The sequence below is a fragment of the Rattus norvegicus genome, chromosome 3, assembly GCF_036323735.1.
Source record: "Rattus norvegicus strain BN/NHsdMcwi chromosome 3, GRCr8, whole genome shotgun sequence".
NCBI classification, from domain to species: Eukaryota; Metazoa; Chordata; class Mammalia; order Rodentia; family Muridae; genus Rattus; species Rattus norvegicus.
Genome location: NC_086021.1, coordinates 34,204,225 through 34,276,313, shown reverse-complemented (window position 1 = coordinate 34,276,313; position 72,089 = coordinate 34,204,225). Strand labels below are relative to the sequence as shown.

The 72,089-nt window shown below is 50.5% G+C and overlaps 1 long non-coding RNA gene across 1 annotated transcript; it reads right to left on the bottom strand.

The window, feature by feature from the left end:
• Positions 1-54,791: 54,791 nt before the first annotated feature.
• LOC102550392 (uncharacterized) lies at positions 54,792-62,060 on the bottom strand. The gene is made up of 2 exons (XR_352215.4): positions 61,136-62,060; positions 54,792-55,451 (listed from the first exon to the last, which is right to left on the bottom strand). It is a non-coding gene; the product is annotated as an uncharacterized LOC102550392 (long non-coding RNA).
• Between the last annotated feature and the right edge of the window lie 10,029 nt (positions 62,061-72,089).

Sequence of the window (72,089 nt, the reverse complement as noted above, 5' to 3'; positions counted from 1 at the left end):
TGCCAGCTGCCATCTTGGAAGGAAACTCAAGCAGCTGAGAGGTTCATGAGACAAGTCTGTAGGAAGCATAAACCCAGTGCTCAGTGAGGCCTTCAGAGAACTGCAGCTGTGGTGACCTCAGGGTGGGGACAGCCAACAGGGCTGCAGCTGAATTCCTGATCCACTGAGACTGAGATAAAAAGTGCTTGTTGTTTTAGGGGGTGGGGGGGCATTTGTTATGCAATGGTCGGTGACTAACACAGAAACAGAGAGAAGGGTCATCCACAGGCTTCCCAAAATTCATTCCCAGGCACACTGACCCCAGGGCTATGCTTTGGAAGCACTCTCAGAGAATGCAGGCACACCATGGCCTGATTCCTGGTGAAGATTCCCAGACTCCTTGCGTGAGCAGCACCCTTCTGGGCCGGGGAGCTGTCCTCCCAGCCCTGTATTTCTCAGAAGCTCTGGGTTTCTGCCATCAGAATCCTTTGGGACACACAGCCAAACTGCCATGTGACCTCCTGAGGTCTTGTCTTGACTTTGCCCCCTTGGGGTGTTTTCTGGTGTCCCACCATGCACCTTGGATGGAGTCCCCATCCCTGTGCACGCTAGCTGCCTCCGAAACACTCGGGGACTTTTTCTCTGAGGGAATACAACCATGGTCTTAAAACACGACCCAGTGGAAAATGGCATTGGATATAGAAAAATTCATTTCACACGCAACTTTTTCAAGCCGAATCCACCCCCTTCAGGGAGGCAAGGCAGCGCTCAGCAAACCACATTCTTCTGGGTCCCTGGGGCCTTGTGGGGGTGGGAACGGAGCTCTGCCTGCACTGTAGAAAGCAGAGAGCTTTCTTTTCTGTTACAAGTATAATTCTCTCCTGGAGTCGTTCTCTCCTTTCTGGATTCTCCTCTCCCAGGGTTCTCTAGCCCCAGAACCTTCGCTTGCAGACCCCAGAGGTTGGCCACAGCTCCCCCACCCCCACCCCCGTGGACTGGGGGCAGCCGCAGGGGTGAGGTGGGGAGACATCGAACCCTTGCAGCCCAAAACAAGCACAAACAGCTCAGCCTTTGTCCCCACTGGCGTCTCTCACCCAACCCTACGACCCTAGCAGGCCCGCTGCTGCAGAATCCGGGCAGGATCCCCATCTAATTTACGGCACACAAAAAGTTGGGGAGCTCTGGCATGAGCCCTGGAAACGCTGGCTGAAGGTGCCTCTCATCCTGAGGCATTGAGCTCCCCCTCCCCTCCTAAGTTCTATGTCCAGGCTCAGCCTCTCCCAGCAGCGCCCAGCTAAATTTCCTGAGAGACCGTTCCATGCCTCTGCTTTCTCTCCGCCTCACACCCTCATCATGGAAAGCCATAGAAGGGTCTGGGTGAGACAAGGTGGGAAGGGGAGACACCCAAATCGGAGGTACTGTAGCAGAACTGACAGCAGTAAAGACCTGCTGCCCCACCCGCGCACCGTAAAGCTCAGCACAGGGGAGGTGGGCGGGGGACGCTTGAGGTCAGTTCAGCTACACTGTGAACCAGACACTGGGCTACCGGAGACTCTATCCAAAGTGGGAGGAGGAGGGAGACAGAAGGAAGAAGGGGAGGGGAAGGAGGAGGACGGGAGAGGGATGGGAGGAAGAAGGAGGAGGAGGGGAAATAGTGGGGGATGGGGAGGGTTGGGGAGGGATGGGGAGAGGAGGAGGGAGATGAAGAGGAGGGGGAGGGGGAAGAAGAGATAGGGTTATCAGCTCTTTACTGGCACCTGAAACCCTTGGAAAAATGGGATCTAGGGGTTAAGGGGGGGGAGTCATCTGTCAGGGTCAAACAGCAGCAAGTCACTTTCAGAAGGACTGCAGGGTCTCCCTACACCATGCAGAGGGAAGACTTCCTGTGGAGGAGTTGTATGCCTTCATCTAGCTGGTGGTTCATTCTAGTAGTAACCAGTCTAGGGAGCCTTCTGTAAGAGCTCTGTGCTGGTCACATCCTCTCAGAGACCCTGTGGTGACTACACTTTCCCTGAGGGCTAGCCCACCAGGGCATCATATGACAGGGTTGTGTCTGGTTTTTTGGTTTGGCTTTTTGCCTTGGTGTCTGAGCCTTTCCTAGGGGGCGCCAAGCTGAGGTTCCTGAACACCCTCCACTCAGCCCTTGACTCACCCCAAATGAGGGTGACCCTACTCACCAAGCCAGCTTGCCTGGGGCTGCTAGAGGCAGACCACAGATGGACAGAATCCTGGCAAGGGAGAGAGAACCAGCCAAGAATCTACTTCCCGTGTGTTCAGGAGGCCACTGCTCTGTTCAACTTTAGAATAAGCCGGAGTGCCAGATGTGGGGCGGGGGTGGTGTGGGAGTCAGGGTTTACCCACCCTTGCTTCCCCCTGCCCCCCCACCAGGGGTAGCCAAGAAGTTAGAGAGAGCAAGGGTGATGGCCACAGCTCACTGGGTGGTACAGGAGAGGACAGATTTGATGGCAGACCTGCGTCTGGGGTAGCTCTTTGCCCATATTCTCTACTCTGGGTGTCCCTGCGGGGTGTGGCCCCCTCCGTGGCAGAGACTAGCAGACACAACTCCAGCTCACATGGCACAAGATGGGAGGCAGACAGCCAGGGAGCATCACACTAGCTACAAAGAAGACCAATCCCTCCCTCCCGACCTCGCCTCATAGCACAGGAGTTTCCAAGGCTTGGGTGCACCTGCCAGGAGAGTTCAGAGGTCATAAGTGGGTTTGGAAGTATATTAGATGTGAGGTATCTGCCAATGACTGACAACTGCCCTCTCCCTCAACCCAAAGTGTCTCCTCTTTCTATGAGGGGGTCCCCAGAGACCATGGTCCTGAGGATATATCGTTTCCATCCCAAACAGGAAGTCACATCTGAGCACCTGAGGAGCCACTAGGGAGGGCACAGTAGCTTCTTAAAAAATGATTCTTAGGGGCAGACAAGGTGGCTCAGTGGGCAAAGGCACTTGCCACCAAGGCTGAGGACCTGAGTTCAATCCCTGGAGCTCACATGGTGGAAGGGGAGAACTGACTCCAGCAAGCTGTCCTCCGATCCCCACACGCGTGTTATGATTCGAGCCTGCCCATGCATATAACTACTCGGGTAAATAAATAAGTACTTTGAAAGGACTGCTGGGGCTGGGGAGGGGTGCAGGGCAGTACTTGTCACGAGCACGAAGAGCTAAGTGGATTCCCTTGCACCTACATTAAAAAAACAAAAAAAAAAAACCAAAAAAAAATCCAAGTGTGGCAGTGTACATAGCTGTGATCTCAGCTCTGGGAAGGCTGAGGCAGGATACCTAGAGATGGCCAGCCAGCCTGGCCAGCCTGGCTGCAGCTTCAATGAGAGACCCTCTCTCAAGAAGTAGGGTGAGGGCTGGGCACAGCAGCGCACATCCTTAATCCCAGTTCTCTGGAGGCAGAGGCAGGTGGATCTCTGTGAGTGCCAGGCCAGCCAGGGCTACACAATTTCATTCAGTCCCAAAGTGGATGCCCAACTGGAGCTTCATTTGGCTCCCCCTGTGCTCCCTAGACCACATGACCCTGATGTCCCTAGACCACAGGGTACAGACAGACAGACAGACAGACAGATACACACACACACACTCACACACATACACACACACATGGGCAAGAGTGATTGAGGAAAACACCCATTGTTCACCTTTAACCTCCCTATGTATACACACGTACAAACACACACGTACATAACAACACACAGGATTCTCATATGCCAGTAGTAGGAGACTCCGGCGTAGGGACCACAGGAAGGATGAGCCAACTGGACTCTGGTGGGAATCCACTTTGGGAACAAGTGACAGATTCCATCCTCTGTAACAAAGAACCTAAGAACTCATGTTAATGTGCCAGATGGAAATTGTGGTTTTTTTTTTTTGTTTTTGTTTTTGTTTTTTTTTTAGACAAGGTTTCTGTGCTCTGGCCATCATAGAACTTGCTCTGTAGACCAGGCTAGCCTCAAACTCACAGAGATCTGCCTGTCTCTGCCTCCTGAGTGCTGGAATCAAAGGCATGCACCACCAGGCCAAGCCCTACTTTTTTTTTTGTTAAAGACAGGTTCTTTCTGTGTAGCCCATGATGGCCTAGAACTTGGTATGTACTCCAGGCTGGCCTTGAACTCACAGAGATCTCATTCTGCCTCCCAGGTGCTGGGGTTGTAGGCATGTGCCATCACACCCTGTCCAGATTTAATTTTTAAATTTTTGTGTATATGTGTGAGGTCCTGTGAGTTTATGTACCACATGCATGCAGATTCCTGTGGAAGCCAGAGGGCATCAGATTCTCTCTAACTTACACCACAGCTGCCTGCTGTGGGTGTGGGAATGGAATCAGAATCCTCTGTAAGCTAAGTCTCTCAACTGCTAAGCCCTCCCTGCAGCCAGTCTCTGCTCCCAAGAAATACCTCTTCTGGGGCAGAGTCAGGTCTAGTTCCTGTGTATAGCCCAAACCTCGGACAGCACCAGCGGCTGTAACTCCAAACTCCAGTGCTGTCCTCCCTGCCAAGCTGAGGGCTCTACTCTGTGGAGGAGGGGAGAACAGCACTGGAACGCAGCAGTCCTGGCTTACACCATGGGACCTTTACAGTGGTCCGTGCTGGTCCTCCAAGCCTAGGACATAGAAGTCCCCTTCACTATACTCCCCAGGGACACTGTTAGGCCAAACTGGCCAAACTTTGGCCTCAGTGATGGTTAACATAAATTGTCAACTCAACAGAATCAAGAGTCGCCTGGGAGATGGACCTCTAAACATGCTGATAGGGGGTGGGAGTGGGGATCCCAGCCCACTGACTTTATAAAGTGGAGAAAGAGTCCCGCTGTGCATTCACGACCCTCTGCTTCCTGATTGTGAACGGATGTGAGCAGCTGCAGCAAGCTCCTGCTAGCTTGGCTTCCCCAGCGCACTCTACTGTGAGCCAAGGTAAACCCTTCCTTCCTGAAGTTGCTTTTGTTAGTGTGTCTAATCACTGCATCAGAAAAGTAGCTAAGACAGTGCCCACACACGCCCACAGTCCGAGTCACCCTGTCTGCCTTCCGGGTGCCAGGGAGACCTCTGGGCAGTAAGGAGGTATTCAGACACTCGGTGGGTTTTGGAAAGGTTTTTGAAATAACACTTGTCAGTCAGGCTGAGTGGCACATGCCTGTTCTCTAACAGTGGGGAGGCTAAGACAGGATGCTGGGCTGTGCCAGGGACGGGGCTTTGGCTGGTTCAAGACCTGCCTGGGCTACACAGTGAGGTCCTGTGCCAAAACACATGACACCAATACCATCACCACACCCACATGCCAGACTACCAACGCCATACCATACCACCACCACCATAGCAACACCAAACCACACCACTACTACCACACCAACATATCAACACCATACCACACAACCACCACCATATCAACACCATACCACACCACCACCACCACACCAACACCATACCACACCACCACCACCACCATGTCAATGCCGTAAGATGCCACTACCATCACACCAACACCATATCAACACCATACCACACCACCACCACAGCTACCTTCCTTTAAAGGGTGAAGATGAGGACCTAGAGACTGACATTTTTCTAAACACTTTTCCCAAGCAGGAACACAGTGGCCAGCAAGCACTGGGCCAGAGAGAAAGGAAGGGGGAGCACAGCCAATGCTACATCCTGCCACAGCCCAGAATCCTGGAAGGCAGACCCAGGCCCCGCCCCAATTCAATCAGCCCTGCCCACTGACAAAAAGACATGGCCGTACACTTGACTAAGACGGAGAGCAACTTGCAAAAGCTCCAGCCCTGGTGGGCTGGTCACAGGCAGCCATGATTGGTCAGCCACATGGTCACATGGTCAGCAATGGCCACGTAAGAGGCCTATATCATCACATCGTGCTCAGTCAGCAATGGCACAGCTGCCCTGGTTTGCACATGTGCCCCTGTGTGGTTCCTCAGTGACACACCTAAGGCTTTATGATGGTCAAACCTTTCCCCTGTCCCCAGCCACTGGGATATCAGCATGGTTCTTACAAACCAGGCAGCCAGCAAGACACTTTTCAGGAGTGAATCCAATTCCTATCAACCCGTTTCCATGCTGAAAAGGAAGGAGCCAGGGCTCCAAGAAGTGAAGTGAGGCTCCAAGGTTGCTCCATGGCCTCCAGCTCTCACAGTCTCCAGCCATCACCCACCAGAGTCAGAGACCCCTCAGAGACAAGCCACAGCAAGAACCTGTGTGTGTAAGTGACCCCGGCCAGGAACCATACAGCAAGGCCATACACACTGCCAACATTTCTGTAAGAGGAATCACAGTGACAAAGATAGAAATTAAATCGGGTCACGCGGAAAAAAAAAAAAACAAAACACACCAACCCAGCAGGGCTGAGGAGAGGGCTCTGTTAGTAAAGGGTTTGCTGTGCAACCGTGAAGGCCTGAGTTTGGATCCCAGGTACCCACATAACAGCCAGGAGCCTCAGCATTTGTCAGTGACTTTAGTGAAGGAGGCAGACAAATGGATCCCTGAGCTAAGCAGTGAGCTTCAGGCTCAGTTGAGAGCCCTTGTCTGAAAAGACAAGGCAGAGGGTGATTGAGGCAGACACCTCTGGTCTCTGTGTAAACGCATATCCCTTGAACACATGCACATACTCCCCAACATGCACACACACAAGTGCCACATGCACAAGCAAAGGTCAACTTCCATCCAATTTCCCGGTAAGCAAGGAAACCGTTGGGGTGAGAAGGCTCTGTAAGAGGAGTGGGATGGACACCAGTCAAAGGGACAAGGGAAGGGTGGTCTCAAGCAGCTATGTCATACAGCTGTCAGAAGCTGGGTTCTCCAGAAGGACAAGTCTACGGCTGCTTCCTGGCAAGTGGGCTACCCTCCTTGACTCTTTGTTGGTCAGCAAGGCTGGGGCTGGGGCAGGAGACTGACGGGAAGTAGTGGTGAATAACACAGGGGGTGAGGATGGGCTCTGGGGCTGGTAGCATAGGCTCAGGATGACTTTCCAGGTCAAAGCTGAGGCCAGCACTGAATGCCCAGATGCCCCATGGGAAGCTGCCACCTGTCACCCCGTTGGGGGTCTTCATTAGGATAAGAAATAAACAGGGCTGTGGGGTGGGGGACAGTTACAGGGCTGTCACAGCACTGGAAGTCACAGAGAAACTGTTTAAATCAAGACCCCCTGGCTCGCTGGGCTTGGAAGGTCTCAGGGTAGCTGTTCCAGCACCTTCTCTAGCCCTTGGATTCCCTTTCATCTTCATCACTCAGTCAGGGAGGCCTGGGTGGCTCCAATCTGGGCACTCTCAAGCCTTGCTCGACGCCTTGCCTTAGTTTGCCCATCTATAGGTCGCCAATAACAACAATGCTTGCTAAGGGCTGTTGTAGGGGTTGCTGGGATCTTTGTGGGGTGATCACAACCAGGAGCCAGGTCCAGTGTGAGCTACTCATTCCTACCTGTCCCCCTCCCCCGGGCACTTTGCGTCCTCCCAGTCCAAGGGTGGCATCTCCTGGGTGTTGTATGAGAAGCCCGGGGCCCTACAGGGCTGAGGATGGCTGGTTGCCTATTGGCTGAGGCTCCTGCTTGCTTTAGGCCTGTAGCTGCCTGAGATCCCTTACCCTGTCTGGCTTCTTAGAGCACAGAGCAAGTTGCCTTTGGAGAGCTATGGGCTGGAGAGCAATGGGCTAGCTTTTGTGGTTCCTGTCCTCCCTGGGCTCACAGTCTGATTGTGAGTCGGGAAACCAGAGACTGCAGCAGGATGGCTAGGGCATGAGGGACTTCCTAGAGAAGATGCTCAGAGGAGGGGCAGGGGAGATAAAGGTAGCAGAAGTTGCTCGAAGCACCCAAGAGGTGCAGGGGCTCACTGTGTCCCCACGGACACTGTGGGTCAGGACAGAGCCGTACATGAGTTCACACACGGGGACCAGGATCTTCTGGGCCCTGGTTTGGGTTGGATAATCAAGAGGAACCATTGCTCGCAAAATCCCTGGCACCCGTGAAGACATAAAGCAGGTTCTACCATCACCACCCCCATTTTACGTATGAAGAAACTGAGGTTCAGGGAGGACAGCAGCACACTCCTGGTCCTGCTGGTTGGTCTATCTCTAGAGAAACCTAGGACTGACCTGGGTGTGGCCTCTCCAGATCTGGAAGGGACTAGGGACCAGGGACTGGGAGTTGGGATAGAGGAGTAGAGGAACTGAAGGGGTGAGCAGCAAAAACCACACAAAATCCTACTAGTACTAGGCAGAGAGATAGAGGAATGTGGGTGGGGACAGGGTCAGTCGAGGAGAGGCCTGGAACCCCCAGAGTCCCGGATAGTTCCCTCTCCCTCCCAGGTGCGACCCCTCAACTTCCCGGAAGACACCACCCCCAGCTGGGCGGGGAGAAGGCCCACCGCCCCCCGAGCCGCCCAATCAGAGGCACTCCCAGTCTGATGGCGGAGGCGCGGGCTGAGGGTTCCCCCGGGCCTTCGGGGGAGCCCGGGGACCTGACCCCGACTCGATGCCCCCGGCCCCCGCCCCCCAGCCTCATTAGCACCGACGCCGGTCGTCTCCCCTAGCTTTCCGGTGGCTCCAGAATTTAAAGGTTAAATCCTAACCTCATCTCAGCAGTTTCTCCGGGCTTTGCCTACCCAGCGCCAGTTGCTGGTAATTATATGCATCTCCGAGCAGCCAATCAGCTGTCAGACTGACAGATACTGATCTTTTCGTTTTATTTTTAGCTCTGTGCTTCCCCCTCTAGTTGCAAAAAAAAATTCTGTTTGTTCTGAAAGCCGCTGCCTGCAGCCCTGCAGCCTGCTCTCATCTCTCTTACAGCCAGGCGCGAGCAGGCGGCCACTAAGGATGAAGCCTCCATCCCTGCTCCAAAGCAAGGACAAAACGGCCTCTGTCCCCAGCTAAGGACCCGGCTAGGATGAAACCGGGCTGCTGCACAGGGCCGAGGCGTCCTCGGACGCACAGCTATGGGAGAGAAGATGGCCTTGGTTGCGGCATGGAATAGAGGCATGGAATAGAAACAAATCCTGTCGGTGGCGCCCGGAGGCTAGGAGAGGGGCAAAGACAAACAGACCGGCAGAGCTAGACTGAGAGTGGAGGGGATTACACAAGCCAGTGACCCCAGAAAAGCAATCACCTCAAAAACTGAACAGGAAAGGGGCCCAGAGTCTGCCCTAGAGGGCTCAGTAGAGGCTTCTAGCCTAGTTTTGCAGGGGCAGACCATGCCAGGCACACTGGACCACCCTTTCTAAGTCACCTGCCACGGGAAAGGCCAATGATATGCCCCCCCTGGAGTCCTTTTATGGATCGTTCTAGAAGGCTGTATGGGCCTCCCAGGAGGCCCCTGGTCACACAGCAGATTTTGGAGAGGCCAGCGCTGAGGGGTAGAAATCATCAGGGCTATTCTTTCTGTGTCACAGCACTCTATAGTTTATAGAATTTCCCCCTTGTGCCTCAACACTCTGCCCCATACCCATGCTTGGCCACAGATACAGAGAAGCTGGCCAGCCAGGACAGGGCAAGGGTCCCATTATGTCCACTTCTCTCAGGAGGTAGAAGGGCAGTGTGGCTTTCAGGTTAGAATCCCAGCCACAGAGGCCTGGTTTACGGCCAGGTCACCGTTTACCAGCTCTGGGACCCTACACCACTACAAGCTCTCAAAGCTGCAATATTCCCATCCGTAAAGTGGGTCTCAGTCGTACCTGCACCTCCTGGAGGGACTCTGGGGGAGTAAATGGTCACTCTTGGCTCCAGCACCCCCCAGGGCCTAACACTCTAGGAGCATCATTAGGTCCTCTGTTTGATAGACGGGGAAACTGAGGTTCGTCTGACTCTTAATTGGCAGATCTGGGGCTAGAACTCTCCCCTCCCTTTTTGGCTTCCTATTCTCTGACACCACAGATGGTGTGCTGAGAAGAAGGCTGAGGAAAAGCGAGGAGAAGGGAATTAGGAGACCCAACGAGACGGCGGGAGGGAGGAACAACCAGATCAATTACTTGCGCTATAAATTCTGCTGTTTTGCAAAGTGAGCACACAACCAGAGAGGCAGGGATCCCGGTAGGACCTGGATGGAGCTGAGCATGCAGCACCCCAAGCTGCCTTCCTCCTGTGCTGGGGGGCAGAGATAGGAAGGAGGAGCTGCCGGTTGGGGTGCTGTGGAGGTTGAGGGCCCACAAGTGGGGAGCAGAGGACAGAATGGCCTTGAGTTCTTGGGGAAGCCAGCCTCCCTGCCCCTCTCTAGCAGCATTCCTCTCTGTGCTGCTGGATGGGAAGCCTGCCTTTACTGCTGGCCCTGGACCTCAACATGCCCATCCATAGAATGGGGTCATGAGGGCATCTCTTTCTGGGGCCAGTGGGAGGGGGTCGGTGAAGTGTGGGTGGTTTTGCCTGGGGCCCTGCAAACGCAGCAAATAGACTTGCTGTCGTTACGGTTGTTACTAGGAAGATGACCATGGGCTCAGGGGACTGGTGACAGGCAGACACTTAGCTATTGAAAAGTAGTAGGGAAGGGCTCGGGGTGCAGCTTGGTGGATAGAGTGCTTATCCAGAGTGCACAAGACCTGGGGTTGATCCACAGCACCAAATAAACCAGGCATGGTGGCACATGCCTGTAGGTCAGGTGTCTGGGGAGGGAGGAGACAGGAGGATCGGGGGCCCACCCTTGATTCCTTAGAAACTATAAAGCCAGCCTGGACTACATAAGAACCTGCCTCAGAGAGAGAGTGGTCTTCCCTGTGATGGGCAGCACTAGAGAGGTCCCACAGCTGTGGGGAGGGTTTCCCACCTTGCTGCATGAAAGGAGGGAGCAGAGACCTCCCTCCACCTTCAGCATAAGGCTCCATAGTGGCTGCTTTCTGTCTCTGCAACCCTGAACCTCAACACTTTGAGGCCCCAGTGTCCCCATCTGAAAAGTGGGTCTCAACACTCAGCACGTGCCTCTGGGATTCTGTGCTCACTTTGCAAAACAACAGAAATTAACAGTCCGGGTAATTGACTGAGGTGTCCACAGGGCATGATCTGTTCCCAGCTGGAAAACAGGGTGCAGAGCTAGGCAGACCTCCTCCAACCATGACCCCCATGACCCTGGAGTCTCCTGCAGCTTCAGGAATGGGGAAGCAGCCCCAATCTTCTCCTACTGGGATCCAGGTATCCCAGAAAAATGGGATCCTGGGAACAGCCCTGCTTCAGCCTTCCAGACTATAGGATTTCAAAGGCTGGCCACTCAGAGGCAGTCCCTAGACACCTCCTTCTGCAGGGCAGGGGGCTACTCAGGAGAGACCCAGTTCCAGGCTTGGAGTTCTTTGTCAAGAAGGAAATAGGAGGCATATCTCTGACCCCCGAATGCCAGTCCTTTGGTCCCAGACAACAACCAAATATATCAAACAGAATGACCAAAGATAGCTAGGAACTACCAGAACAAAGCAGTGTGAAAAGCTGGAGTGGAGGGCTGAGGGCAAGTCCCTCGTCAGGAGTTAGAGCTCTGGGGAACAGGCTTGCCTTTTGTGAAGACCAGGACCAGAGGTGGACTGTCTCTGACTTCAGATCTCCAGGATGACGGCAGAACAGCCAGCTAGCTTCCAGGGAGCCCAAAGTAAGTTTCTTCTACAAAACAAAACAAACAAACAAACAAAACCAACCATGCTTGGATAGAGACAATAAAAGTGCTCTGTTAGTAGCAACGTTTTAACAAATAACCCTGTAACGGTTGGTGTTAACCAACAACACAAGATACAGAATCCTCTGGGGGATATCCTGATCCTGTTGGCGGGATGGGAGACTCACTTCTTTGTGGATGGACCCCCTCCCCCGGATCCTGGACTGTATGAAATGGGGAAAGGGGATGTGCACACCAGCTTGTGGATGAGATGGGACTAGCGGCTTCTGCCTTGTCTCCCCCACCCTCATGGTCTGTACCTTGAACTGTGAACCGAAATAAACCTTTCTCTGTTAGGTTGCTTTAAAAAGAAAGCACTTTTATTTTTATTTTTTTAATTCTCTGTCAATTTTATATATGTATATCATGAATTTTAATCCTTTTTGCCCCTGCCCTAGTACCCTTCTTCCCTCCTCTGTCCTCCCACGAAATCTCTCTTCCTAACGAGACCCTTCCAACATTCAAGTCAAGTGCAGGCATGCATTGCATGTGCGTGCGTGTTTGAGTACATGCGTGTGTGTGTGTGTGTGTGTGTGTGTGTGTGTGTGTGTGTGTGTGTGTGTGTGTGTGATAGATCTTTCATTTAGGGCCAGACGTTCCCTGTACTTTGACCAGTAACACTGTGGCCCGCAGAGAGCAGCTCTGCTGATGAAGTCAGTTTAACACCATATCCTTTGCGGCAAACAGCGTGGTGGCTTCTCACCGAGTCCCATAAACTCCCAGCTACAGATTCTTGGCCAGGCTTATAGTACCAGGCTTACGTTCCCTAAGACAGTGTATTTTATCACAGCAATAGGAAAGGAATCAAAGACAAACCCCAAACAAAAACACATCTATTGCACCAGTTACAGACAGCTATGAGCTGACAGGGGAAGGGGCAAGACCTAGCTGCCCACGGCCCTGCCGTTCTTAAGGACTGGCAGTGGCTGTCATCTCTGCAATAGCTGAATAGGAGGGGGAAAAAACTGGAGAGCATGGAAGGATGTTTATTTCCTGGATAAAAGGGGAGGGATGAGACACTTCCCTCCCTGCCCAACTCCATTGGTTAGAGTTCAGACATGTGGTCACGCTTAAACGCAAAGCATGCTGGGAGATGTAGTCCACTTACATTTCCCCAGTAAATCCATGACCCAGAGCTTAGGGAACACACTGCCATCTCTTTTGTAGATGCTGTTCTCTTGGGGTGCTTGAATTGAACTGGGATAATGCTAAGGAAGCACCTCAGGGCCGTGGAACCTGAGGGTGGGGACCAGTGACCATTCCAGACAACTGAGGGTTTGTGGCCTTGGTGTGGGCAGTCATGCAAACTGTTTTTTATTATTTCACTTTATAACTGGTGTGTGTGTGTGTGTGTGTGTGTGTGTCTGCGTGTGTCTGTGTGTGTAATGGAAACGGAGGAAGATATTAAAGTCAAATAAACATCCAAAACTATTTTGGGGGGGGGGGGTTCAAGACAGGGTTTCTCTCTGTACCCCTGGGTGTTGCTCTGTAGATCACGCTGGACTCTAACTGACAGAGATCCACCTGCCTCTGACTCCAGAGTGCTGGGACTAAAGACATGCGCCACCACACCTGGCCACAGACAAAACTTTTAATGAAATTGTATAAAAGATGCAGGCCTGGTGGCATGAGTCTATAACCCCAGCTTCACAATTGCAAGGCCTTTTCGACAACTTAGACTCAGCCTAAAATGGCTTTCATCCAGCCAAGTGACCATGGATAACTGTGTTGGAAGCACGAGTTCAGCTTCCAGTTCATCTGTTCAGCTTTCCAACTAATGGAAAGCAAGAACAGATTGCCCCAGGTTGTCCTTTAACTTCTATACTTAGTGCCATGGTGCACACACGCACAGGCACACACACACACACACACACACACACCACACACACACCCCTACACGCAAGACACACACACAGGTATACACACGCACCACACACACACACACACACACCTACACGCAAGGCACACACACACACAGGTATACACAGACACAGGTATACACACACACCACACACACACACACACATACACCACACACACACAAACCTACATGCAAGGCACACACACAGGTATACACACACACCACACACACACACACACACACACACGAGCACACACACATGCACATACACACTGCATACACTCACAGGCACACAGACAGGTATACACACATACACACCACACACACATACACATGAGCACACACACACACACCACACACACACACCTACACACAAGGCACACAGACAGGTATACACACACACACACCACACACACACACGAGCACACACTCACAGGCACACACACACACACCCCTACATGCAAGGCACACACACACAGGTATACATACACACACCACACACACACACACACACACACACTCACAGGCACACACACTCACAGGCATGTACAGACACACCACACCACACACACACACACTCACAGGCACACACACTCACAGGCACGTACAGACACACCACACCACACATACACACACACACGTAACAAAAAGGTTTTTTTAAAGGTTTGGGTGTAACTTGGCTTTGGAGTGCCTGCCTAGTGTGTCCAAGGCCCTAGGTTCCATACCTAGTCCTGCTAAAGGAAAATAAAATCAGCAAGTATGAAGCCCACTGGCTTCTAGAGGAGATGGCTATTCCATGACGTCACTGCTGTGTTGGCCTTAGGCAGACTGGGGAATAGTATTCTGATCCCCATGACCACAGCACATTACAGGAGTCGCCATGGCACCCTCAGCCAGCCTCTTCCACTAACCAGATCATGGATCTCTGGGGTCAAGGCAGAAAGGCCCTGGGCACTGGACATTCCTATCTATGCAGCCTCAGTGTTCAAAGCAAGCATGGGCTACAGGCAGTACTGATGAGCCATGGTGGGGTGGGGGTGGGAGGGACAAACTCTGATGTGCAAATGTGCAAATGAGGCCCAGAGACAGGCATCCTGCCCATGGCTGCACCTCTAGTGAGGCAGAGCCAGCTTAGTACTGAGAGTCTAACCAGCTGTGTGTCTGCCGTTCTGAGAACGTGATCTCTACCTTTCTCAGGAAAGGATCTCATCGCCAGTGAAGGGAGCACTCAGAGGAAGAAGAAAAGAGGGTCAGAGAGGCAGGACTCAGGCACCATCTATCAAGACAAGGGGTCTCAGGGAATGGCTGCTGACCAAGCATAGCTCCAGGCTAGTCCCTGAGCAGGGATGGCCAGAGCATCTGGACAGGCAGGGCCCCTCCCAGGGGATACATACTAGTTCCCCATGGGGTAGTCAAGAGGGCTTTTGCCAGGAAGGGGGGGATAGGTGCTGGGCTGGCCTCAAGAACAGATGTCTGCCCTGGCTGCCTGCATCAGGGTTGTGCAATCAAAGCTAAGTAACCAAGGCTGCTTCCCTTCAGTCCGTGGCTATGGCCTTCAGCCACCAGGGAATCCAGTGGAAGCCCAGCCAGGGATCCAGGGAGAGAGGATCTTACTAGTGTACCTTGCCTACCTGGAACCCAGATTATGGGCTCTGCAGATGCATGGGAACCTCTGGGCTCCTAGAGTCTGTGAGGCAGGCTGGCCACCTCACCCGAAGCTGGGTTTGTTTGTGTGAAGCTGTCAGACCAGTTCAGAGTGTCACAGGCCAGAGATACACAGCTGGAGGAGGAACAGAGCCAAGGGCTGAGGGTCCTGGCGAGAGTTCCCTACTTTCCAGCAGGCTTGGGGATTGGGGGTGGCTGGAGTGAGCAAATGCAGTGGGGCCTGAGAGTCCTCTCCAAAGCCTGCAAGGGCAAAAGGACAAGGCTGACTCTATGCATCCTGGGAAGAGGGTGGGTGATGATCTATCTCCTATGCCAACCTGGGGAGGCTATGGCAACCCCCAATTCTTCAGTCCAACCCCAGACTTCATTTTTCCAGGATGGGTGGGACCTGTGGTTGTAGGTTACTCTGGACAACCTCTGTGGGCCAGACCTAGCCTGCTGTGAAACCTTAGGAAGGGCCCTGAGCTTCTGGGCTGGTGGAGAGCTGCCAGCAGGAGACCCAGGCTCCTTCAGAGCCTAGTCAGCCCCTTCCCAAGAGTGCAAAGTGCAGACTGCCTTGTGCTCTGCGGGAGGAGGGAGTGCAGGGATTAAGATGGGAAGTTTGAAGCCCACTCCCTGGAGAGAGGGACCAGTACAAATGTGCCCTGGCCAGGTCAAACACCTTGTGTACTTACGATGATGGGACACGAGGACTGCACAGCACATTGGTGTTAGCTCAAAGCTCTAGGAAGGAATGTCCGATGTCCCCTACCTCATTCACCTGCCCATGCTGCCATTGTAGCAGCAGGTGCATCTGTGGAGCCCTCTCTCTGTCTCTCTCTGTCTCTCTGTCTCTCTCTGTCTCTCTCTGTCTCTCTGTCTCTCTCTCTGTCTCTCTCTCTGTCTCTCTCTGTCTCTCTCTGTCTCTCTCTGTCTCTCTCTCTGTCTCTCTCTGTCTCTCTCTGTCTCTCTGTCTCTCTCTGTCTCTCTGTCTCTCTCTGTCTCTCTGTCTCTCTCTGTCTCTCTCTGTCTCTCTCTGTCTCTCTGTCTCTCTCTCTGTCTCTCTCTGTCTCTCTCTCTCTGTCTCTCTCTGTCTCTCTGTCTCTCTCTGTCTCTCTGTCTCTCTGTCTCTCTCTGTCTCTCTGTCTCTCTCTGTCTCTCTGTCTCTCTCTGTCTCTCTCTGTCTCTCTCTGTCTCTCTGTCTCTCTCTCTCTGTCTCTCTCTCTGTCTCTCTCTCTGTCTCTCTCTCTGTCTCTCTCTCTCTGTCTCTCTCTCTGTCTCTCTCTGTCTCTCTCTCTCTCTCTCTCTCTCTCTCTCTCTCTCTCTCTCTCTCTGTGTTTTTTGTTTTGTTTGAGACAGGGTCTCTCAGTGTAGTCTTGGCTGTCCTGGAACTCACTCTGTAGACCAGGCTTGTCTCTAACTCACAGAGATCGGCCTGCCTCTGCCTCCCAAGTGCCAGGACTAAAGGTGGCTGTGTATTTGTTTCACGAAGGGTTCTCACTATATACCCCCTGACTGGCCTGGAACTCACAGATATTCACCTGCCTCCATTTCCCAGGTGCTGGGATTAAAAGTGTGCAGTCATCACACTGCACTACAGACTTTAATCCTTCAGAGGACTGGGTGGGAAAGACAGCTCAGTTGCTGCTGGATTCCCCCTGCTCCCCATGGGGCTGTCAGAACCGTGAGCTCAGCACTGGATGTGCACACGTAAGCATGCACGCGTGTGCACTCGCACGTACACACACACACACACACGCATTACCCCCATGCTGGCTGGAAGCCAGCCCTACTCACAGACGCCCCAGGCGGAGCTTAAGTGGGTATCTACTGTCTGTCCACCTGGAACGCCCTCAGGCAATCTGAGGTCAGCCATGCTCAGAATCTCCCTGAAGAGAAAAAGGACAAGCCTCAGGAGCTGAGGTGCGTGTGTGGCAAAAACGTTAAAGCGGCTTCTACAGTCCACAGGGTGGGTGGGTGCCCATGAGGTTCAACCATGAGGCTGATTTACTGCTAGAGCAGGAATACAGAGCCCGCCCACTATCAGGCTCCGCTCCAAGAGCGGATGGCTCCTTCCGGCATCAGGTAACTAGTTTTACCTCACCACATCACTGTATAGAGCAGGAAACTGAGGTACGGAGGCTGTAACTCTACCCAAGACCCACAACTTCCCAATGGAGGTGGAGTTTTCTTGCTCTCTGGCCCCAACCTCTCACGTGATTTTCCAAACCATACCCACACCTTACTCGGGTTGGTTCAGTCCACTTCTTTTATACCAACTGCCCACAGGCCTGGGAGCAATCCTGCCCTACTTTGGCCTCACATCCAAACATGGCGTTGCCCTTTCTGACAGATCAGGGCTTCTCTCTTCTGCCAGTTGAGTCTTGAGGATCCTCAGTGTCCCCCCACCCCCGGCCCTGCCCCGCACCACACACACCATTATGCAAAGTTTGGAAGGAGAGCGGCTCAGAGCGGGGTGAGACCCTGTCCTTACCCACCACAGCTTTGCAGATCTTTGCTTGGATGGAGCCCAGGACTCTGCCGCTCTCCCACCCATCAGAGCGGCCCTTTGGAGAGGCGACCTGTGTGCTGTGCTGACCAGGCCCGCCCACTCCCCACTCTACTCCAGCTACTGACCAGTCCCACCAATTCGGGGCTCGGGGATACACAGGGGCCCGCCCAGGGCTCCAGGCCTGCTGTGCTGTGTGTCAGTCTGTCAGTGGCCCTGCCCAGTGCAGCAAGCACTTTGCCTGATTCCTTGGTGTGGAGAGGCTGCACGGAGCAGCATTCTCTATATACAAGGGACTGTCAGTGATTGGGGTCACCTAGTGCACAGGGCTGGCCTTGAGGCCGGAGTGCTGTCTGTGGTCAGAGAGAGTTCTGGACACCAGCTCAACGCTGTCTGCTGTGCATGGCTGTCCCCTGAGCCAAGCAAACATCTTCAGGAGCCAGTCTGTCTGCTTGCTGAAGCTGTGCACAGCAGGCCTTGTTGACTGCTGGGTCCCCTCATAGAGGCAGGGTAGACCTTGGGACCCTTACCTGAGGGCTTAGTCACTCCTCTCCACCTCCTCTCCACTGGTTGCCCTAGTTACCTCTCACCCTGGGGTCTCTGGGAGAGGCTAGAGCAAACCCAGGAAGGACTAGGGGAGAAGGCTCCATCTATGCAACTGTGAGGGAGCCGTTGTCTGTCATCCATTCTGACTGAAGACTTTCTAGTGTGGCTGCTTTGGGGTACCCCGCACTCGTGTAAGCAGCCCTTCACTGATGTTCTGTAAATTAAACCTGATGCATTGGCTCCCAGGGGGAACATCCGTAGAAGAGAACTTTAGACCGTCATCAGGGCCTGTGTGCGTGCCTGTGTGTGTGTGTGTGTGTGTGTGTGTGTGTGTGTGTGTGTGTGTGTAGACATTGCCTAGTTCCCACACATGCATACCAACCAGGGAGAAAATTCTTGCAACACTAGGGAAGTGGGATTAACTATGTCTGGGTTGTTTCCATGGAGCCCAGAAGATACAAAAATCCCTGGCCTAGGGGTATGGTAGAGGGCTCGCCTAGCGTTTGAAGACTGCATTCAGTCCCACTACCACCTAAACTGAGCATGGTCGCCCACCTATAGTCCCAGCGCGTAGGCCATGCAGGAGGATCAGATGCCCGAGGTCATCCTTGGCTACTAAGCAAGTTTGAGGCTAGCCTACAATGCGTGAGACCTAGCCTCGAAAAAGAGTTTTGGAGGCTGGAGACCCGACGGTGCAGAGGCTCACAACCACATGTAACTCTTGCTTCAGAGGGTCCCAGCGCCTCTGGCCTCTCTGCAGGCACCTGCAGTACAGGCTCTGGGACCAGACAGAGGACTCCTTTGGGAAGAAGCAGGTGTCAGTCACCTGTACTCAGCACCCCACCCCCACCCCAGACAACCAGGCAGAGTCTGGCACCCGGCAGAGATTCCTGAAGCCCAGCATGGAAGAAGGCCTGATTTCATAGACACTCTCAGGAATTCTGTACTTGGGAGGCAGAGGCAAGCGGGTCTCTGACATCAAGCCCGGCCTGCTGGGGAGCCAGGACAGCCAGGGCTACACAGAGAAACCCTGTCTTAAAAAACAAAACTTAAGGAAACAAAACAAATGAACCCTGGGGCCACCGTCTCTACTCTTGTGGAGAGCTGCCTGAGGCTTCTTGCTGATTGGATATGAAGGTCCCCAGGGAAGGGAGGCCAAGGCAGAACAATTGTCTTGGTTCAGTTGATGACAGCCCTGTGATACATTAGTTACAGGAGACATCACAGGAGCCAAGGGGAGCCACTGACCAGCTACTGGGTGTCAAAGCAATGGGTGGTCCTGCCAGGGAACCTCCTGCCTTTTGGATGAGGCTAGAGCTCTGCCCAGGTCATGCTATAAGCAAGTATGTGGTGAGGGTGGCAAAGTTCTGCCCAGACAGAGAAGCTGGGAGACGCGGGGCAGCCAAGCCAAGGAGGAGCCAACTGGAGAATCTCTGCAGAGCCAGGCTGTGAGGAATTGCGGCCGGAGCACACCAGTCTCTCTCTGTGTGGAGGCCGGAAAAGGGTGTTAGCTATTGTTGTGGGCTGGCAGGTGGGTGCTGGGAATTAAACCTGGGCCCTTTACAAGAACAGTCAGTGCTCTTAACTGCTGAGCCATCTCTCCCGTTCCTGGTTTTTGTTTGTTTCTATTTTAGCAAAAAGACTTGTGAAAAGGCAGCTATGAAACACACCAGTGGATATGGTTTTGTAAGTTTTGTGAGTGCCTTTGTCTGTTATAACCGAGCACCTGAGCTGGGGTAACTGAGAAAGAACGGTTTATTGGCTTACGTTTCTGGGGTTGTGGAATCTATTACTGCACCGTCTGCCCCAGGGTGAGAGGCACAGAGGGAAGGAAGGGAGCCCAGCTCGTCCAGGTACCGATCCTACTCCCAGGTACAGGAGCCACTCAAGAGGGTAGACTCAACCTGGGGTGGTGTGTGCCTGTTATCCCAGCACTTGAGAGGCAGAGGCAGCAGAACCAGAAGTTCAAGGCCAACCTTCTTGCCCTGTGTATAACAACAACAAAGGACTACTTGAAGTTTTAACCTTCCAGCCTGTGCTGTGGAGGAAGCTGCCTCCTGTGACCCTTGCAGGTCACCCTCAAACCACAACCTGAGGCTTGTCAGTTTAGAGTCTGGATTTGGCTTATAGAAACACTTGGAATAATAGTCTCTCTCTCTCTCTCTCTCTCTCTCTCTCTCTCTCTCTCTCTCTCTCTCTCTCTCTCTGTCTATCAAGACATGGTTTCTCTGTGTAGTCCTGGCTGTCTTGGAACTGCTCTATAGACCAGGCTGGCTTTGAACTTCGAGATTCCCCTGCCTCTGCATTCCAAGTGCAAGTACTGGGATTAGACACATGCCCCACCACCCCACCACCCCACCACCCCACCACCCCACCACCCCACCACCCCACCACCCCACCATCCCACCACCCTACCACTGCCTGGTATAACTTTCCTTTTTAAAAAAAAAAATCTATTAGCTCTTTGAGACTTTATACAATGTATTAGAACAACTTTCACCCCTACTTTCTTAGTTCTTTGAGAATTCTGGCTGGTAGCTCTCATATCAGAAGTCATGGTGGTAGGAGGAAGTGATACAAGTTAGCCATGCCTGAAAGAGAAGGAAGGTGGGTGTGATGCCACACCCAGAAGGAAGATGTCCAAAGGGGAAAGAAAGGTGAAGCAAAGGCTTCTCAGATGTAGAAAACCTGAGAGTTAGTTCCTAGCTGGCTGGCCCTAAGATGTTGGGCTAAACAAAGCTCTTGAAACTGAAAAAGAAGACTAAAAGATGAGCTTTGGGCCAGCAAGGTGAGTAAAGGTCTGATCTGCTAAGCCTGACGCCCTGAATTCTATCCTTAGAACCTACAGGCTGAGAGCCAATTGCCAAAAGTTGTCCTCTGATGGACATACAGACACAGTGGCTTGCACGCACTGCTACCTCTCTAACCCTCCACATTACACAAAACAAATAAAATAACACTTATAGAGAAGCCATTTAACGTTGGAGAGAAGAAAAAAATAATTAAAGGTTTTAAAAAGTAGGTCTGCCAGGTATGGTGCCTCACACTGTTGGCAATCCTAGCATTCAGGAGGCTGGGGCAGGAGGATTGGTCTGAGTTCAAGGCTAGTGTGAGCTACTTTGTTTTAAAGAACGAGGTGGATTCTGACTGGGAACTTCAGACCACAGTGCCTCTCAGTGCTCATCAAGGAGGCTTCTTCTTGCAGGAGACAGCAACACAGAGGCCTATCACAACTGGTCAGCATAGAAAGAGTATGGGACTGTAGGGCACTTAGCCAGAAATGGGCTCCCCATATCACACACCCTCCACAGACCTCAGAGGTCTTCAGTGAAGAGAGTATACACAGATTGTTAGAAGCACAGGTGGTGGCGGACTCCAGAGAGACAGCGTTACAGGCAGAGCGAGCAGGTCCACATACAAACCCACAGAGACAGCACAAACTCAGGCCAAGACTCCAGCATGGAGGGCAGAGGGTGGGCATGACATAGCACCTCTGGCCCAGGAACTGTTGCCACTTGGTAGCTGCTAGAAGAGGGAAAATCAGTTGAATTTAATGATGTGACCCTAATGGGTTAATGGGCAGGATCCACTCCCAAGTTAGACCCCATAGGTTTAAAAAACAGACACAAGGAGGACAAAGAGGAGGAGATGATTTGTAAGGTTAGGTGTGTAAGAAGGTGAGGGTGGATGGGGTAGATGGGTCTGGGAGGAGTTGGGAGAGTGGGGGATAAATGTGGTCAAAATGCATTCTATGAAATTCTCAAAAAACTAATAAAATTATTTTATTTTTAAAGGTTTGTTTTTATTTTTAATTATATGTAGATATGTCCATCTGAATGTAGGTATGTGGATGTGAGTACAGGTCCCTGCAGCCATCAGGATATTACTAAACACAAACAAATAAAAACGAATAGAAACAACAGACTTGGGATGGAGAAAAGCCTTACTAGTTAAAACCATATATTGTCTTCCAAAGAATCCAAGTTCAGTTCAAAGCATCATTTCAGGTGATTCTAAACCACCTGTAACTCCAACTCCAGAGGATCTGATACCCTTTTGTGGCCAAGGTAAAAAGAAAGAGAAACAGACGGAATAAGCATAAAACCAAAAACAATGCCAGTCTTAAACTCTAACATACTAGCAATTACACTAAGTATAAATGGCCTAACTTCCGTAATGTAAAACACAGAGATTTGTAGAGTAGATTTTGTTTGACTATTTGTTTGAGACAGAATCTCTCCATGTAGTCTTGGCTGGTCTGAAACTAGCTTTGTAGACCAGGCTGACCTGAGATTCAGAGAGATCCTCCTGACTCTGCTACTTTTGACTGGACTACCATACCTGGATTTTTTTAAAAAAGAGAATTATTTATGTATATACGTCTGAGCATATGCATCAATGCACCATTGGAAGACAAAAGAGGGAATGAAATTCCCAAAATTAGAATGGTGCAGTTATCTGCTGCCTGATATGGGTGCTGTGAACTGAACCTGGGTCCTCTGTAAGAGCAGCAAGTTCTTTCAATGATTGAGCCATTTTTCCAACTCTTACAGAGTAGAGTTTAGATTTTTTATTACATTTTTTAATTTTCTGTGTTTGTATTCAAGTGTTTATGCATGCATTGTGTGTGTGTGTGTGTGTGTGTGTGTGTGTGTGTCTCACAAGTGGCCTTGTACACGAGTCAGAGGACAATTTACAGAAGTCTGTTCTCTCCTTCCACCATGTGACTCTGAGGCTGATTTCAGGCCATCTGATGTGGCAGCAAGTGTCCTTATCCACTGAGTCATTTCCTAGGCCTCCGGAGTAGACATATTTTTTTTGTTGTGGTTCTTGTTTCTTTGGTTTTTCAGGATTAAAAAGGTTTCTCTATACAACCCTGACTATCCTAGAACTTTCTTTGTAGACCAGATTGACCTCCTGTGATTGTCTCTTCAGTCTCTGTGAGCCCTCCTGAGTGCTGAGATGTTCCTCACCACAGCTGGCTTCATGGTAGACCTTTTTAATTACTCAGTTGTAACTACAAGAACCACACTTAAAGCTGGGCGAAGTAGCACATGTCTTTAATCCTAGTGCTAGGGAGGTAGAGGTAAGCAAGTCTCTATGACTTTGATGCCAGTCTCAGATACATAGTATAACAATGAATTCTAGGACAGCCAGGGATACACAGAGAGACCCTATCTTTTCTCTGCTCTACTCAGACATCAGCCAGTGTCTAGCCCACATGTCAGAGAGACCTTCCTCCAGCAACTGACAGGGGCAGATGTAGGACACACAGCCAAGCATTAGGTAAGGGAACTCCTTGGAAGAGGGGAAGGAGTGTAGGAGCCAGAGGGGCCAAGAACACCAGAACAACATGGCCCAAGGGATGAACTAAACAGGGCTCACAGAGACTGAAGAGACAATCACAAAGCATGCATGAGTCTGAGCTAGGTCCTCTGTGTATATGTTATGGTCGTTAGCTTGGTGTTCTTGTGGGATTCCCAGCAGTGGGAGGGGGCCTCTGACTCTTTTGCCTGCTCATCAGACCCTTTTCCTCCTACTGGGTCACTTCATTTAGATTTGATATAAGGGTTTGTGCCTAGTCTTATTGTAACTTGTTATGTTGTGTTCTCTTGATATCCTGGGAGGCATGGATCTTGAGAGAGGGGTGGTGAATGGGGAACAGGGACGAATGGAGGGATGGAAAACTTAAATTGGGATGAATTGTATAAGAGAATAATAAAGAAAGGAATCAGGAGAGAGGAAAGAAAACACAGATATACCTTGGTTTACAACAACCATAAATTGCAAATATCAGGATTGAAAACATAGCTACTGGACTAACAGGCTGACCGTTTTTATGGTTTATATATGCTTGGCCCAGGGAATGGCACTATTAGAAGATGTGGTTCTGTTGAAGTAGGTGTGACCTTGTTGGAGTAGGTGTGTCACTGTGGGCCTGGGCTTATGACCCTCATCCTAGCTGCCTGGAAGTCAGTATTCTGCTAGCAGCCTTCAGATGAAGATGTAGAACTCTCAGCTCCTCCTGCACCATGCCTGCCTGGATGCTGCCATGTTCCTGCCTTGATGATAATGGACTGAACCTCTGAACCTGTAAGCCAGCCCCAATTAAATGTTGTCCTTATAAGAGTTGCCTTGGTCATGGTGTCTGTTCACAGCAGTAAAACCCCAACTAAGACAACATTACAGCTGGGTCACACAGTACAGTGCAGAGACCAACCAGCCTGCCTGGTGGCTGTGCCTCTGACGGTGGAAGAGTACTACAGTGTGTATTACCAACCCAGGAAAACGTCAAAGTCCAAGGTGTGGTTTGTACAGACTGCAAGATACTTTCATGTCATTAGATAGACAAAACAAAACAAAACAAAAAAACAAAAACAAAAAAAAACAAAAACAAAAAACCAAAAAAAAACAAAAAAACAAAAACAAAAACAAAAACACCCCAGTAAACACAAAGTGATGGGAAAGGATTTATTGTGGCTCACATTATGAGTGAGTCATTCTGTCCTAGTGGGAAAGATGTGGTAGCTGAAGAGGTTACAGGACCAAGAAGCTGGATGCTCAAACTGCATCTACAGACAGGAAACAGAGAGGGAAGAGGAAGTTAGATTAGACTATGAAGCCTAAAGGCCTGCTCCCAATGACCCATTTCCTCCTCCTCCTCCTCCTCCTCCTCCTCCTCCTCCTCCTCCTCCTCCTCCTCCTCCTCCTCCTCCTCTTCTTCCTCCTCCTCCTCCTGCGATCAAAGGTTCAAACACATGTCTAAAGAAGACATTTGCCATCTAAACTACAATTTTGCAAAAGGCAATCAAAAGAGTGTGGCTCTATTAGCATCACAGGAAGTAGATGGGTTTAGAAGCAAGATTACAGATATTATAGAGACAATGAGGGAGAACACAGACAGCAGGGTTTACCCACCAAGACAGCAGCAACTCTAGTGCCCGAGACAGTGTCAGCAAAATCCATTTTGGGAGTGGTGGTAGTAGGGGTGAATAAATGCACAATTGCAAAACCCTCTCTCAACTCAGAGGACAATGACTTAAAACTGACCACCAGCTGGGGCTGGGGATTTAGCTCAGTGGTAGAGCGCTTACCTAGGAAGCACAAGGCCCTGGGTTCGGTCCCCAGCTCCGGAAAAAAAAAAAAAAAAAAGAACCAAAAAAAAAAAAACAAAAAAACTGACCACCAGCTGCAATCTGACTGTCATTTATTGAACTCTGTAACAGCCACAGAGTAACACTATTTTCAAGGGCACAGAACACGCGTTAAAATAGCCTTACAATGGACTGGTGAGATGTCGCAGCAGGTAAAGGGGTCTGTGGCCAAGCCTGACACCTAAGTTTGACCCTCGAATGTTGTCTTCTGACTTCCCTGTGTATGACGTCATGGTCTCCAAGTCAGCTAATAAATAAATACATGTTTTGAAGGCTACTTCCTAGCCTTAAGTAAGCCTGTCAGTTTAAAAGAAACGGAACCACATAGAGTGTGTTCTCTGATGTAACAGACTCTAAAGAAACAATACCAAGATGTTCTCCCAAGACTCAGAAACTAAACCACACCTCCCCTAAATAACCTGTAGGTCAGAGAAACCAAACCAAACAAAACGAAAAGATTTTTTTTGTTTTTTTTTTTTTGTTTGATTTCATTATTATTGTTGGGTTTTGTTTTTTATGAGGCAGGGTCTGTTTGGTTTCTGACCCTAGGACAAGGGACCGAGGTTAGTATTTTACATATCAAAGCAGACCTGGCCTCCAGGTTCTCCCAGCATCCTTCAGTCCCTACCTGGGACACCCTGCCCCCAACCCTGAACTTCCCAGACCAGGGACTGGATTTCTCTTCTCCCAGAGGTTCCTCCCTATATAATCCAGACATTTTGGTCTCTCCCCATGCTCTCTCCTCTCTCCACACTCTTTCTGTCTTTTCTCATGGTGTCTTTTCTCTTTCTGTCTTTTCCCTGGCCTCCTTCCTTGGGGCCAATGAGTTTGCCTGCCTAGAGCAGCTTTCTAATAAACCTGCACTTAATATGATCTAGTCTGGTTTGAATTGGTTCATCTCACCAGCTGAGAAATAACTTATCAGATGGCACCGAAATCGGGGAGGGGTTGAGTCCCCAGCCTGATGGCCGGGTTCTTCCCTGGCCACGTTGGGATGGCTTCTTTCTCTTCAAGGGAAACATCAACTTCAGCCTCTGTCAATAACCACCTCCCAGAAGCCCTGGAGCAACAAGTGCTTCTTTTGGGTCCAGGGCTCTTTGACTTTTCTCTGCTGAGTTATAGTCGCACCAGAGTTAGATGGCTGCACTAGAGTTGGTAAAGAACAGGTCTTTGTTTGGGGGAATCTTTGATAGAAAGACATTTGATCTGAGGTTACTGCCCCCGCTATTTCCATAGTCTCGGGATCTCTGGCAAATGCTGGGCAGGTAGGTACTCTTGGGTCCAAAATTGATCCCAGATGCCTCTTGGATGTTTGCTGCAAAATTTACCCAAATTGGCCAGAACTCCCAATGTCCCAAACTGGGAAAGGGGCTTTCAGCCCTCCCCCACAACCCCTTCACCGAATTGAGCACAGCGTCCTGGGTACTGCCTAGTTCCTCCCGGCACTGTCTAGTTCCTCCCGGCCTCCACCTTTCTCCTGTCCATGAGTGTCCATCGCAGCAGTGAAAGATCCCCGAAGAGAGACCCTTATTCAAGTCTTGGGAAATCGTGGACCCCAGACACAGAGAGACCATTTTGGATGTAATAAGCAAAGGTGAGGTTTATTACAGAGATCTATTACGGAGATCTCCGGGCCGACACGTATCCTGCGCAGGAGACAGAGGTGTCGACCCCGAAACTCAAAAGTCAGAGGTTTATATAGGGAAGGCTAGGGGGTTTGGCACGGTTTCATACAATTGGCTGTTTCAAACAGTGGTGGCTAATTTTTGGCGAGGCTGTAAGTGATTGGCTCATTTAAACATAGTAGTGAGACCACAACACAGCAGAATAGTACCTGCTGACTGGGGCGTTCAGGATTTTAGAAGCCAGGGACTTATCAGGGTTTGAAGGACATCTGGTTAAAGTGTGACTCTGGGTAAACTGGGGGAAGTGCCCTCCTGCCAAATGGTTTATGAGTCAGTCCTGATAGCTTGGGCTGGTTTCTGCAGTCCTTTTATCTTTATGGTCTGTTAGTCCTAGCAGCAGGGCGGCCTGGACTTGTCTGGGCTTGTTTCTTATAGTTTAGCCCTGAGTCTGTGGATTTTGAAACTTACTCTTTTAATTTTATATTTTTAAACCTTAAATCTGTATAATTTTCCTTCCAGCAGCAGTGGTGACTTCGATAGTACTGGTGAGCGAACAGCCCACTCATTTTAAATTGCCCACCATGCTGGAAGTAGGAATGTACACACAGTGGGAAGACGGCACGTGACTGGCCGCCATCTTGACTTTGGGGAAAAGAGGAGCTATGGCTTCACCACCATCTTGGTTAAGTGGCAGTTACTGCAACTCCAATTTATACTGTTTGTTTCTCCTTTCACCAGCTACCTAGGCTCAGAATTTACCTTCGGGTTTTCTAGCCTCTGGATCTATTTAATGAGCTATCCAAACTGCGCCTCCAAGCATTCATGCTAAAAAATAAAAATAAGGTATATTTAATAATCAAAGTATATGTTTTCAAGGTTAAGCCTAGAATGGGTAACTAGATTCAAGCTAAGTTTGTCTATTCAAATATACTGTAGACAGATGGATAGTCCTCAAACCCCCATACAGGAGTTGATGAAAATGGCTTTTAAAGTTTGAACACCTGAGACGAGGTGGCTGAGTTTTCCCCTGACAGGCTTGGCTACAGCAGAAGGCTATGCCTAAGCCTTGGCAGCTTCCCTGAGGCCAATGGTATCCCTGAAGAGGGAGAAAGAGAGATCCACGATGCCCCATCCCACAGGGATCTAACCTAAGTCCACTCTGCCAGGAACCTGTTTCAAATGCCGCCAAGAAGGACATTGGTCTCACTGCTGCCTCAACCCAAGGAAGCCAACCAAGCCATACCCTGCCTGCCAACAGCCTGGTCACTAAAAGTCAGAATGTCCCCAGGCAGGCTGGCCCTCTGCCTAGACATGAAGGTCTGGCCTCACCAGCACAGATAACTACTCACTGACCCTTTCGGCCTTTGAGCTTCTTGGCCTGGCGAACGACTGCTTGCTCCAAGACTCAGCGACCTCAGTAACTCTGATCTTTTTCAAAGCCGATTTTTAATGATGGTTCTTAAATGCTTTAACCTCCCTTTTAGCCCACCACCCACTAGAGGTAGTGGAAAAGAAAGGATATGGGAGAAGCGGACCTGTTTAGAAAGGTTCTTTGGAGTAACTCCTGTCTGCATTGTCAGGAAATCAGCAGTTCAGTTCACGGGACAGAAGCGGCAGCTTGATGACTTCATGGATACAGCAGCAGTCCAGTTCAGTAGTGTTGGGATAGCAGCAGTGGCGGAACAGGGACAGCCAGGCCTCAGCCGAATCAGCATGAGCCGGAGGGACCAGGGCCAATGAGAATGTTAGAAGGTCTCAGCTATGCCTCTCTCATCAGCAAAGCAAAGACCAAGAAGTATTTAGCAATGCAAGCAAGCCAATCTCAGGTGTGTCATAGTCCCCTGGGTCCTATGCTTACTTCCTCCATCTGTCTTGCCTCAACAGATGCTTCTGTCTCAGCTGACAACACTCTACCAATCAGCCTGAGTCTGTGGAAGCCGGCAGAAGCCACAGCACAGCACCAGAAGGTTTCTCTCAATGGAGTCCTGACAAATGGAGTTCAACTATACAATGTAAGGCAGACCAAAACATGCACATTAGCGAATAATCCTTCATCATGTGTCCTTTCCCATGCTTGCTTTAGTAGAACGTCCTCTCTCCCGTGTCTGCTTCAGCCAAACCTTCCTTCAGGAGTCTGCCTTAGCCTTTCATCTGTGTCCCCTTGAGTGAAACATTCTTTCTGGTATTTGCCATAGCAAAACATCTTTTCACTTGTGTCTGATTCAGGGAAACACCTTCTTGTCATGAGAATAGATGGAACCCCCTCTACAGAAAGAAATAACTTACCACATCTCACTCCAGAAATGCAAACTTTAAGCCAGCAACCAAACCGTCCTTCTTACAAAACAAGAAAAAAGGTTTGAGATAAAGTGAAACACACAGAAGTACATAATCAATATAAAAGCAACAATCAATAAACGTTTAAATCTGTAAAATGGGGAAAAATCAAAGGAAAAGCTAGCTGTTTGGATAAAAAAAAGTAATGGAATCATGTAGAAAGATGAGTGGAAGGCGTGAGGGAGAAGACACAGTTATTAACATCAGTAGAATACAGACGTCTCCATTGACCCTGAAAGCAGGGCAGAAGGGAGGGATAAGACTGGCTGTTCTTGGGGGCTTGATGGCTCAGAGGTTAAGAAGCACTGTCTGCTCTTCCAGAGGTCCTGAGTTCAATTCCCAGCAACCACATGGTGGCTCATGACCATCTGTAATAGGATCTGGTACCTTCTTCTGGTGTGTCTGAAGACAGTTACAGTGTACTCATATAAATTAAAAAATAAAATAATGTAAAATAAAAAAGACTGGCTTGTCTTGTAAAGGACCTGAGTTCGATTCCCAGCACCCACATGGCAGCTCACAACCGTTTCTAACTCCAGTTCCAAAGGATCTAACACCCTCTTCTGACCTCCTTGGCTCCTTCGCCCACTCAGGCACACCCACCTAATAATAATGAATTAAGTTAATTAACTTTAAAATCTTTAAGAAATCCAGGAAAGTAGGAGTGTTCCTCTACTAGATAAAGAATATCCACTCAAAATTCTATAATTTATTCTCAGTGTTGAGATGCTGAAAGCTTTGTCCTAGGATTGAGAGGAGGGTAAGGAAGGAGCTGCAGTGAACACTTTCCTTGTTCATTGTTGCTCGGTCGGTCCTGTCAGAGATGGATTCTAGAACCTCAAACCTGTTAGGTGAGTGCTTGGCCACTGAGCTATATTCTTAGCCTTTTCATCTGTTTGACTTTGAGACATGGTATTATCAATTAGTCTAGGCAACTCTCTAGCTATTTTTCTCAAATTCAAGAGTCCTGTGCTCAGTTCGGGTTCCTGCACGCTGAGATTACAGCTAGCACTTGGAGTTCTTGCCATAGCAATAAGGCAAGAAAAGTAAGTAAGATCATGCAGAGGACAAAAGGAGAAACAAACAATTTTTTTTATTGTGCAAAGGATACAGTTACATAGAAAATCAGATACAGGAAGTCTCTCCAGTGGTGGTGGCCATCTGCAACTACAGCACCACAAAGGAGGATCTGGATAGAGGCCAGCCTGGGCTACATAGTAAATTCCAGGCCAGATACAATTACATAAAGAGACCATGGTAGAAAACAAAACAGGACCAGCAACCTGACTCAGTGGGTAAGAGAACTCCAGCCTTATATCCTGAGCTTGATTCCCGGACTCCTCATAAAGAACCAGAGAACCAACTCTACAATGTTTTAAAACCCATATACACACAGTAGTGCATATGCCCACACCTACACCCATGCTTTAACAATAAATTAAAACGCTTTTAAGACCTCCAAGGATTTATGGATGAAGCTAGCAAGCTTACAAGATACAAGGTTAACACAAAAATTCAATTTTATTTCCATTTACTGACAATGAACACACATAAACTAAGAATAAAGAATACAGTATTGAGGGGTTGGGGATTTAGCTCAGTGGTAGAGCGCTTGCCTAGGAAGCACAAGGCCCTGGGTTCGGTCCCCAGCTCCGAAAAAAAGAACCAAAAAAAAAAAAAAAGAATACAGTATTGAGAGGCTGGAGAGATAGCTCAGAGGTTAAGAGCACTGATGGTTCTTCCAGAGGTCCTGAGTTCAATTTCCAGCAACCACATGGTGGCTGACAACCATCTGTAATGGTATCCAATGTCCTTTTCTGCTGGGTCTGAAGAGAGCAACAGTGTACTCATATTAATAAAATAAAAAAATCTTTTTTTTTTAAAAAAAGAATACAGTATTGAGCAGTGACATGATTCAACAGGAAGGGTGCTTGCTCTGTTGCCAAGCCTAAAAACTTGAGTCCGATCTTCTGAACCACATGATAGAAAGAAAGAATCAACTCCCAAAAGTTGCCTTCTGGGGCTTCAGAGGTAGCTCAGTGGTTAGGAGCACTTGCTCTTTCAGAGGGCCTAGGTTTGATTCCCACCACTTACAAGGCATAGCAGTACCGTAACTATATGTAACTCCAGTTCCAGAGGATCCAACACGCTCTTCCGACTTTGGTAGGCAGTGCACACCTGTGGTGTCATATGGGCAATCATTCATACACATAAAAAAAGTTGTCCTCTGACTTCCACACATGCAGCATGGCACATATATGCCCCTCCCTCCAGTAAATAAGAAAATAGGAGTAAAAAACAAAACACAATACCATTTACAATCAACTCAGAACAAAAATAATGATAATCAAAAACAAAGTAACTATGTATGGATAACAAAATGTTCATAGGTTTTATATGTTAAAATTTATAAAAGAATTTATAAAGGCAGTGGTGGTACATATCTTTAATCCCAACACTCAGGAGACAGAGGCAGGTGGATCTCTGAGTTGGAGGCCAGTCTGGTCTACAGAGTGAGTTCGAGGACAGCTGGGATTACACAGAGAAACTCTGTCTCAAAAAACTAACAAAAATTGCAACATATTATATATTATGTAACTATATATTATCATGTCATAAATAAATAATATATGAAAAAGTTTTAAATCATTTTAAAATAATTATGTTCATGAACTTGAAAATTCAATAAAGTAAACTTCCAATGCTTCCTAAAGTTCTTTGTAAGGTCGAGCCCTACTCCATAGCCTAGGCTGACTCAAAACTCATTTGTAGCCCAGGCTGGAGCAGAACTTAAATTTGTGACACTCCTCTTGCCTACATGCATGGTGTTGTTGGTTCTCTTTCCCCCGCCTCTGTCTTTCGGAGAGAGGGTTTCTCTGTGCAGCCCTGGCTGTCCCACAACTCACTCTGTAAACCAGGCTGGCCTTGAACTCACAGACATCCGCTTGCCTCTGCCTCCTGAGTGCTAGAATAAAAGTCATGTACCAACACCATCCGGCCAGCTTCCCAAACCTTTAACATAACGTCTATCAAAATCCAAGCAAGATATTTGAATAACATAAACAATATTTCAAAATTAGCAATGGAAAAGTCAAAAGAAGTAGAATATTTAAAATTAAGTCTGAAAACGAAGTGGGAGATATCACCGTGGCAGTCCCTGAGGCTGAGTGACAGGTATCAGTAACGCAGTGAAGAACCTGAGACAGGTAAGTATGTCAGACTGGCATTGCCAATTCTGAGTGGCAGGAGGGGCAGCCCTTCCAACGGATGATGCTGGCACAATGGGGAAATCCAACCTTGAATTAACTTAGCCCGGACAGCAGACCTTTTTGGGGCCGAGTTGAGACAGAATCTTATGGTTTAAAGATGAAATGTCCCCACAGGCTCATGTGTTTGAACACCCGGTCCACAGGTCGCTGATCTAGCTGTACAGGAAGTTTGTATAACCTAGAAGAGGTGAAACCTTGATGAAGGAAGTACCGCCCTGGGGGCGGGCCTTGAACCTTGATGGAGGAAGTACCGCCCTGGGGGCGGGCCTTGAGCCTTGATGGAGGAAGTACCACCCTGGGGGTGGGCCTTGATGTCTATTGTTCATTCTGTCTCTGCTTGAGATGTGTGGGAGATAGAGAACTCCAGCCTTGGGTTCTTATTACCATGAAGACCTCCCACCACACACACACACATTACCTTCCTTAGGATCCTGATGCACTGTGCCCTCCAACTGTGAGCCAAAGCAAACCTTTCCTCCTTTGAGAGTTGCATCTTGTCAAGTATTTGGTTGCAGCATTAAGAAAAGCAATCACGGGGCTGGGGATTTAGCTCAGTGGTAGAGCGCTTACCTAGGAAGCGCAAGGCCCTGGGTTCGGTCCCCAGCTCCGAAAAAAAGAACCAAAAAAAAAAAAAAAAAAAAAAGAAAGAAAAGCAATCACAGGCTCTCCCTCGGTAGCCCAGGCTGTCTTCCAGCTTGTTTCAACCCTTCTCTTTGCCTCCCAAGTGCTGGAATTATAGATATGCACCAGCATATCTGGCAATAGATGGGAGACTTAGGTACAAACCTTTCAGGAGAGGGAGAGAGAGAGAGAGAGAGAGAGAGAGAGAGAGAGAGAGAGAGAGAGAGATCAGAGTCTATACAAGGCAAAAAGTTCTTAGAGTGAAATCCAATGCAATATAGAAAAAAATCTGAATACCATCAATGTCTGAAAATTTGGGGTGGTTCAGTAGTCAAGAGCACTGGCTGCTCTAGCAGAGGACCCAAGTTCAGTTCCTAGCGCCCACATAGCAGCTCACAACTACCCGTAACTCCACCTCCAAAGATCTGGCGCCATCTTCAGACCTCCATAGGGACCTACATACATGTGCCAACACCCCCAACACACATATAGAAAAAGAAACCGGTACAAAAATTTTCACTCTGCTAAAAATTCAAGTAAGAAGAGGTGTGAAGACATCACACATGAGAAGAGAATGCCACTGTCCCTTAGTGTCTCAGGGAATTGGCTGCAAGACTCCTCCAATGACAAAAACCCATAGAGCCCCAAGTCCCTCATATAACATGGCACGTGTTTGTGGAGAGTCCTTGTACATCCTCTGTGCACTAACTCCCCTCTGGACACCTCACCATATTACACAAAATGCAGACACTGTAAACACCCGGTATGCTGTGTTGTTCAAAGGAATAATGGCCAGAAAAAAGTCCATATTTCCATGTAGTTTCCTAAAACGTCCTCAGTCTGCAGACAGTTGACTCCCAGGAGGCAGAAGTCCTGGGAACAGCCTTGGAGACTGCTCTTCTCAATCACTGAAGATGTCATTGAACCAAGAACTAGAATTAGCATGACTCAAAACAGTCCTATTAGAAAATGTACAAAGCAGTCCTGGAGAGATGGCTCAGTGGTTAAGAGCGCTGGCTGCTCTTATAAGGACCTGGGTTTGATTCCCAGCACCAGTATGGTAGCACACACCCATCTGTTACTCCAGTCTCAGGGGATCTGATGCTCTCTTCTGGCCACCTTGGGCACTGCACGCATGCTGTGCCCAGACATACACAGGCCAAACACCCATATATATGAATAAAATTAAAATATTAAAAACTGGACACACGCATGAAGAAATATTTCACCAGCAGGCCCAGCAAATATGTCCAATCATCCCCTGGGATTCATGGCAAGCAGAGGCCATGATAAGACTTGGTTACTTTCCTTTAGAGCTGCTCAAATAAAGCCACAACAGCAGCAAGAGCAAGAGAAAAAGGAACAACACCCAGTGCTGGTGAGAATTCAGGGAAACTGGTCACATGTGCTTTGGGAGTGGAAAACTGTCCATGTGTGCTAGGAGATTGGGAGGTTCTAAAAGAACACACAACTACCATGTCACCAAACAATCTAGCCCCTAGATGGCCATCCCACAGCTCCAGGCTCAGTGTAGAAAGCATTTGCCACACAAGCATGAGGACATGAATTTAGACCATGGGCTATGGAAAACTAAAAACTGGATACAGTAGCATGTACCTGCAATTCCAGTGTTCCTCTCTCTGGAAACAAGACAGCTACCCTGGTAATCAATAAGAGTCTCTGTCTCAAACAAGATAGAAGACAAAAACTCACCACTGACATTATCTTCTGACACCTCCCTCCTGTCTGTCTGTCTGTCTGCCTGTCTGTGTGAGAGGGGGGAGAGGAAGGAGGAGGGAGGGGAAGAGGGAGAGGGAGAGGGAGAAGGAGAGGGCAAGAGAGAAACATCTATATTCCCAGTTTAAAAAACAAGATTTTTACTGTACATAGGAACTTTATTTGTAATAACATAAATTGGAAGCATCTCTAATGTCCTCCCATGGGTGGGCAGTTTAACACGAACATCTCCTTACTGATGAAATATTGGAGCCTTCCTTGTGGTATACAATTTTTCATGAAAAAGATTCTCTATTTAATTAAAAAAAAACAAACCTCTGGGGGCTGGAGAGATGGCTCAGAGGTTAAGAGCACTGATTAATCTTCCAGAGGTTCTGAGTTCAAATCCCAGCAACCACATGGTGGCTCACAACTATTTGTAATGAGATATGATACCCTCTTCTGGTGTGTCTGAAGACAACAACAGTGTACTTATGTGTAATAAATAAATAAATAAATAAAACCTCTGAAAATGATCATTATTGTTGCACTTGTTCTGACAGGACATTGTTGCTGGGTATAAAATCCTTGAGCTGACGTGTATTTCCTTTCTCTCCATTTATGAGTTTTAAATTTAAAATCACTTCTGATTCTCAGTTTCAATACAGAGATACCTTTTGGGGTGGTTTCCACTTGTAATCCCATCACTTAGGCAGAGGCAAGGGAACCCATGAATTCCAGTCTATACTGGGCTACATAGGGAGAGCCTAGCTAAAGACAGAAATAAAAGGGGGTGGGATAAAGGGTTTGCTTAGCATATCCATGGCCTTGGGTTCAATTCACAGCAAAGAAGAAGAGGGAAAGGAGGAGGAGGAGGAGGAGGAGGAGGAGGAGGAGGAGGAGGAGGAGGAAGTGGAGGAAGTGGAGGAAGAGGAGGAGGAAGAGGAAGAGGAGGAGGAGGGAGGAGGAGGAAAGAGGAGGGAGGAGGAGGAAGGAGGAGGAAGGAGAAAGAGGAAGGAGGAGGAGGAAGGAAGAGGAGGAAGGAGGAGGAAGGAAGAAGAAGGAGGAAGGAGGAAGAGGAAGGAGGAAGAGGAGGAGGAGGTGTCTCCTTTACCTCTTCCTACCTAGTCAGGAATACAGGAATTGTGTCAAGTAAACAAGTGGTGCTCAATTAAGATCTGACAAAGTGCATTGGTCCCAGATTGGCTTACAGAATCCAAGAGCTGTGCTGGCCTCTGTACCAGTACCTGATGGAAGTCTGATACTGGCTCAATTCATCCACATGAAAAGGTGTTACCCAAACACCTATGAGGTGCCTTAGAGCATCAGCAAGCACCCCAAAACAGCCAGCACGCCAAATTAACTCTCTTCCCCGGATGTGATCTGATCTTGTCTTCTGAGGATCCAGGTGGGTGAGCAAGAAGATAGCAAACAGAGACCAACATAAAAAGGAAATTACAACCAAGCAGCATGGCACACACCTGCCGCCCTAGCACTTGGGGGAGGTGGAGGCAGGAGGATCAGGACTTTGAGGGCAGCCTGGGCAACATAAAGCTCTGTTTAAAAAAACACAAGGCCCTGGGTTCGGTCCCCAGCTCCGAAAAAAAGAACCAAAAAAAAAAAAAAAAAAACCAACAACAAAAAAAGAAACACAAAGGGGCTGGGGATTTAGCTCAGTGGTAGAGCGCTTACCTAGGAAGCGCAAGGCCCTGGGTTCGGTCCCCAGCTCCGAAAAAAAGAACCAAAAACAAACAAACAAACAAACAAACAAACAAAAACACAAAGGGGCTGGGGATTTAGCTCAGTGGTAGAGCGCTTACCTAGGAAGCGCAAGGCCCTGGGTTCGGTCCCCAGCTCCGAAAAAAAGAACCAAAAAAAAACAAAAAACAAAAAACAAAAAAAAAAACACAAAAAGCCAAGTAAAGCCATAGTTAAATTGCAAAGTGCCAAGGAGGGATCTGCCATTCGTAACAAAGCAGGTGGAGGAGTGAGGGTGGGGTGCAGGGCCGGCAGGTCGCTTGAGGGGACATGTAGCAAGGTGCCTCTGAACCAAGGCTTACAGAAGGGCACAGAAGAGGGCAGAAATGTTCCAGAAGCATCATGGAGGGGCGTGTTCCCAGGCTGCGCAGTCTAGAGAAGTCACAATGAGCAAAGTTCCTGGGACTCAATAACAGATGTAAGCTGTCCCTCACCGTCCAGATGTTCCGGAGACTGGGGCCTCTCTGCACAAGGAGATCGAAGAAGCTGGCGAATGTGTGGTGTAGCAAGACTAAAGGCAAATGCGGTAGGTGGCAAAGAAGACCCCTTCTGCTCTTGGCTTTGCCCCATACCAGGACCCTTTAGCTCCGCCCAGTGTCCGAGCACACCAAAGCCCTGGCGACTTTGGAAAGAGCTGTCTAAGTCACCTGCATTCTAATGGCCCCGGTGGCTCCCAGTGGGCCAGGATCTCACTAGGACTTTGTTGTGTCAAATAGACACTCCCTTTGTCCTTTGCCAGTGGGTTTTCGTCCTTCCCACTGCATCTCCAGCCGGGCCTGGACCCCTTCAGCTGGCCCTAGCAAACCTCGCACAGGAGCCTGGGCTCTCGGGTACTTGATATTCCACAGGAAGCGGCACAGCCCCGGGAGCCTCTTCACTGTTGGATGCCCGCAGGACTCGGGATTAGAAGCTGCGCAGCACGTGGGGAGCGAGGGGATTTTATTTAGCGGTTAGGATTTATTCGTGTATATGCTGGGAGGGGGAGACGAATACGTATTTAAATCAAGCAAGTTAATCCACTGGGTTCAGGCTGACACTGACATAGGAAAAGGGTGTTTGCATATTAATCTCTTAACTTCCAGAAGCACGGGAGAAAAAGCCTGGAACCCAGGAGGCCAGAGACAGCCAGGTGGTGGTGGGGTGGCTTGTCCTCCCACACACCTGGGGCTTGGGGCTGCTCCTAGGTGTACCCTGAGCCTCCCAGGGCCTTCGCGCTGCAAGGGCTGTGGGACTTAATAGACTCTGCAAAAATGTGGCTTTTCCCAAGCTCAAAGAAGTTGTGTGTGGGGGGGGGGTGCTGCCTCCACGCCAGGAATGAGTCAACAAGAGATAAGGGCTCAGCCTGAGGACAGTCCTTGAGGGCTGAGGGACTCAGGGAAGGGGGACCCTTGAAGACAGCAGTGTTTGAAGAATGTCAGGGAGACCTGGGAGCTTGGGGACAGAAGCTGGGGACAGAGCCAGGGCAAGGGGTTGGGAACAGATCAGTTAGGGGTTACATATAGCATTGGCTGGGAAAAACAGCTGTTGGAGATAGGCCGGGGGCTGAGAGGGCACCACAGACAATAGATAGCTATGCCCCCACCCCAGGAGCCTTGAGGGACTTTACATTTTATTCCAAGCACATGTGAAGGAAAGGGATGTCAGCCTACGCAGCCACATTTCTAGAAGGACAGCCCCTCTCCCCCAGGCAGGCGATAACCTTGAAATACTCTCCTACAGAGTACAGAGTACAGCCTCATCTGTTCATCACACACCAGCGTGTGCACAGCACACATGCATGTATGTGAGCGTCCTGCACACACACAAAACATACCAACACATATATGCACAGGTGCACATATATACATATACAACGCATACAACACGTGCACATGCATACACAATGAACACACATACACACATACCCCTCATGTAAGACACATACATGCACACATATGTGCACACACAAGACACTCGTGTGCACAAACATATGCACACAATACATGTACACCACACATCCGTGCATGCATATCACATGTGCACACAGACAACACACATGCCTGCTTATACATATCACACAGACAGCACACATGCCTGCTTACACATACCCACTCACCCGCAGCAGCAGCTGGGAGACAGGAGAGAAAGGTCAGAGGGCTCAGGCCTGAGAGACAGTGCCCTCTTCTTTCTTTGGACCTTGAAGGTTCAGAGCTACGGCAACTGGCACTACTTAGGGTCATTGGGGTACCTTAGGTCACAGAGCCCCTCTTGAGAGACAGACAATTCAAGGAGGCTGGAGAGAGAAACTTATAAATGCAGGCACTGGGCCCCATCCCCAACACAGTCAAGAAAAATGAAAGGTCCAAGTCACAAGTGTAAGAAATGGTGGGGTCAAGACTTGAACCCTCTTCCTGCCCTCCGCCCAGCCTGTAGCCAGCTCGGTGTTGACCTCTGGCCTGTCTGCTCAAACTCAGCAATCTCGAAAACTCAGAATTCCAAACTCCTCAGTTTGGGATTCCCTGACGGGGCGCACCGAAGGCTAAGAAAGCCAGGCTGACAGAAGTTGTCGAGCCTGGGCAGATGAGCGAGAAACACAGAACTGAGGCGGCAACTGCAGCCTGCTCGGAAGCTTGAGCACTCATTCAAAGAATGCTTGAGAGAGCATCCCGAAGGCTCCTGTTCCCATCTGAGGGAGGTGCTGCCACAGCTGGGAAGAAGGCTGTGTGTAGCCTCTCAGGCATGCACATGACTGGGTGTGTCCCCGATGGCAGCCCAGTTGACTGTGGAAGAATGCCTTTGCGCACACTGTTGCTGGGAGAGATGACATGTTTGAAATCAGAGTGAGGCCGGTGTCCTAGTTTTCTTTCTGTTGCTACGATGAAGCACTTTGACCAAAATCAACTTAGGGGAGGAAAAGCTTTGCTCAGTTTACGATTCCAGATCTCCATCCATTATCTAGAAAGTCAAACCAGGAACTGAGGCAGGAGCATGAAGGCACGCCCACTCACTGTTCCGCACAGCGGCACCTCTGACCAGGGAACCAACCCACTCCACAGACAAAGCTACAGCAGAATCCGTGGAGGATGCTGCTTGATGACTGGCTCTCAGCCTGGCTTGTACTCAGCTAGGTTCTTTATATTTTATAGGTCCATCTGCCTAGGGATGGTGCCGCCCAAAGTGGGCTCCTCCTACACGAACAATAAAGGCAGTTTTCCATAGACATGCTCACAGGACAGACTGACCTAGGCAATTCCTCAGCTGAGGTTCTCTCACATGATTCTAGGTGTTATCAGGTAGAAAGTTAAAACTTAACCAGTAAGTCAGCCACTTCACAGGACCCTGTGGCTCAGAATGACACCGCATCCAGCTCAGAAACCCACTGGGTTTTTAGAGATAGGAACTGCCACAGCACACCAGACCTGACTCAGGCAGGGCCCTCCCTCCCTCCTCCTAGCAGGCATTTAGTTCCTAATGACTGACCACTGTTAGGCTTTCTGCTGTAGGCCTAATGCATACCTACCTCAGTGCCTTGCCCAGATAAGGTGCTGGTCCTCAGGGTCTTGTATTTTATGATTGAGTTCATCTTATAAGGAGGCCACAAGAGCCAGAGGTGCCAAGACTTTCAGATGAATTACAAAATCCTGAGTTTCATTGGAATTAAAGATTCTCAACACAATTCTTGGCGTAACTACCACCCCACATAGTTACTTGTCGGTTCTCTGAAACTCATATTCAACAAGGTGTGTTTGCCTTTTGTTTGGTTCGATTTGCTTTGGCTACAATCCTCCTGCCTCATCTTCCCAAGGGTCAGGATTGCAGGGTTGTGCCACCACATTGGGCTTTGAATTATGGGTTTTATTGGTAGTCTGCAACTGTATGAAGCTAGGTATATATGTGCCTAGCACCTTCTTTAGAAGCCCCTTTCTAGAATGACTAGACCTGGATTCAGGTAAACTGAGGCACATGCCCATAGGATGATTACTTAAGGTTGTTTCTGGTTTGCCTTGGAAGTGTGTCCTGTCTGTCTGTCTGTCTGTCTCTGTCTCTGTCTCTCTCTATATATATCTATCTATCTCTCGTGTGTGTGTGTGTGTGCGCGCGCGTGTGTGTGTGTGTGTGTGTGTGTGTGTGTGTGTGTGTGTGTGTGTGTGTATGTCCATGTTTGTGTGAGTATACGAAAGTGTATGCAGAGGCCAGGGATCAAAGTCAGACATCTTCCTCCAGCACATTGTGTTCCACCCTTTGTGTTTGTTTTGTTTTGTTGTTTTGGAGGGTTTCCATGTGTAGCCCTGGTTGTCCTGGAACTTGCTCTGTAGACCAGACTAGCCTCGAACTCAGAAATCTGACTCTGTAGTGATCCAACTCTTTTTTTTTTTTTTTTGAGACAAAATGTCTCTCTGAACCTGGAACTCATGGACTCTGCTAGGCTGACCAGCCAGTGAGCTCCAGTGACCTGCCTGTCCCCAACTCTCAGAGTTAAGGTTATGCAAACGGCCACACCTCAGTTTTCATACCTTTGCCATCTCTTCAGTGCCCCTCCCCAACACACACACACTCACATACACACTCGCATACACACACACACACACACACACACACACACACACACACACACACACATACAAGATGCTATTTGAGCTCAGACCTGAAGCCTGGGAAGGAAGAGAAAAGATGTTATACTGTGGGAGAGACAAGGATTGGGCAAGAGGCAGGGCCAGGCAGGGCAGAGCATCCCTGACATTGAAGGGAGGACATTGGCTGGGAGAAAGAACGGAGCTTCACAGAAACGGCAGATTTGAGCCTGGCCCTGAGCACTGCGGGTCGGCTGGCAGAAAGGAGGTGACACAGAGCACCCCTATTTGGGAAGAAGATGGCCTCTTTTTCCTGGCAGCATCCTCCAAGTTCTGGGCCCTGCTCCCCTGGAACCACTGTGACAAGGGTTTGTGTTAAATGAGGAGATACAGATTGCTGAGCAAAGCCAGGCTAAAAGGGGTGGCCATGGTGCCAGCCACTGAGCTAGACCACTGTGCTCTGTGTTTAACAGGCTCTGGGCGCATGCAGGACAAATACAGTCATGTGCTTCACATCTGCAGACAAACCTGGCAGAGACAAGCATTCTCCTTTGCTTTGGGGGGACCTGGTCTGCCTGGTCTGCAGGAGTGAAGGTGAACCCAGGGGTGGTTAGAGGCTGGGAAACAATTAAGGTTATACCAGGCAGAGGGAAGGAGATCCCTGGTGCCTTTACAAGGAAAGAGAGCAGACAGATGCGTTTTCGTGCACGAACACCCCCCCACACACCCACACACCCACACACACACACACTCTTTACCTCTCACTAAGGGACGTTGAAGTACCTTGGGACTCTGCCCCTGATGAGCAAGGTCAAGTTGCTTCTCCAGAAGCTGGACAACGCAAACGAAAACCCATCTCTTTTCTTTATAAAGCAGTCTGCCTCTGGTAGTCTGCTACAGTCAAAATGGACAAAAAGACTTGCATTATTATCTCTGTGGTTTATGAGGGTATTTTATTGAAGGACTGGTTGAGTTAACGAATGAGTGGATGAGGGTATTAAGATTCCATCCAGAAACTGTTGGCTCTGCACTGAGAAGTTGGGAAAGCAAGGAGAAAGCCAATCTTTCAAGGCCCGGTGGGAGGTCTGATACCTCAGGGCCTGCCCCTTCCAGAGTCTGGCCTCCTACCCGGGCACAGCAGGGGGGATCAGCTTGACACTCAACCCTAGTGGAGTCTGAAGAGGGTGAGAGATCCTGTGGGGCAGGCAGGTGTTGGGGACCACAGTGCTACTACTCCTGTATGTCCCAGGGAAGTAGCCTAGCCTCTCCAGCCTGATCTCCTCATCTAACACATTAGGGCAGGGTACAGTGAGCAGTGAGCAGGGTCTGTCTGTCTGTCCACTCAGAAAGGCTTCTGAAGAATGCCTCCTTGCAGACATCCCTAGCAGAAATGTGGGTGTGTGCCCTGGGGTTCCTGGCTCCCGTGTTCCCAGGGGTGGGCCAGGTAGGAAACAGGCACAGCCCGTAAGAAAACTCCAGAGGGTGGTTGGAGAGGCTCCTCTGAGGAAGGCACCATGGGCCGGGGATGCGTTTAATGTGGTAGAACGTTGTATGTGACCACTGTTAAGAGGGAAAATAAATCTCAGGCCATAAATAGAGGTTGAAAGTAATAAATTGCAGTGAAAATAAACAATGCTATTCAAGTCTCTTGACGTGTTGGTGACCATGACAGTTTTTGATTCTAAGGGTCTAAGGGAGTAAGTTCAAGCCCACGCCTCAGGGAAGCAGAGGAGTGGTGTGTGTCCGGAGGTCTCCTAAGATCCCTGGCCATACTACGGAACTTTGATCAGATTGGGGCACCCCTAGGCTGGGCAACTAGGACATGGGGCTCCCTAAAAAGTAGGAATGAGGGCTCACTTAACACTGACAGGCCCAGTTACTACCTCCCAGGCATGAGGCACCGTGACAGATGAGAGGATGTTCAGACCCTGGGCAGCAGGGGGCTGGTCTGTGGACGATTCTAGACCCAGGCAGCACCAGGCGTTCTGCCCCCTGCATGACTGATCTCTGTAAGTGCTCCACTTTTCCCAAAGCTCCCCACCTGCCATACCACAACCAACTCTGCCCACCAGCAGCCTGCAGTGACCTCACCGATGGCTGTGAGGTTCCCAAGCTGATTTGACATTCGGGACTGGCGCCTCTGCCCAAGGGGTCCAACAAGCATTTATTTCTTCCTCTTGTCGAAGCCCAGAGCCTAGCCCAAGGCACTGAAGAGGAGGGGGATGAGGACCACACCCCATCCCCAGAGCCCATCCTCCTGGTTGGTGAGGTGACTGGCAGGGTGGCGAATGGAGTTTGCTGGGGCTTGCGGCCAAGCCTGAAGTCTTGCATTTGATTTCAGAAACCCACATGGTGGACGACTCCTACAGGGAAATACCTTCACCATGGAGCAGCTGCGTCACACCCAGTCGGCCCCATGCTCTGCAGTTTCTTTATTCGAAATGCGATCATTTCACTCTAAAAGGGTTGCGTGAAATAAAACAGGTGAGCTCACAGAAGAGAGTGGCTGACTGGGTGTCCCCGTGGTCTCCCAGGAGGGCTGGGATGAGGCACAGTTCCCCCATCACAAAGACCTGCAGTCCCTTTCTGAGTCCCCACACAGTGGTCCTGGCATCATGGGCCAACTGGCTATGCCAGAGGCACAGACAAACAGGGTGGTGGTCACAGATCTGTCACTTAGCCGCAAGGTTTTCTGGGTCCCACAGGTCAGTGAGTTCTCCGTTTACACAGGCCCCAGCTTGGTCGTGACCTGCTCAAGTGTCATCCTTAGGGGTCAGGCAAGCAGCCCAGACACACTGGTCAGTCCCCCAGACCCAAGGTGTGATGAACCCTGGGTGGGGAGAAGGTAACCTACAGATGATTCTTCTGGGCTAAAGGCCTCCATGTCAGCCTGGCAGTCTCCACAGGATCTCACCAGAAGGCTGCAGTAGGAGCTGAGGCTAACCCTTTGCAGCCCAGAGCAGGGCCGGGCTAGGTGCCCAGGCAGCCTCAGGCTTGATGCAGACCCCTCACCACACACATTTGCACAAGGAGCCTCAGGGTCTTCCTGCTCTGGTCAGAGAGTGAGAGAAGAGGGTGGGCCAGGGCAGACCCCTACCCCATGGGGCTCCACAATACAAGCTCACTTTGATTCCTTGGTCTGAACCCGAAGGCCACGAACAGGCAAAAGAAACAGGACCCCTACTTCCAAAGGGTTCTCAGTGCCCGAAGCACAAAGCAATCACCAGGAGACACAGATGGTACTCGGAGAGATTTCTACGACAGTGTGAAGCCCTGGCGCCAACAGGAGCCAGCGGAAGGGAGCAGGGGAGCTGGGCGCAGGGCATCCAGACTGGGGCTCAGGGGAAGGGAGCAGGGGAGCTGGGCGCAGGGCACCCAGACTGGGGCTCAGGGGAAGGGAGCAGGGGAGCTGGGCGCAGGGCATCCAGACTGGGGCTCAGGGGAAGGGAGCAGGGGAGCTGGGCGCAGGGCACCCAGACTGGGGGACAGGCTCAGCCCTTTCATTCTCTCTGAGTTGTAGCTTCATTGTCTGCACTGTGGGCCTGATCCAGGGGCCACCGAAGACAGGTTTTCTGTATCTTCTGACCATACCCAGTGCCCAGGCTATCGGGCAACTAACCAACCTGGGATACGTGCTGCCACTAGTGAACACTACAGACACATGAGTGTGCCTGGGGTCTGTCTGTCTGTCTGTCTGTCTGTCTGTCTGTCTGTCTGTCTTTCTCTCTTGAACACACACACACACACACACACACACACACACACCTCTTTTCTTTTGAGATTAAGAGTCTCAAGTAGTCCAGGCTAGCCTTAAACTCACTATGTAGCTAAGGATAATCCTTCCTTCACCTCCTGAGAAAGAAAACTCGAGCCAGCAGTGGTGGCACAGGTCTTTAATCCCAGCACTCAGGAGGCAGGAGGCAGGGATCTGAGTTTGAGGGCAGCCTGGTCTACAGAGTGAGTTCCAGGACAGTCAGGGCTATACAGAGAAACTATCTGGGGGGGGGTTATTTACATTTGATTTTGTTTTGTGCGTGACTCCCCATCCAGCTGTGTAACCTCTGGTAAGTTTTGTACCTCTCTGTGCCTACCGTCCCTTTCATAAGAGAAGACAGTTTAGGATGCCTTTTAAGCCCAACACTGAGAAGACAGAGGCAGGCAGATCTCTGTTGAGTTGCAGCCTGGTCTACAGAGTGAGTTCTAGGCCATCCAGAGCTACATAGAGAGACCCTGTCTCAAAACAAAATAAGACAATGATGGCTGTTGTGGGACTAAAGCGACTCACACCCGATAGAACGCATGTTCTTCCCTGAGAGCCATCCTGCCATCCCACCTGATTCCTGATCCCCTAAGCTGGCCTGGAAGCTGGGGTGGGGGAGGGCTAAGGAGTCCACAGCTGTTGCCATCATTCCTGGCAGAATGGCTACCTCGATGGGTCTCCTCAATACACTCCATGAATGTGTGAGTGATGCGAAATATGTTGTCCCTGCTCAGGAGGGCTGTGGAGATGCTGAGGGGTGGTTTCCAGGGCAGATACACATGACCTAATGCCTACTCAATCTGTCAGCGTCCCCCAAGCCTGACAGTTAGTAAGCCACTGTGTTTGCTAAGGACATGACAGGAACATGGGGGCCAGGGGCAGCCACATCACTGCAAGGCTCCTAAGAGCTGCACCCCTCAGCCACCGAGGTCTTGTGGGGATCTCTTCTCAGTCTTTCCACTTATGTAACCTCAGGGATCTTGTAAACTTCCAAAGATTCACTTTCAGAGTCTAAGGAGCATCCTCCTTCCTGTAGGAGAGAAAGGTTCACTTCAGAGAGCCCCCACCCCCACCCCAGACTGCAGGTGCCTGAAGTGGGGCCTGGCCTATGGGCTCTTGGCAGCGGGTTCGCCCAGGAAGGAACTGGTTGTGAGAGTATTTTCCCAGAGAAAGTTGCTAGAAAAGGGCCAGGGTCCACACTTAGCCCTGCCCCCACCACATGACCTCGACAGAGGTGCTGACTCAAGTAGGGCTGGGAGAGAGAAAAACCTGTGCCCATTTGGGACCCGATTCCCCACAGGAGCTGGGGGTGAACTCGGCACCACTCTAGTCACCTGCTCTACTGGCCTGGGGTCCTGGAACTGGGTTGGCTAGAAGGGGGCTGTGGTCAGGCTGTGGCAGGGTCTCTGCACCCCAATCTCAGGAGAGGAATCTGAGTCAGAGACTAGGTCAGCATGAGATGATTCCGCAGGATAGAGCCTGTTAGTCCCAGGAGCCCAAACTACATCAACACACACACACACACACACACACACACACACACACACACACACACTCACAATACACACCAGGAGAGTTGTGACAGGAACCACCAGCCCCTGCGGCTGTGCACCTGGAAGGTGGGGCAGCCAGGTGTAGGCAAAGGGCTGGGTCAGGCAGACTGGGCTGGGCTCTAGAGCAGGCTCGGTGAATGCCAGTGATGCAGCTGCCCAGATACCACAAATTCATCAAATATAGGCTGGTCTAAGTGCCAGTCACCACGCCAGGGGAGATGGCAAGACCAGGCACGGCACAGCCCTGCAACAGGCTCGGCCAGGTAACAGGGGGGTGGGATCCAGCAAGCCAGGGAGGTGGGATCCAGCAAGCCAGGTGGGTCGCACAGGGACCTTGTGCCTTCCTCTCTACCAGTGACAAGCTAGAGGGTTCCCAAGTGGCAAGATCTGCCCTCTGACTAGCATTTTTGAAACTACATTTAATGTCTGCCTTGTGTGTGTGTGTCAGATACAGAGCGTGTGTATATGTATGTGTCACCTGAGCAAGTGGAGGTTGGAAGACAACTTCTAGGAGTCAGCCGTCTTCTCTGTCATGTGCATCCTGGGGTTCGAGCCAGGTCACCAGGTTTAGCTCCAAGCACCTTGATCCACTGAGCCCTGCTGTTTGCCTTGGCCTACAGTTTTTAAAGCGTTGATTTGTTTCTGTGTAGGGAAGGGCTGGAGGGGAAAGGGGATAAGATGGGGAGGTGTGTGGGCTGTGAGGATGTCGTTGGCCCAGGGCAGGGATGGATTTCTATGCGAGCTTCCATGTTCGAGCTGTACTCACATTCACGTGGGCATGAGCTGGGGCTCTCTAGGAGTTTTGCCTAGATGGCGATTCCACTTACCCTGGAGAGAACAGGTTGGGTGTCCGCCAGTGTCAGGAGCATAATCTGGAACATCAAGTTAGACAGCCAGAGTCCCCTCTTGGGAAGGACCGGAGAGTCTGCAGGCTGTGTGACCAAGGTCAGGATACTCAGCCCCAGGGATTGGGGAAGTCTTCCAGGGATAAGACAAGCAGGGGAAGAGAGGGTGAGACTCACGGTGGCCATGCAGGTAAACAGGAGGAGGAGAGCAGGGGTCACTAAGACCAAAAAGCCCCGGTCAGCCTTGGGCTCCTTGAGGAGCTAGGCAGTGCTGACACCCCCAAGAGCTGTTTGGGTGTTGTGGCCCTGGGAAGGGGTGGAGACAGAGTGGAGAGAGAGAGAGAGAGAGGAAGAGGGAGAGAGAGAGGGAGAGGGAGAGGGAAAAGGAGAAGGAGAGGAGAGGAGAGGAGAGGAGAGGAGAGGAGAGGAGAGGGGAGGAGAGGAGAGGGGAGGAGAGGTCTGGCAGTGACTTTCTCAGAGGAGGGGGCGGCTGGTGGTACTGGAGAGGCTGTGCTGAAGGCTTCGGAGGGACTGTAGCTGGCCAATTCCAACTGCACGGAGAGGTCATCCATTGTCTCTCTGTCCATCAGCTGCTGGGCACTTGGATGTTTCTAAGTGAAGGTTCCTAGGAGCCATGCTGCCATGAGCAGGCCAGGACCAGGAGGTCTTTGAGAGCCAGTTCCTTTGAGGATATGCCCAGAAGGAGGCATACGAATGGAGTGCCCAACAAAATGTCTGACAAAGCCAATTAAGGAAGGGAGGATTTACCTGGGTTGTGGCTTCAGAAGTTTGGTTCATCATGGTGGCAGGAAACAGAAAAGGGAGGGAGGGGGAGGGGGAGGGGAGGGAAGGAGGGAGAGGAGAGGGAGAAGGAATGGGAGGGAGGTGGAGGGATGAGGGGGATAGAGGGGGAAGAGAGGGGGAGGGGAGGGAGGGGGATAGAGGGGGAAGAGAGGGAGGGGGAGGGCAGGGAGCCTATGCCAGCTGTCTCTCCATATTTCCTCTTATTCCATCTGGGGTCCCAGCTTGCACTAGCGTGTCATCCCCTTCCGTGATCCTCTCTGGAATCACGGTCATGAGCATGTCTCTGAGTCTCCGCCTCCCCAGCACTGGCATCACAGACACATGTGCCACCACGCCTGGATTTATACCAGGGCATGAGGATCAGACTCGACCTCATGCTTCTGTCCCAAGTGCTTCATCACCAGTGCCACCTCCTGGTTTGTTAAGTGTGTGTGTGTGTGTGTGTGTGTGTGTGTGTGTGTGTACGTGTGTGTGTGTGTGTACGTGTGTGTGTGTGTGTGTGTTTACAAGTGTGCATGCGTGTACATGCCACTGCACGTGTCTGGCAGTCAGAGGGCTTGGTTTTCTCCTCATCGTTGGTGAGTTTTCTGCGTTTTTAAGGCAGGGTCTCTCTTGTTTCTGCTGTGCCGTGTGCTCCAGGCTAGCAGGCCTCTGAGCTGCTGCCGCCACTGTCTCTGCCTTCCTTCATCTTGCCGGAGGCTGGGATTACGTCACCATGCCCATCCCCACACCCAGCTTTCATATGTGGTCCGGGCAGAGAGGACATTCCACGTAGGAAGGGCAGCTTGAGAGGATCAAGGACCCTGGAAGGTGCTGAGCCAGGGGCATAGGCAGTGGGTGGCTCTGGGAGCAGGCACAGGAGTGTAGTTGGAGATGAGGCTGGAGATGGCTGGGTGAGGCTGACAAAAGCCGAGCAGAGCAGGGCACCACAGGATCACAGCAAGACGTGGGCTAATCGTTATGGGGACAGTGTCTGGAAGGGGAGGACGGGGGCTTGGAGAAAAGCCTTGGAAGAAAGAGGCTCCTGTCCACCACCTGCTGCTACTGTGAAGCTTTCCACATCTGCCCAAGGCTTGGTCCTGGGGTCCTTCCAGCAAGTGGGGGGAGCGGGGCTGACACATGGTACAGGACACAAGGACAACTAGTCTTTAACACAGTAAGAACACACCTCCTCACAGTTCTAAAGGACAGAGGTCAAGGTGTCAGCAGGTCTGGGACCCCTCAAAGCCTCATAAATCTTATGGGCTGTGCTCAGGTAGAGGGTGACTTCACTCTCCCACATCCCATTGGTGCAAGCTGAGTCATGTGCTGCTGTGTCTGCAGGGAAGGCTGGGAAATGTAGTCCAACTGTTTGCAAGCTTCACGGAGATGAGAGATCTGCTGATGGGCAGCTCCACCTGTCATAGCAGGCAGGCTGGCAAAGTGATTTCCCTCTGGGTAGGGGAATCATAAGCTTTGAGAACTTTTCATAGTAACAAATATTTCTCTGAATCTTCCAAATGTCCTCAAAGAACCACCAGTCCTTTACAAGGAGAAAAAGAAATAGAATTTTTAAAATTAACAAATAAGCATTCAGGGGTGTGTGTGTGTGCATGTGTGTGTCATGGAAGCCAGAGGTTGAAGTTAGGCATCTTTGTTTACTGCCTATCATTTTTGAGACTCCTAGTTCTCCCAGATTGGCTGGACCGGCTGGCCAGGGAGCCCCTAGGATTCTGCTGTCTCCAGCCACCAGTGGTAGAACTGCAGACCTGCCCCCACGGCACCAAGATTTTTATGTGGATGCTGAGACTGCAAACTGAGATCCTCATCCTTGAATAGCAGTCACTTTACCAACTGGGCCAGCTCCCAGACCCTGACAGGCTTTTTAATGGCCTAGCTTTGGTGTTAGAACCACAGGTCACACGAGGGACAGTAGAAGCGCCTTCCGTCTCTGTCTGCCTAGGTGACTTCAACAGATGCGGTGGATCTCCGGGTTTACAATAAGCTAAAGCCAGAGTGGGAATACAGCTCAGTAGTAAAGTGCTTGCTTAGCAGGTGGGAGGGCCTAAGTTCAATTCCCAGCACCAGGAAAAATGGAGAACGAAAAGTGCTGGGCTTATTTTTCAAAGCAGCCCCGACTCTATCCAGAAACTGGCGAATTCTCTGCCTAGCGAGCATTTTTCTGCCTCGCAGACGGTGCCTTCTCTCTGCAGCCTTGTGGGGGTAGGTGAACGAGAAGGCCCCAGGCCTCTTTAAGAAGGGCTCTCCATAGGGCTCGGATGTAGCTCAGGGCAGAGCACTTGCCTAGCGTGTGCAAGGCCCTGGGTACCATCCCCAGCATCACCGAGAGTGATACGGAAAATAAGACCCCACCCTCCATTTTCATCAACTCCCACAGGGTCCACTGATCAGTGACGTCCTCTAGAGATGCCGTTCTCAACCTGTGCGTAGCAACCCCCACAGGGGTCACATATCAGATACCCCGAATATCAGACATTTACATTACGATTTATATCAGTAGCAAAATTACACTTATGAAGTAGCAACGAAATGATCCTATGGTTGGGGGTCACCACAGCACGAGGAACTGTGTTAACGGGTCGATGCATTAGGAAGGTTGAGGACCACTGCTCTAGTGGGAGTAGGTTCACTGTCTGGGCAATGGGGGACATAGACATTGGGAGTGTTGTCATTGTCATTTCATCATCAAGACGAAAGCCAGGGCTGAGGACACAGTGCAGCTGGAGGGGGTTTGCCCCAAGTGCATGAAGCCCCGAGTTCTGTCCCCAGCATGGCACAAAACCAAGTCTAGAATCCCAGCATCAGGAGGTGGAGGCTGGAGGATGGGGAATTCCAAGTCTTCTTCAGCTCCTCAGCAAATCTAGGCCACATGAGACTCTGTGTCAAAAGTAAGTAAACAAGCAGATACAGTGGGAGACAAACACAGAGGATGGCAGGATGGCTCAGTTGGTAAAGATACGCGCCGCGAATACCTGATGACCTGGGTCATCTTCTGGCCCCCACACGAATACCATGGTATGTATGTACCCACACACACGCACACAGATACTAAAAAATAAAATAAAAACAAAGAACAGACCTCACAGAACCTTCAGGAGAATTCGGTGAGAACATTGAATGAGAACACATGCTCGACTCCTGGTGCCTGGCTCAGGATGCAGCACAGTCACGCAGCAGCCTCGGCCATCTCCACATCCTGTACCAGTCTACTCTGTCCTGCAGTCTCCCGTGTGGCCCTTCAGCTCCTCAGACCAGGCCCCACTCACTCTCCTGAGGTCCCTGCTTCCTATTTCACAAAAACAAGGCAATAAGGAGACCATGCCCACCCCTCCTGACCCAGGACCCTCCCTGCCTCTCCAATAGCATCTAAACACTTCCTCAGAGGTTCTCCCGCCCTCCTCCCTTCAGCCACCGCTCCTCCTGTCAGTTTCTCCCCCAGCCAGAGCCTTATCGGGAGAAGAGTGTGTCAGGGCTGCCCCCAGTGCCACCATCTCCCAAGCTCTCTCTCTGCTCCTTCCCTTTTCTTCACAGAGATATTGTGCACCTGCTGCCTCGACTGCTTCTCTCTCTCTCCCAGGTCCAGATGGTCCCTCCTCCCACACCACTCACGCTGAGGTCAACATGACCTGTCAGCTGGGGGCCCAGAAATCAGTCTCCATCCTCTACGGCCCAAGGCAGCCCTTGGCAAAGGCCAACACTCTCTTCTTCATAGCCATAAACATTCGCCCATTTCACCCTACCTCCTCCAACCTTGTCCAACCATGTCCAAGCTCACCATGTCTTTCTCAACCCGTCAGTTCCTTCCAGCACCTATGACCGTAACAGCGGAGGTACCAAGACTCAACCCCAGGTCCTGAATTGTGTCCCTAAAAGAATGTCCGGCCATATTCCTCAGCCTTTTATGGAAGGACATTTCGTCCCATGGAACATCATAAATGAACCTTAAGGACATTACACAAAATGAAAGAAGCTAGACACATCTAAAGGACAGATGCCATGCTTCTAGGGCCATCAGATTCAGAGAAAGAGCAGATTGGGGGCTTCCGAGAAGTTGGGGGAGAACAGGAAGAGCGTGTTTACCAGGTCTTGGAAAATGACAGCAGTGAAACTGCTGGCTGCCCCTGAGATGCCTGCTGGACAGCCACTAAAAGGGGAGTTTTGTTCATTTCCTGGTGTCTTCCTTTGTTTTCCTGTTGCTATGACAAAGTATTTTGACCTGCCAAGCATGATAGTGCACTCCTTTTATCCCAGCATTCCAGAGAGCCAGAGGCAGGTGGATCTCTATGAGTTCTAGGCCAGCCTGGTCTACATGGTGAGTTCCAGACGAGCCTGGGCGATGCAGTGAGATCCTGTATCGAATAAACAAAAATAACAGACCAAAGCAACCCAAAGAAACAATCTGGGGTACAGTCTGTCATGGTGGGGAGGGCGAGGTGGCAGGAGCTTAGCGACTGGTTACATGGAATCCATTATCAAAACCCACAGAGAGATGAACTCGGGCTAGCACTCAACTTGCTCTCTCTGTTTCCTACCGTCTGGGATGCCCTGACCTAGGAAGTGGGCCCACATCTGTAAACACAGGCCAGGTCAGAGGCCCCTCTCCCTCGTGGGTCTAGACAGCCAAGTTGACTAACCATCACACATGGTCTGACTCTGACTGGGCCCACAGGTCTCAGGGTCACCCAGGGCTATCACTGGCTAATCTTACAAACTTGCTGGGTGTGTCTCGCACTCTCCCTGTCCTCATCTGTGAAGTGAAGGCACTAACGACCTCTATACCCTTCTCACCGGCAAGTGAGATCCAACCCCCTGTGCCCAGCGCTGGCCATGTATAAGCAGAGTTCCAGACTGCAGCTCCATGCCTGCCTCTCCCAGTGGATCTCAATGACGACGCTATGGCCCAGTTTCTGCTTGTGAAGCTTTTATGTGTCTCCCACAGCCCCTGAACCCAGAGCATGGCATCCCCTCTCTACCTTCCTTTGCTCTTTGTTCTCAGTAGCAGCTAAACCATTTTCTAGGCTTCTGTGGGCTCCGTCCTGTAGAGACTGTGGGAGACACAGGGAAATAACCCCTTTCTCTGAAATCATGACTTTGGTGGTCCCCATAATGGTGGGGCACAAGCCTAGCCACCATCAGAAGAGAGTAGAATCCAGAGTGGGGGCTGCCAGGGCCTGAGAACGCTCCAAAGGTTCAGTCCCTGGGAGCCAAGAGCGCCAGTGTCTTCCTCATCCTCAGCTTCTTCCTCTCCTCTTCCATGGGCACCGGATGCATCTCAGCTGAGAGGATGAAGGTAGCACTAAAGACAGACAGAACCTTGGCCAGACAGAGTCCTCATGTTGTCCTACTGACCAAGCTCACAGGGAAGGACCTGGATGTAGCACAGAGATATGACATTCCTTAGGACACAGAGGAAGTCAGTGGCTGAAGGCTTTATACGGTCCTCCAGCCTCACACTCAGCCCCCTGGCCTCACTCCCAGCCCTTTGTCCACTGAGCATTGTGGAGAGGTAAACCGCAGGGTGTGGGGGGCTGGAGGGGTTGCTCCGTGGTTAGAGCACTTGCTGCTTTTGCAGAGGACCTGGCTTTGGTTCTCATTACCCATATGGCAGCTCACAACCACCTGGACCTCCCGTTCCAGGGGATCTGACGCTCTCTTCTGACCTCTGAAGGCACCAGGCATCCACATGGTGCACAGACACATGTGCAGTCACACACTCACAAGAAAGAAAGAAATCTTAAAAGACAGGAGTCTGTGTGTCATGATAGTCAAAACATGGTGTAGTGGCACCGGTATGCCAACGGAGGCCTCCCACCCACTGGGGAGGACATCTCTACGAACCATAGTTGTTGGAAGAGGAAAGTGGGGGAGAGAAAACATCCCAGGACTCTCAAGGCTGCCAGCAGTTGAGGAAGAAGGGCCCGTCTGGAACCCAAACTCCTAATATCTCCCTACCATGGGTCCTTGGAGCTAGAAGCACCCCATTATGGGAATGCCAGCCCTCCTGCATGGGGAGGGGCATGAGGAGGGGCAAGGGGGCGGTGACCAGGTATGGGGAGGGGCAAGGGGGTGGTGACCACTTCACAGTGAAGGAGACTCACATTCGGGAATATGGGCCACTTTCCTTTCTTTTTACAATTTCGATGTTAAAATTTTATAATCATAGCTGGGTGTGATGGTGAACACCTTTAATTCCAGCACTTGGGAGACAGAGGCAGGCAGATCTCTGAGTTCAAGGCCAGCTTGGTCTACATAGCGAGTTCCAGAGCAGCCATGGCTACACAGAGAAACCCTGTCTCAGAAAAACAAAAAAAAACAAAAACAAAACGCACACACACACACACACACACACACACACACACACACACACACACAAAACTACAATCACTAAAATATATTTGGAGGGGAGAGTACACGTCATACCTCAGACCCTGTGTAGAGGCCAGAGGACAATATGCAGGAATGGTTTCTCTCCTTCCACCATGTGTGTTCCAGAGACTGAATTCAGGCCCTCCGGCTTGGCAGCAAGCTCTTTTGTCCACTGAGCCATCTCATCCCCCCTTCAATTCCGTTTATTTTGGTAAAACACACATAACACAAAAGTTACTGTTGAGCCACACTGAGTCTGTAGTTCACGGTGTTTAATCCACACTTGACTTTTGTAAACCGAACCTCCTGCCTCCACATCCTGCCTGGGCAGGCCCAGAGAGGGCTGAGGGAGACAATCGCTTGGCTGAGCAGTGAGGAAAAGGAAACAGGAAGGGTCTGGAAGGAAGCCGTACTGGGGAAGAGCATGCAGGAAGTGGCTTCCCAGCGGCCTGCCTAGCCCCACCCAAGTCCTGACCAGCCTCGGCCTCCTCCAGGAAGAGCCGCCATGCCTCACCTCAACAACAGCCGGGGCTAGCCCCCACCCCACTTCAAGCAGGGATCATGAGAAACTTCCCCGGCCTCCAGTCTATTCAAAAGCCAGGTATAGCTTTTGAGTCCGAGGTCCTCACCCATAAAGTGGGGAGAAGGTGAGAGTTGGATTCACGAGCCATTCTGAGAAACGCGAAGCAGCTTCCGGTGTCAGTGGCTTCCGACGTCCGCGGCTTCCGGCGTCCGCGGCTGCTGGCGCCGTCGCTGCTGTCATTCTGGCATCATGTGTGCCTTGCCAAGGGACAGGCTTTTCCACCTATCCTTCATGCCCAGTGGTTCTTCCATCCCTAGATCAAGTCCTTGGGCTTCAGTACCAGTTCACAGGATTCCTGTGTGAACCGGGACCAGCTCATGGTGCGCTCCATGGCCTAACAGACAAGACACAGGACTGTGAAGGTTGAGAGACAGGCAAGACCTCCATGCTCTGTCAGACTAATAAATAACAACAACAACAACAACAATAATAATAGGTGCTGGGAAGGATGACCGAGGAAAGGGGCCAGGTGAAGGTCAGTCAAGGCTTCCTGGCTTCCTAGGGACATGAATGAAGGCAGACAACGATCCAGCGCGGAACCCCCAGGTGAAGGCCAGGAGGCAGCAAACACCCGGGAATATACAGGAAACAGGATATGATTTCAAATTCAGAAGGCAAAGGGAACAGGATAGGAGAGGGAAGGGTCTGGGGGAGCTGAATGGGTGGGGCAGATGAAGGTTTGTGTGTGTCCAAGCGCCGTTCAGCTCTCTTTGCAGGTAGAGGAGGCTGCATGTATACTTAGAGGGCTGGCCTATGGTCAGAGGAGACCCGAAGTGGGCTGGCACCATCGCAGGCATCGTGGGAACAGAAAGAACCTTGGGGTATGGGAGGGAGGGTTGAGAGGTGAGCTGGTTAGCAGAACAATGTGCCCAGCCTAACCCCCGGGGTGCACAGATGGCTTGTTTCACCACAGAGAACTCCAGAGGCAGAAGGAACCGAGACAGCTCACCAGTCATTGAGGTGGGGGGTTATTGGAGATCATCTGAGAAATTGAGGGGCTCTGAAATGGGAAAGCAGGTACCGGAAGAGCAAGTGCTCAAGCAAGGCAACTAAGATCAGGACCAAAGGTCGGGAAGGTAGTCCGTGGGTGGACTCTCTGCTTGGAAAAAGGCAAGGAAGCTGATCTTTACACACACACACACACACACACACACACACACACACACACCAGAGAGAGAGAGAGAGAGAGAGAGAGAGAGAGAGAGAGAGAGAGAGAGCAGAACAAGCCCAGTGCTAAAACACACACACACACACACAGGAGAGAGAAACAGACTGCAGAAAGAAAACCCAACACACACACACACACACATACACACACACACACACACACACACACACACACACACATGAGAGACAGAGAAAGATACAGAGACAGAGACTGCAGAAAGAACACTGCTAACACACACACATATACATGCACAAGAGAGCCTGCAGAAGGAACCTAGTCTCTCTCTCTCTCTCTCTCTCTCTCTCTCTCTCTCTCTCTCTCTCTGTCTCTCTCACGCGCACGGGCGAACACACACACACACACACACACACACACACACACACACACACACACACACACACACACGAAAACTGCAGAACCCAATGTTGCTGCACACCTTGAATTCGCCCAGATTTGACCTCTGACCTATAGAACTCTGCCGTTGTTTTATGACACTAAATCTGGAGTGATTTGTTACGGTAGCTACTAACCACGAAGGGCTGCAAGAGGAGAAATGAGGATGTGGGAGGACACAAGTCCGTGCCCCACAGCGCTGGGGTCAGAGCCCAGGAGCGCCTCACCGGAGAGGATACCTGAGGGCAGTAAGAGCAGCAGAGGATGCATGGCCCGGAGAGGTCTTGGTGAGAGATTCCTCACGATTGCTTGGATTTCATTTTTTTCAAGCACTGAAAAAACCACGCTGAAAAAGCTTTCCTTAACTAGTCAGGCAAAACCAGCAGAATGTGAACCCCACAGGTTGAAGTCAAGGTGCGCTGAGATGCCCAGGGCCAGGAGGTGTAAGTAGGGAATCTGGGCTTTCAGAGTCATAAAAGATGTTTGCCTGTGGGTTTTTCCTGGAGGAGAGACAGTAGGTGGGGCTGGTTCTGATTGTTTCGCACCTCACTCTCCCATTAATTTTTTGTTTGTTTGTTTAATCCCCTCTTCGAGCTATAAAGAGGGAGCAAGTTGTCCAGCAGGCGGGAAGCGCGCGGCTCTCAGCCTCTCCACCTGGCTTCGCCTCTCCACCGGGCTTCGTCCCCCACCGCCTCCCCGTCTTTGTCTGGCTCCCGCGCTGCCGCGCACATGGTCCCCTGTCAAATTCCGGGCGGCTCCGTGGGACACGTGTCAGGAAGCCAGCAGCGCCGCAGGTCCCGTGTAACCATGGAAACGGAGGCCAATGGGAGGCCGCGGGGGCGGGGCCTATAGCGCCGGGGGTTGGACTGGGGCGTGGCCAGGAGGACTAATGAGCGGAAGATTTGGGTGTGGCTTGTGTGTCACTCAAAAGAAGACTAGACCTGTGGCAGTCCGCAGTGCGGAGGACGCCCACCAGGCCGAGTCCTGAACCACGTGGTTTTGATGACATCCTTCTTGGTACTAGGAATTGCTTTGCTTATAAACTCTTAAGATTCAAGAATTCTACATAACCAGGCTCCATGCCACCAGCCACCCTGAGCCACGGTCATGGAACCAGACAGACACCCCTCCCCACTCACCACCCACCCCCGTCCTTCAGCGTGGTGGTCTGTAAACCGGGTTGGTGTGAGGCACTAGAGGTGACCCACGTTCTTATAACCAAGGTCCCCCGCCACCCTCCAGGAAGTAGGTATTCATTCTGAAGCTGGAAACCCATCTTCTCAGGAGCGACAAGACCCTGGGACCCTGACTTCTAACTCCATGGCCCAAGAAGGAATCCAAAGCTGGGCTCAATGTGCCTGTCAACAAAGTGGGAAGAGGAGACTGGAAGCTGTCAGTCAATACAGTCTGTCCCCATTGCAACAGGCAGGCAGATGTACAGCTGAACATCTCTCAGGGCAGCGGGTGGAAGTCCCAGTGTCCAGATTTGAGAGCCTGGGTGGGTGTGGGTATCGCTGCCCATCAGCCGGGGATCCATGACAGCATCTTTGCCACTGGATCATAAATGGAACTGAGAATCTGAAACAAGGTGATATGGGTTCTTCTAAGGAAGCCAAGAATGTTGAGTGGCAGCAAAAGCAGAAGACAGACATAACATAGGAGGGACTTGGTGTCTGGTAAGCTAGATTCCCCGAGTCCAGCACAGGGCCAGGGACAAATATCCTCTAGGTGGGCGCTTCTCTTAGCCTGAATCACTTCTTCCATTCACTCATGCCTCCAGCAAAGCTTTCTGCAGGTCAGCTGTATGCTGGGAACGCTGCTAAACTGGGCTGCAGAGGGGGGCAAAGAGATTGCTGTCTGCAAGAAGCCACTCTCTGGCCAGGGAGACAGACATTAAAGAAATAAACAGGCAAACAAATCCATACCTCAAGCACCCCTGAATACCCTAGAAGGAAAGAACAGCAGCCCTAACACCCAGCAAGTAAGGAGGAGGCCAGGGTGGGGGAAGGGGACTCTCTTGGGAAGTGACATTGCAGATGCTCCTGCAAACAGAGCTTGAGACTTCTGTGGGGAGAACACTGTGTCTAGGCACCTTGGAGCCTGGAGTCAGACACTCAGGCACTGTGCATGATGGGGAGAGAAACCCCAAGGCCAGCAAGGGCATGAATCAGCAGGCAACAGCCAGCAACCTGGATCCCAGAAAATGGACCCCAGATCAGCCTTGGGAGAGCAAGACTGAAATGCTCCCCCATTTCCCTGTCATCCCCTGGCTGGGGCAGGTAAATGACCTGACCATCTTCCACCTTTTCCCTTGGAGAGACACAGACTGCCCTGGTGTCAGAAATGAGGTTCAGGAGTGGAGAGATGGCTCAGTCAGTAAAATGCTTGCCTTGCAAGCTGGAGGATGTGAATTCAATCTCCAGAACCTGTGCATTGGAAAGCCAGGTACAGTGATGCAGCTTTGCAATGCCAGCCCTGAGAAGACAGAGGCCGGAGCCATCCTGCCTAGCCGAATCAGCATGCTCAGGCCATGAGAGACCCTGCCTCAAAACCAAGGCAGGAAGCTTCTAAGGAACACCCTAGTGCGTCCTGAAATCCATGTGGACACCCACAGACAGACAGACAGACAGACAGACAGACAGACACACACACACACACAAACACAAACATTACTACAAATACACACCACATAAACACATAACGCCCAAACACATTGCACTCCCACACACCACACACATATACCACATATATATACAAACACTTACCACACAAACATTCCGCACATATACCACACACATACCACACTTACATACATACCACACACACATCACACACTACACACACACACAAATACCACACACCACACACACACCACATGCACATAGACACACATACCACACACACAACACAACACATACACATACCACACACACCACACACATACTACATACACACCACACACACACAACACAGACCACACACATCACATATACCACACACACACCGCAAACACACATACCACACTACATGCACACACCCCACACACATACCACACGCACATAGACACTTACACATACCACACACACAACACACCACATACACATACCACATACACCCCACACACATACCACACGCACACATGTCATAGACCATACACACCACACATACCATACACACATACCACACACACATACCACACACACATACCACACACACACCGCAGCCCACACACATAACACACACACACACACACACACACACACACACACACACTTCAAGCATGAGCAAGAAACAAGAATGAGGAGCTGGGAGCCCAAGAAAGAGAACATCTTGGGGCCGGCCATGGAGGCAGGGAACTGGAGAACATGGCCCTGGAAGCATAGCTGGAGGGAGAAATGCAAACTGAAGAACTGGAGCTCTCAGACCAAGAGCACCCGTGACCATGAACTGTAACCAATAATTCCTGCCATCGACAAGCTGTTGTGCATGATCTCTTTAAAGTTCAGGGCAGCAACCAAGAACTCTCCATAGAAATCTCCAGCATTTTGTCTTTGTGTCCTGCAAACAGTATTAAGGGGAGTCTGAGTTATGCAACCTGGGTAGTCACTTCAGTTCGGAGCTTCTGCCCTGGACCACATACGTCCCCACCCCTCCTGCTCTCTGGTCCTCCCTCTGGATCGACTCTCAGCTCTTTAGAAGGTGCTGGCCAGGCTGAGAATGGACAGGCCAAGAGGAGAGCACTCAAGTAAGGTCAAACTCCTCAGATGTGATCCTGAGGAACTGGGCATGTATGACTGCGCTAAGCAATAGGAAACCATGGGAGGATTCTGAGGCAGAGCGTGAATGTGTGAGTGGCTGGAATATGGGGCTCTGTTTTGTGGGTGACCCTCATTCTGCACCCAGATCTGGCAGAGACCAGCAAGCTCTGCTTCTGGGCAACACTCTTCCTACTCCAGCCCCTGCTTCCTGATCCCTGGGAAGGCTCTTTCTTAAATGCCCAAGGAGGCTAGGATGGCTCAGTGGGTAAAGGTACTCGCCACCAAGCTTGTCCGAATTTGATTCTTAGGAACCACAGTTCGAAAGGAGAGAACCTGTTCTTGCTAGTTGTAATCTGACCTTCACGAATGTGTACTGACAAGTCGCTGCACACACAAAATAGATAAATTAATGTAATTTTTAAAAGGAGACCATGCCTGGTATGGCAATGTATGCCTTTAATCCAAGCACTCTGGAAGCAGGAGACAAGCCGATCTCTATAAATTTGCAAACAGTCTTCTCTGCATAGAGAGTTCCCAGAGCTCCATACTGAGATACTGTCTAAAAAAAAAAAAAAAAGAGGCCAAAGGTGACTGACTGACTGAATGTCACAGGCACTCCCAGTCACTGTTTCTCACCTGTGTGCCAATCAGGGGCCTGCTAATAATGACCTCCACTGACCAGGGACCCATGCTCCTCACCTGCACTGTGGATTCCTGGCCCACCTCCACCAATCTTCCCGTAAAGGCCCTTGCTCCCTGAGGCAAGACCCAGAGCGCCCGGGAAACCTCCCAGCACCTCAGCTCTGGCTGTAATTCTGGTTTCCAGCAACACATAAAAATAGCTTCAAGGACATCCAGGGGACAGGAAGGGGGGAGACCTGGTCCCTTAGCTTCCAGGAGAATCAGGTAGCTAGTCTCCCTTCTCTCCCTCTCGTAGGCCCCTGGTATCTACATTTCCAGTTGAACCAGGCCTGCCTCCCTGCAGACCGTAAGCAGAGGCCCACTTAGTCAGGAGCCCACCTCCCCAGCTCAGGCAAAGGCCGGCAAATGCAGAAGTCCTGGGAGAGGCTCGGATCCTTCCCACTACCAGCTCCAGTGATATGGCTGCTGCAGAGCCCTGGTGTGAAGACTGGGGTCCAGAGCCAGCAGAGAGTCCTCCTGGGGACCAGGGAGGGGACTGTGAGCTGGAGTGGGGAGGCCTTTGCCCAAAGCAAGGGGCTTGCTGTGCTGTTTCCTTTCCCAGACAGTAGTGAGACCTGCATAGACCACAGACAGCCTTCCAGGCCCTGCAGTCTGAATGATGGGTGTGTGTGTGTGTGTGTGTGTGTGTGTGTGTGTGTGTGTGTGTGTGTGTAGGTAGACAGGGCCAGCCTTCAGCTGAAAAGGAAGAGAAGACAGCAGGTACCCTAAGTGTATCTAGTGCTGGGAGCTTTCTCTCCTGGCCCCTCAGACCGTATGTCCTCATTGTATAGACAATTGCACATGATCCTCAGGGCTCACAGCTAACATGGGGACTTCAGAACGGGGTGGTTGGCACACAGTTTTAATCTTAACACTTGGAAGACAGAGGTGAATTTCTGTGAGTTCCAGGCCAACCTGGTCCAAGTCAACCAAAGACACACAGAGAAACCGTGTCTAAAACAACAAACAAACAACACAACACAACGACAACAAAGATCTGGGGAAAGGCACAGGCTAAGGGTAAAAGCTAAAAACTGGGATTCATTTTCTTCCATTCCTCCCTGGGCCTCAAAATAGACCTGCCTTCCTGATGAAACATTCCTCACGGCTCCACAGAAGCACTGTGCCCAGGCTGAGCCCAGGGTGGGGTCCTCAGGAGCTGACCTGAGCAGGACCTTGCTCTAGCCACTGCCAGGGCTAGCCACAAGTAGCTGACTGTGGTGGCCTCAGCCCCAGCCCATGGCTGAGGCCTAGCCCCAGCTTCCAAGAGTTCCATCGTATGCCTCCCCAGGCTGCTGAGTCTGCCTCCTAGGTATCTGGAGCCGGGCAGAAGGTGACCTGGGCCAGAGGTGGAGAGCTGAACATGGACTGTGACACTTCAGCCAATGCAGGGCCAGTGCAGTGTCCACTGTGGTCTTGAAAGGAAGAAAAAAGACTCCACCCCAGGACAGGATGCTGGGGTGACCTGAGAGCAGGCTCAACCCAGTGTGCTTGTGCGCACACACTCTCAAGCATGCGCCCTCCCCCTCCCTATACAGAGAGAGAGAGAGAGAGAGACAGAGACAGAGACAGAGACAGAGACAGAGACAGAGACAGAGCTGTCAACTGCTATGAGCATGGGAGAATACAGCTCAGAGTCCCTCACTGTACAACTGTATGCTCAGACATATTTAATTTTGAGGGGGTCCCCTACATGCCATTCTGAAGAATTCACTCAAGGTAGGATCAAAAACCATTCTGTGGCATGCTCCTGTTGTGTCCTGTTACTTTTCAAACTTCTGTGGTCACATTTTGGGCTTCTTCGATGGTGGGGAACAACCATGGCCAGGTTGTGTCACCTATTGCATGCAGTCACCCATCTGGTTCCTCCATCCTCAGGCTTCCTGAGTCAAGCCCTACTTTCACAGTAGCCACCTCGTTGACACAGTTCACACACCATATAGTTCAGCCTTTGGTGTGTGTGCATGTGTCGGTATGTAGGTGTACACACAGGTACATGTGTGTGGAGACCCAAAGCCAACCTCAGGTGTAGTTTTTCAGGTTCCATAATATTTATTTATTTGTAAGGGCGTGTATGTGTGTGCGTGTGCTGTGTGTGTGTGTGTGTATACGTGTGCTATGTATGTATGTGTGTGTGTGTGTTCACACATGTGTGCAGGTGCTCATGAAAGCCAGGAGAGGGCATCAGATCCCCAGAGCTTGAGTAAGGGAACCTGGGATTTCCTCTGATCCTCTGACAGAGGAGTAAGGTTTATAACCAGGCAGAACTTGCCATCTGCCTCCTGACTGAGCACACAGTGTGACTAGCTGCCCCATGCCTCTGCCACATCTGCCCCACCATGGTAGACTGAAACCATGAGCCAAAATAAGCTTTCTCCCCACCTTAAGCTGGGGCCTGTCAGTATTTGCTCACATCAAACATGATGGCTAGAGAACCATCTGGGGTGAGGGCGCCCAGACTCCCGTATCACTTCCTGTGCCCATTGTAGAGAATGGGCACCACCATCTTTTTACAGTCCCACCAGGAGACCAGGGCTCCTTTCTCCAGGTCTCACTCATGCCTGTAGATCTCCTCTGTGGGTCACCCAGTCACCCCGCAAGGTGTTATCCATTGTCCCATAGGGTCTCCATTGGCCCTTCCCTAGTGACTAAGGAGATGGGCAATTTAAATTTTTATTACGTTGTCTTTTTTTTTCTTTTTTCTTTTTTTCGGAGCTGGGGACCAAACCCAGGGCCTTGTGCTTACTAGGCAAGTGCTCTACCACTGAGCTAAATCCCCAACCCCTTATGTTTTCTTTAGAGGGGACACACTCATGCACATACACATGTGGCAGTCAGAGGACAGCCTGCAGGAGTTGGTTCTCTTCTTCCACTCTGTGGGTCCCAGAATGAGCTCAGGTCTTCGGGCTTAACCAACCTCCCCACTCGCCAGCCCCCTTCCAAGAGTTTACTAGTCTTATGTGTAATCCTACGACCCATTTCGCATGTTCAAAGTAACCCCATCATTTGGCAGAAATTTAGTCCAGGTCTAACGGGCACCTACACCATATTTTCCTAGCTCTGGAAAGCAAAAGGGGCGGCCTGATTAGGGGTCTGCACAGGAAGGAGATTCAAGGAAGTGTCACATTGGAACTTGGATGAGAGGGATGGCTGTGGTCATTCTAAAGGCTGTTGGGTCATAGCTCACTGTTGGGCCCCTTGCTAGTATAGGTTGATGGTTTTCTTTATTTTGTTCCCAAGAATTCACCACTAGTAGACAGCTTCTTACCACCCTGACAAGGAAAGGCATGGAAGGATTTTTTTGATGACCCAAAGAATTGGAGGGAAGAAAAAAAGTCAAATCTAGAGATTCATACATCTGTCAGCAATTAAAGGATAAAAATGGTAAAGACTTAGGTGGTGAGGGCTGGAGAGAGAACTCATTATGGTAAAGATTTGGGTAGGATCCTCTGGGTCCACACAAAACAGCTCCCTGGGACTCCATGGCCAGCCAGCCTATGTGGTGAATGAAGTTCAGGCCACTGAGAGACCTTGTCTCAAAATAATAAAAAAGACATACAATGCTTGAGGAATGAATGATATTTGAAGTTGTCCTCGTGTCTCCACACACCTGGAACACACATACACACACACACACACACACACACACACACACACACACACACACACACACACAGAGGTGGGGGTTGACCCGTTGAAAGGTTTTTTAATATGGATTATTTTGTCAGACTTGAGAAACAACCTCACAAAAGCATTGAAGTCCCACTGATGTGGAAAAGCTTTCACCTCCTTCTGAAGCCCAGAACCTGTCTCACATCTGTGTCTGAAGTCTTGATCGGCCATCTTGTTCTACTCTGTTTACATAACGGAGTATATGCAAAAGTAGAGGTGTGTGTTACGTGGTTCATAAAGAAAGATGACAACTTCACCACTTGAGTCTGACTGTGAGGGTCAAGTGGGCAGCTGGAGGCTAGTTGTCCCTGCCACCCCAAAGCCATAGCAAGCTTGAAGGAAGAAGGAACATGAGGGCCCCCACTCCATGCTCAGGAAGGACATGGACAGAGAGCAAATGGGGAGGTTGAGTGCAGTGACTGGGTCAGTGTCTGTCACTCCCCTACCACAGGGTGGCATTCGGCTGGTCACCTCACCTCTCTGCTCTGAGCCAGAGATAGGACAGGGGTCACCTTCCAAGGCCAGGTAAGGACAACAGGACAATGGCTATGTGACATCTTTACTGTGGCATAGTGTCCACCTCTGTTCCCAACCCCATCTTATTGTGTAACCTTGGTTGGTCTGAAATTCTCTGTGTAGACCAGGCTATCCTTGAACTCAAAAGGCCTGCCTGCCTCTGTCTCATAAATGCTGGGATTAAAGTGTACACTGTCACGCCAGGCAGGCCAGCTTCTCTCTCTCTCTCTCTCTCTCTCTCTCTCTCTCTCTCTCTCTCTCTCTCTCGTACCCAGCGACAACTGAGACCCGATGTTTGTTCTGCATTTATTTACCTTGGTTTGCTGGAACGGGAGCCACCTCTGTCAAGGCCAGAGCCTTATCCCTGTGAAGATTCAGGAAAGGAGTCACACAGGTCACTCCAGCCTAAACGTCAACAAAGCAAAACAAAACAAAACAAAAACCATTATCAAGTCCATTTTACAGAGAGCTTGCAAGTTCATCCTATGTCCAACTTACACTTCTATGTTAAATTAATTCCTCAATGATTTGTTCTTGTCGGTGCTAATGAAATAGAATCAACATATTCTCACACACAGGCACACACAGGCACACATGCATGAACACACACACACATGCATGCCCACACATGCACACACACACACACACACACACACAGAGGCACACAAGACATACATGGATGAACACACACACATATACGCATGCATACATGCATGTACACATACGCACACACACATGCATTCACACACATACACACAGGCACACACATTCGATCACACACACACACACACACACACACACACACACACACACACACACAGTGTCTTAGTTGGTTTCTGTTGCTGTGATAAACACCAGGGCCAAAGCAGCTTGGGGAGGAAAGGGTTTATTTCTTTATTTCTTTATCTCACCATAACCATCCTCATCATGGTCCATTATGAAGGGAGGTCAGGGCAGAACCTGGAGCAGGAGCTGATGCAGAGGCCATGGAGGGATGCTGCTAACTGTCCTGCTCTCCATGGCTCGCTCAGCCTGCTGTCTTAGAGCACATGGAACCGTCTGCCCAGGGTGGCACCAACCCCAGAGAGCTGGGCCCTCCCACGACCATCATTGATCAAAGAAATGCCATGTAGGCTGCCTTACGCGAAGACCAACGGGGGAGGGGTCGACACATCTTCTCAGTTCCGCCTTCCTAGATTATCCTAGTGTGTATCAGGTTGACCGAAACCTCACCAGGACAGCGTCCTAGGGCTCCAAGCACTACAGGCAAATGCCTAACACGGAGCTCTATCCCTAACCCCCCCTTTCAATTTTTAAAATTATTTTTAAAAAATATGTGTATGTGTGTGGACTTGTGCAAGTGAATGCAGTGTCTGGGATTCCAGGCCTCGGTTGTCCCAGGACTGCAGTTACAGGTGGCTGAGAGCCACTCAGCATGGCGCTGAGAACTGAATCCAGGTCCTTTAGGAGAGCAGGAATCTCTTACCTGCTGAGCCATCTCACCAGCCCCTTGCATTTTGAACTACATTTAGTTAAAAACAAAATCAAAACCCCGGGGGAAGGGACATGCGTGCCAGGTGTGTGTGCGGAAATCAGAGGGCAGCCAGAGAGTTGGTCCCTTCCTTCTACCCCGAGGACCCCGGGATCCTACTCTACAGGACGACAAGGCCAGGAGTGACTTGTTGGATCCTCGGAGTCTATGTCAGATCCAGATGCCAAACGGCCTGCTCTGGACAGCCTCGGCCACTGATGGGTCCCTGAGCGGCCCTGGAGCTATCTACTACCTACTAACCTGTGGCTGGTCTGAGACCCTGAAAGCTTCTAGGTGTGCAGTTAAGTCATTTCCTCATCCTTGGGGGTCACATGGTAGAAGTTAATACCTCGTTGCTGTGAACTCCCGTAAGCAGTGGATCGCAGAGAAAACTGTCTGAATTCTGCCCAACTGAGGAGCCAAGACCTCCTCCACCAGGGTTCCAGAACCCTGAGAGGCCTGCCCTGGTTCCTGCTGCCTGTTTCTCCCCTGCAGAGCCCTCTACCAAGACGGTGGCTGGTTGTTTCATGCTCCCCTTCCACTGAGGGCCGGGGGTGGGGGTTGGGGTGTGGGTGTGGAGGTGTGGTGTGGTGTCCGGGAACCTTAGACAGGGGCTGGAGACAGCCTGTTTCAGGGCTTCCAGATACTTGTTAAACCATCAGTCAGTGTATTGCCGAATGGTGCGGAGCACAACCGAAATCTGGTTCCCGGGTCCTTCAGGTGGGTGGGGCCTAGAGGGAGAAGCTGCCCTTTTCGTGCCTCTACTTTGTGGCAGGGGCTGGTACTGTTGATCTTAGGCACCACCGCATGGAGAGACCGTTCACACAGTTTTAGGAACAAACAGTTCAGCCTCCAAACACTGTTCCAGCAGCGGCTGAGAGGCACCCAGTGCAGCCACGGCCTCCCCCATCCCTGCTTTTTGGAAGATGTTCGGCATAGAGAGGCAGAAAACACAAAGACAGGAAGAGAGAAAGGAGGTTTTCAAATGCTCCGGATGGGATGAAAATACAGGACAGAGGGCTCAACCTCAAACAGGTCTGTCCTGTCTAAGGTGTGACATCTAAACACAGCTTGGGAGAGTACAGCCGACCCCACATGGGGTTCTGTAATTAAATGTGGACTCACAAAAATCTTGTCCACAGTGAACGGTTCTGCATGCAGAATAACCAAAGTGAGCTCAAACTCAACAGGTCATGAATTCGAGGCGAGGCGTTGGCCTCGTGGGGCATTGCGTGACTGCACTGCGGCCTGGTTCTGGACACGCAGCTGGCACACGGTGCCTTCCTCGTGCCTGGTCTCACTACAGTGTTCCAGTGTCACCACTGGAAGCAACTCAGCCCAGTTTCAAGCCATTCTGAAGCTATCACAGTTTTTACTATCACAGTGTTGACTGTTCTTATAGAAACGGGTTAATTACAGAAAACAAAAATGTATAATATTTTTTTCTCCCATCATTTCTCAGCATGCATCAGTATACCTGTATGTTGTGCTGTGTTAGAACGCGTGCTTTAAAAACAAAACAAAACACCGAGCTGCTGACAACTTGCATTTTTTTAAAAAAATGGCTAAATGAATTTTGACTGGAGAGTAGGACTTTCCAGCAGTTTCTGAAACGGCTCTAAGCACACCTCTGCCATTTTGTACTGCGTTCCACCCTGCTCTGCAGTGTTCTTAGCACTGATAAATATAAAATTGAAATGCTAATCAATGGGGAGAGATGGTTCAGCACCTAAGAGCATGTACTGGTCTTGGGGTGGGGGTGGGGGTAGGGCAGGCTCAGTTCCCAGCATGCACATGGTGGTGTTTAGATGGGAATGTTCCCCATGGGTTCAGATGTTTGAATACTTGGTTTCTAGTGGGTGGTACTATTTGGGATGTCTAGGAGGTGTGGCCTTGTTGGAGGACATATGTCGGTGTGGCCCGGCTTTGAGGTTTCTAATACTTGGAACATTCACAGTTCACTTCTTCTGTTTCCTTCCTGTCGTTCGAGATGTAAGCTCCCAGATGTTCCTGCTGTCACAGCTGCATCATGATGGGCTTTCATCCTTTGGAACCATGAGCCCAAATAAATAAACCCTTCCTTCTGTAAGTCGACTTGACCGTGTTCTCTCAACACTGCAACCGACTGAGTGTGGCGGTGCACTCAGGAGGCCGAGGCAGGGTTCTGGGAGTTCAAGGCCAGCCTGGCCTATAGAACGAATACCAGGACAGCTGGGGCAAGATCAAGAAATCCTGTCTTAAAGAGAGAGGGGTCAGGGAGAAGGAGTGGGGCAGGAAGGGAGGGTAGTCTGGTTAACTCATACAGAAGGACACCTCACAACAGTCTTTAACCCCAGTCCCGGGGGAATTTGGTGCCCTCTTCTGGCCACCACAAGAACCTGCACTCACAGGTGCAGACACCCATCCCCACACATACACACATATAATTTAAAAAAGAATAAAAACAAACTTTTTTTTAAAAAAAAATCTTGATTGACTCTGGAAAACGTTGAAGGTGCTTTCTGTCCTGCAGCGTTAGTCAGGGAACATTTAACTCTTGGTGTTGAACAAGCTGGAACTGCCTTCCCATCAGTATGCAAATTTGCATCATCTTTAATAACCAGAAAGCTTGTATGGATGCAGAAGCACTGGCTGGGGTTTGGTTATTCCTGCTGTTTGGTTGGTTGTTGGTTTTTTTTTTTTTCAAGACAGGGTCTCTCTGTGTAGCCCTGGCTGTCCTGGAACTCACTCTGTAGACCAGGCTATCCTCAAACTCAGAGAGATCCACCTGCTTCTGCCTCCCGAGTGCTGGAGTTAAAGGTGTTCACCACCACCACCAAGCCAAAGCACTGTTTTAAGTTAATTTCCTTATAAATGTATCAGTTAATGTTTTGTTTAAATACCAATATTATATACTTAAATGCCCAGAGTTGGAAAAGTTCCCCCAGGTGAAGAGGGCTCTTGAGTAGATATAGCTAGGAAGAAAAGTCTGGTTTGAATTAGAGCTAAATGATAGGAAAGAGCTGGCCATTCAGAGTGCATCCAGACAGGAGACCTGTGTGCCTGAGTGCAGGAGGCAGGGGCCGGAGAGGCAGTGAGGCCAGGTTACGGGAGGCTTACATGGGGTACCAGTGTTTGGAGTCCACCAGTTGGAGGTGGTAAACACGCAGCCAGGATGGCAGCCTTGGGCACAGAGATATGGAGAGAGTCAACAGTCTACGGTGTAAATGTGAGTGGAGGAAGAAGGGAAATATGGATGGTCTCACATGTGCACTGTCCAGACTCAAATGTCTGCACTCCAAACTTCTTACTTCCATAGACTGGAATGTTTCTGGAGTTTCAGGGTACGTCTGACCCCAACATGCAGGATAGCCTGCAGGCCAGCAGACTAACCCTCCCCACTCTTGAAGTACAGACAGAAGTGGCTGAACAATGTTGGTCACTGTTCCTCTCTGGTCCATCATGTATTCTGCAACTGAGTTAGGCACGTGGACACACACGAGTCATTTGCTATAATTTAAAGCACTTTACAGTGGGCCAAAGTAAAGTCTGCAGACTCCACACAAGAACGCCTTTGCCAGGGCTGGGGATTTAGCTCAGTGGTAGAGCGCTTACCTAGGAAGCGCAAGGCCCTGGGTTCGGTCCCCAGCTCCGAAAAAAAGAACCAAAAAAAAAAAAAAAAAAGAACGCCTTTGCCCTCCCAGGGCTGAATTTCACTAATGGACTGCCTTGGGGCTTCAGGACCCTTCCAGCATCCAGTGTGTGTGTGTGTGTGTGTGTGTGTGTGTGTGTGTGTGTGTGTGTGTGTGTGTGTGTACGTGCACGTGTGTTGGGTCAGCAAGTCCTGCTCTTGATAAAGAGATGGTGCCCACACGTGCTAGACCCAAACTCTCATGGAAATCTTAATTGACGAGTAAAGCCCTAATAACTCTGCTTCAGGCCTAACTGGGCACTGAGTCTGCGGAATGACGCTGAGTGCCCTTCGTTGTGGTGGTTTTAAATGGCAGAGCCGATTTAAGACTTGTCACTGACTTTGTCCCATGGAAGAAGCAGCGGGTCTTGGTTAGAAACACAAAGAAATAGGAGGTTCTAGAAGCTTAGTATCCTGGTACTGCTCTGGGAATTACAAACTCCTACCTTGAAGGCTCCCATCCCCGAAGCGGGTACACAGAAAGGGAGTAAATATCACTACGGACATGTAAGGGTCCGGGGTCTTTTCCTACCTTCAGCATATTGTGACAAACAAGTGGGGGGGGGTGCCTGTACCTCATCTCTGACCAGCCCAAGTAGAGCCTCCTCTCTGACATCCTCTTCCTTCCTCTGGGAAGCTGACTAGATTCCCAAAACCAGCGGAGAAACTAAGACAGGTCCTGACTCCTCAACACAGAAGGATTGCAACATCGAGTGGTCAGTCGGTATAAGAGATTACTGCGCATGAGCAGACAATGCGCATGAGCAGACAGAAAGACAGGTGAGGCTGTTTCCAGTGCCCCCCTAAATCCCTTCGAGAGAAAAAGATCCCCAGAGAAGAGCCCCTGAAACCCACTGAAGCTGGGGGCTGGGGCATGTGAGTGGCTAATGCTGTGTCAACCCTGGCCCCTAAATCACAGCCAGATTCATGAAAGCTGAACATTTCCACTTGGCTGACCCAGAGACACCTTGGCCTGAGCTGGAGTTCTTGGTGCCCGGCCCTCCAGCACCCCATTAGGCTGGTCTCTCCTACGTCTACATGGGTGTCCTTTCGTCCCCAGTGGGACCAGCAGAAACTCAACTTCTCCCTGCTATCTGCCCCAGAGGCAAGCTCTAGCGAGGCTCTGTCTAATCAACTAACACACTCCCCTTGAGTCTTCCCTAGTCTCTGTGTCTATTGTGCCCTCTTGGCCCCAGCCTCACCTCGGTGTAGCCCTTACCAGTTTCCCTCTACTCTCTGCAGGCTTCTCCTCTCCTTCGCTAGCCTCCGCTTCCTCCAGAAGATACCCTTGTTGTTCTGGGGCTCTACACTCTCCGGTGCCTCCCCTGACATTTGTGATGAAGACTTCTTCCAGAGAGGCTTCCTGGAGGAGGTGGTCGCCAACTGGAGGCAAACAGACCTTAGCCAGGCTGCTTGTCTCAGCACCTGCTTACACTCAAGGGCAGGATGGCTGGGTGTGAAGGAGCAGAGTCAAGCTTGTAGAGAAGCATCCAGGCCAGACCTGTCAGGACCTATGACACTGAGAAGATGGGTCACCATAGACTCACAAAGATGGGGAGCAGCCAGACTTCCTATTCAGCCAC